Source organism: Carya illinoinensis, chromosome 7 (genome assembly GCF_018687715.1).
Source record: "Carya illinoinensis cultivar Pawnee chromosome 7, C.illinoinensisPawnee_v1, whole genome shotgun sequence".
NCBI classification, from domain to species: Eukaryota; Viridiplantae; Streptophyta; class Magnoliopsida; order Fagales; family Juglandaceae; genus Carya; species Carya illinoinensis.
The window spans coordinates 10116799-10188332 of NC_056758.1; the positions used below are offsets into that span (position 1 = coordinate 10116799).

The 71534-nt window shown below is 35.3% G+C and overlaps 5 protein-coding genes, 1 long non-coding RNA gene and 1 pseudogene across 12 annotated transcripts; 3 read left to right on the top strand and 4 right to left on the bottom strand.

Annotated features, from left to right (window-relative positions):
* Positions 1-2703: 2703 nt before the first annotated feature.
* Positions 2704-4910, top strand: LOC122316150. Its single transcript, XM_043132685.1, has one exon. It carries the CDS (start codon positions 3141-3143, stop codon positions 4908-4910), a length of 1770 nt encoding a protein of 589 aa, XP_042988619.1. The 5' UTR covers positions 2704-3140.
* A 2305-nt stretch (positions 4911-7215) lies between these two features.
* Positions 7216-8902, bottom strand: LOC122316151 (annotated as a pseudogene).
* Positions 8903-20599: 11697 nt separating this feature from the next.
* Positions 20600-22604, bottom strand: LOC122315827. The gene is made up of 4 exons (XR_006244130.1): positions 21431-22604; positions 21230-21338; positions 21039-21102; positions 20600-20809 (listed from the first exon to the last, which is right to left on the bottom strand). It is a non-coding gene; the product is annotated as an uncharacterized LOC122315827 (long non-coding RNA).
* A 1159-nt stretch (positions 22605-23763) lies between these two features.
* LOC122315825 (3-dehydroquinate synthase, chloroplastic-like) lies at positions 23764-27026 on the top strand. Its single transcript, XM_043132032.1, has 8 exons — positions 23764-24289; positions 24869-25019; positions 25110-25277; positions 25382-25608; positions 25887-26010; positions 26290-26352; positions 26439-26582; positions 26668-27026. The coding sequence occupies exons 1-8, from the start codon at positions 23940-23942 to the stop codon at positions 26797-26799; spliced, it is 1359 nt and encodes a 452-aa protein (XP_042987966.1). The 5' UTR covers positions 23764-23939; the 3' UTR covers positions 26800-27026.
* Positions 27027-30971: 3945 nt separating this feature from the next.
* LOC122315826 (rac-like GTP-binding protein RHO1) lies at positions 30972-34246 on the top strand. Of its 4 annotated transcripts, none has more exons than XM_043132035.1 (8): positions 30972-31110; positions 31289-31567; positions 32347-32434; positions 32534-32643; positions 32744-32807; positions 33519-33583; positions 33699-33764; positions 33854-34246. In XM_043132035.1, exons 2-8 carry the CDS (start codon positions 31469-31471, stop codon positions 33953-33955), a joined length of 594 nt encoding a protein of 197 aa, XP_042987969.1. In that variant the 5' UTR covers positions 30972-31110; positions 31289-31468; the 3' UTR covers positions 33956-34246. The 4 variants fall into 4 exon arrangements, with proteins under 4 accessions (XP_042987969.1, XP_042987970.1, XP_042987967.1 ...); XM_043132036.1 differs by having other exon boundaries at positions 30977-31110; positions 31332-31567; XM_043132033.1 differs by having other exon boundaries at positions 31013-31172; positions 31332-31567.
* Positions 34247-34829: 583 nt separating this feature from the next.
* LOC122315822 (vacuolar protein sorting-associated protein 35A-like) lies at positions 34830-47103 on the bottom strand. 3 transcript variants are annotated; one of them, XR_006244129.1, is made up of 23 exons: positions 46732-47103; positions 46511-46607; positions 46268-46391; positions 45940-46125; positions 45491-45578; positions 44869-44925; positions 44675-44764; positions 44445-44567; positions 43046-43180; positions 42665-42781; positions 40868-41107; positions 40654-40719; positions 40326-40415; positions 39760-39849; positions 38316-38405; positions 38069-38137; positions 37899-37979; positions 37709-37816; positions 37522-37625; positions 36095-36208; positions 35744-35999; positions 35356-35508; positions 34830-35261 (listed from the first exon to the last, which is right to left on the bottom strand). XR_006244129.1 is itself a non-coding variant. In XM_043132028.1 (22 exons), exons 1-21 carry the CDS (start codon positions 46822-46824, stop codon positions 35789-35791), a joined length of 2373 nt encoding a protein of 790 aa, XP_042987962.1. In that variant the 5' UTR covers positions 46825-47103; the 3' UTR covers positions 34830-35261; positions 35744-35788. The 3 variants fall into 3 exon arrangements, 2 of the variants coding, with proteins under 2 accessions (XP_042987962.1, XP_042987961.1); XM_043132028.1 differs by lacking the exon at positions 35356-35508; XM_043132027.1 differs by lacking the exons at positions 34830-35261; positions 35356-35508 and having other exon boundaries at positions 35526-35999.
* A 9057-nt stretch (positions 47104-56160) lies between these two features.
* LOC122317449 (F-box protein At4g35930) lies at positions 56161-59064 on the bottom strand. 2 transcript variants are annotated; one of them, XM_043134555.1, is made up of 6 exons: positions 58947-59064; positions 58704-58811; positions 58069-58525; positions 56997-57071; positions 56797-56906; positions 56161-56686 (listed from the first exon to the last, which is right to left on the bottom strand). In XM_043134555.1, exons 3-6 carry the CDS (start codon positions 58426-58428, stop codon positions 56425-56427), a joined length of 807 nt encoding a protein of 268 aa, XP_042990489.1. In that variant the 5' UTR covers positions 58429-58525; positions 58704-58811; positions 58947-59064; the 3' UTR covers positions 56161-56424. The 2 variants fall into 2 exon arrangements, with proteins under 2 accessions (XP_042990489.1, XP_042990490.1); XM_043134556.1 differs by having other exon boundaries at positions 58704-58752; positions 58947-59040.
* Between the last annotated feature and the right edge of the window lie 12470 nt (positions 59065-71534).

The window sequence follows — 71534 nt, forward strand, 5'->3', positions numbered from 1 at the left end:
TGTGGTGCGTACCAATTTTGTAACTAATTTTTATAAGATGAAATTAATTTTTGTTCCTGACACCATTATACATATATGTTACTTGAAACTTTATGAATATTAGAGTTCGTTCATATATTTATATATAAATTGTACAAAAGATATCAAACCACCTTGTTAACATAAGTTATAATATGTAACATAAATTAAGAATATATTTTTTCAAAATTAAATAACTCATTTGAATAATAAATGAGATGTTCTTAAATAATAAATTTAAGTACGATAGACTTATATCTAAATAAAAGTTAAATGAACAAATTTGAGTTAGTCACACTTCTTCGCTCCTAATTCAATTATACAATACACTTAATAATGTTTAAGCCAGTATCCCAAACTATTACATTTTGATCATTTGCATATTGGTTACGATTGCAATATTGTTAACATAGATAAAAATAAGATACGCAATACCATTTAAATTAATAAGTTTTGAACGATGGTGTATATATATATATGATTGTGACTAATTGTTACATAGTTTTGGATTACGTACATGTGATACTTTTAACATATCGTAAGATAACATATTATTAAAAATTAATATATTGATATCAACAATATTTTTAATATATATCATGACATACTATGATAACTTAGACCTACGATGATGCCATCTATACTCATAAACTACCTAGTAATTTAATGATGATTCATATAAAATAAATAAAACATATCAAGTCTATCCAATATGATATGTTTAACATTCTTTTTGTAATCTTTTGTAGGTGTAGCAATTATACTTTAGTTCTACTCAATTTTCAACTTGAACACGACAAGTATCATCAACAATATGTGCATAATATATTCTTTCAATGTTCCTAATCATACATATAATTCTATTCTTTTTTTTTTTAGGTGAAAATGTGACGAAATTCTTTGATAATATTCATTACTAAATTACTCTGTAAGCTCATGACCAAGGACAACTATATTCTATTTCGAATAAAAAGAAGAATATCAACCATCCTAGATACTTGTCCAAACTTCGAAATAATTGATTTCTGCTCCATCTAGTCATTTTTTGCAAAAGTCATAGGTGAAAAATGTAGATGTGACATTCTTCATCTGCTAATTGGGTAGAGACATTTGTGTAAATGCATAATTAGTTATAAATTCTAAAAAAAAATGCTCTATCAAGATGTTGCGCTAGAAAAAATTAAAAAAAAAACATTGTAAATAAAAACTGAAAATAGGAAAAGAAGAGAATAGCTAATTCGCAGATAGAGAGAAATAAGAGAGGAGAGGAGGACAACAAAGTATAATGCAAGTGGGCCTAAGCTTGGTCAGGGACAGGGTAGAATGTGGGTGGGCCTAGGCCCAACCAGCCCCCTGCCCCCACTACTTCAAGGTGTGCGGGCAGGTAGCCCGCGCTGCCTAGGTGGAGCTGAGGCATTAGAGGACCGGGTGGCGAGAGGCAGTGCCCCGCCGCCCAGCCCTATCATTTTCGAGTATGATTCAAAATATAATTTTATTTTTTTTTTAGGCGTTACAAATAATATCAGAACTTATTCTAACTATATGTACTATGGAACTACTGCCAAGTTACCTATGATCGAATGGCCCAACGAAGAAGTGGGGAATTTAAGGGAAGAAAATTGTAATATCTTATATTGACCGATAAGTGTAAGTGGTGTTTAGGATCTCACATTATTTTGGAGGGAGTAGTTTCTACTCTTTATAATAATTTCAATGGAGCTCTAATTGTACCGTTAACTTAGAGTTTCTTTTAGAGTTTGGCCCAGAGGTAGCTTAGCCCTCCCTTGAGAATTACATTTTGACTATCAATATCAATTAAAATAGGATACAAGACAAAATCAAAACTGTCAAATATTGATAGACTTTATAAAGTATTACTATATAATAACATTGATGTATTATAACAAGTCAGGTAAATTTGTAAATTTTTAATAATAATTTGTTTAGGTATACAACACTTTTCCTTTGACAATTTAATTATTCGTAGTGAGAGGCCAATAATATCTAGATGTTGGCTACCAACATTTTATATTGTAAGGCATCCAGTTTACAATTTATGCACGTAAAGTATCGTTAGCATATGCATATCACATACCATACTATTCAGTGCATATGTAATCATTCTTTTCTTCCACGAGATGAAAGAGTGAACAAAAAGCTCTAAGAATGGTTTGGATAATGAGATTAGTTGAGAATTATGTGAATAGTAATGAAATGATTTATAAATATAAATAAAATAGTTTGAATTAAGATGTTTTTATTAAGTTTTGAGAAATGAGAAAAAAAATGAATAAAAATATTATAAAATTAAAATATCGTTAAAATATCATTAGAATATTGTTTTTTGTATTTTGTTTGGTAGTGTGGAAAAGTTGTAATGATTAGATAAAAAAGTTAAAAATTAAAAATTAAAAAATATTTGTGTACGCATTTGTAATGATTAGGTAATGATTACATGAAAAAATTAAAAGAGTGAAAAAACCTTTATTCAAAGAATCTTTTCATGCTTTAGTTAATCCCATCAAAAGGAAAGTATTAAAACCTTTTTTAAATGTCTGGAGTTTTATTTGTATAGTACTTTACGTGGCTAATAAGACAACAAAGATGCTCGTTGAGTATTATATATGTCAGGATTTATTTGAATCGTTAAGTACCTTTATTTTACAAATCATATAAAGCTAAAGTGTGTATGAATTGGGAATTAGCTTTCCTTTGTTGGTGTGAGTATTGATGGTTATTTTGTGTTTTGTATTTATATGTTTCTTTTCTAAATCATATTTTTTGTTCATATGTTTTTTATTATGATTGGGTTTTATGGCAAGGGAAGACAGCAAGAGCTAGATCAGAATACGACTACTAGAGAACAAGCTAGCCATCATTGGATCTATAGTTTTTGGAAGGAGTTTATCAGAGCTTCAAACCACATTCATCCAATCTGAAAATCCGATCCCATTTTTCAGGTAATTAAGAATAATTTGAAAAGAAAAAATAATACATGGGCATACCAACATCTAGCATGTAGGTCTGCACTCATGACTAATTTAAAAAATTTCTCTTTAGCTCGTTTCAATATTTATTATTAGTTGGTTGTGTAATATAGACTAAAGAGAGGCTAGGGAGCAATGGAGATTCAACATTTCAGCCACAATCATCCATTAACGGACGGCATCTACGAATGGTCTTATGATCGCTGTCAAATATGTGATGAAAATTTTGAATGGTCTTATGATCATTATGGATGCGATGACTGCCATTTCTACATACATAAATCATGTGCTAAATATTCTCGTGAGTTGCAGCACCCCTCACATCCCCATCATCTTCTCCCCAAACTAAGTCATATGGAACCATGCGCTAATTGCAGCTCTGATGTGATGAAGTTTAAATATAGTTGTTCTCATTGTGATAAATTTTATCTTTGTCCTAAATGTGCATTTCTACCACCCACCAAAAAAACTGAAAATCACGACCATCCATTGACCCTTATACAAACATTGTCGTCATTCACGTGTGATCATTGTTTGAAAGAAGGCAATGGCATGCCTTACTTTTGTCCCACCTATTTGTTTATGGTCCATCCAGAATGTACATCTTTACAATTGACTATACAACCATCTACCATTCAAGCTGCAATTCACGACCATCCATTGAGCCTTATGCCAGCACTTATGATCTCCCTTACTTGCAATGCTTGTGAGAATAAAACTAAGGGTAGGTTTTACTTTTGTGCCACTTGTTCATTTGTGGCCCACCTAGATTGTGCCCTTTTACCATCAATTGTCAAAGTCATAAGGCACAAGCATCCTCTCAGACTCATCTACTCTCTTCCAGCCGACCAATCCAAACGTAGAGTGTGCCAACTGTGTGCTAAGCCAGTGGATATGAACTCTTGGGTTTATTGTTGCTCAAGTCAAGATTTTGTTACTCACCTTTATTGTGCTACAAGCAAGGAAGAAAGAGACGAAACGTTTGTGCCGAACTCTAAAGAGGATCATCGTAATAAATCTATTGACTTATCGCCATACATTATCAAAAAGACCAAACAAGGAGGAGACAGAACTGAAATACCTATAGAAATCCAGCATTTCAGTCACGAGCATTACTTAAAACTCACCGATGAGCTTGGGATTGACGAAAAGTGCGATAGGCGCATGCAGTCTATCTTGCCTCCATTTTATGCATGTGCTCAATGTAGATTCTTTCTTCACAAATCTTGTGTTGAATTACTAAGAGAATTGAGAAACTCACTTCATCAACACCCCCTCAAACTCCTCTTGAGAGAAAAAAAGCCTTTTCGGTGTGATGCTTGTGCACTTCCATGTAATGGCTTCGATTATCGTTGTGACGAATGCGACTTTGACCTTGATGTTCAATGCAGTTTAATGACTGATGATATCCTTACACATCCTAGTCATGAACAACACCTACTAATTCTTGCTCGCTCATCAGAAGAAAAAATGTGTAATTCTTGTAGATCAAAAAGTAAACACAATTTTCATTGTGTTGATTGTGAATTCACTTTGGACTTCAAGTGTTTTAAACAACCGCATACGTTTAACTACGAGGAACATGATCATCCATTCACACTTTGTTATACTCCAGAAGATGCATCTGATGAATATTACTGTGATATTTGTGAAGAAAAGCGAGATCCAAAGTGTTGGTTCTATTATTGTGCCGATTGTAGTTATCCTGCTCATCCTGAATGCATTCTCGGGCAATATCAAAATCTCAAGTTTGGAAAAACTTTCAAATATGATATTTATCAGCACTCTTTTGCTTTGGTTCAAAAGACTTCTCGATTCTTGAAATGTGATAATATTGCTAATTGTATAGATTTAACTTATGAATGTGATGAGTGTAATTTCATTGTTCACCAATGGTGCTTATAACAAAATTGAGAGAAAGACATGGTTGGCATTTACATGTAATAAAAATTACATGAAGATTGTTTGTAAAGATCATTTCGTGTGTATTCATTTACTTTCTTGTTGAACATAAATTAAACTTGATTTTAATATCTAGTTACTTGTTTTGTTTAATAAATGTTTAGTGGTTATTAAAAGAAGAAATTAGGTGTACGTAAGTGGTTGAATTAAAGTTAATTATATATTTATAATCATGAGTGAAGAGATAATTACATACATGCAATTTTCAAGATCGATCAGGCCATATATTTTTACTCTTGTAAGTATGTATGTATGTCAATAATCTTATATATGTTCCTAATTAACACCATCCATCTAGTTACATATAATTTGTATATATATAGACATTTATGAATCATATTGGTAGGTAGGTACTATTTCATGGGTTACTACAAAATACTTAGCAGCATACTAGCAACCCATTTTCTAGATAAATGATATATAGATGTTTATGCAAAAACATTGAGCCTGAAATTAATTGGAGATCCAGAATCAACCAATAATATATATAAAATCAATTCAATAAATCACCACCACATTTAACATGAAAATTAACTTGCACATAGCAGTTTTGCTAAGATATTCAAGAACCCGTGACTTTTATATTAAACTTACTCTGCTATTTATTACCCATTACTTAAGTTGCGAATGATCAACAATTTCGTCTCTAATTACAAAATCACCTAAATTTAATTAAAGAAGTCACTCTCTGTCATTTTAATATTTAACTTAATTCCTCCATCTATACCTATTTACTTGAATTAAACCCATAACACTACCAATTAAATAAATAAAACTACCAATTAAAATATTTTGGTGATCATATGCATGCCTGCTTTTACGTGAGTGTGGCACTGATGAGAGTTAGGCTGGTCATGTACATCTTTGTAGAATTGTCACTATTTACAATTAACAGAGTTCATATTAGAAGTCCAAAGTTATTTTGTTGCCAATGGTTTAAGAATTTATAATGCTTGTTATTAATTTTTCAATTTAATGGGGAGTGAACATAGTGCTTTTTTCCCCTGTAAGCATGAAATTATTGCAAGAAATTATATTTAATCTTTTATTAAACTGGCTCGTTTGACAAGTGAGATAAGATAAGAATCTTGTGAATGGTAGTAAGATAGTTTGTGAATAGTAATGAGATAGTTTGAGTTAAATATCTTTTAGATTTTGGGAAATGGGAGAAAAAAATTTGAATAAAAAATATTATAAAATTAAAATATCGTTAGAATATAGTTTTGTAATATTATTTTTGTTTGGAGATTTGAAAAAGTTGATTTTTTTTTTTTAAAAAAAGTTTGGAAAAGTTGTAATGATTAGTTTAAAAGTTTTGTATTTAAATTATATTTGGAAATGAGAGAGGATGGGATGAGATGAAATGAGAGTTTTGAGATGAGATTTATTTCCAAACAAGCCAGTGTTTTTATTTATATGTTACAAATAAGTTTTGTTACACTTGCAGTGTGCAATAGACCAAGTCACCAAAGGAGACCAAGTCACCAAAGGAGTCATTGACATGCTCTCTCGCCCGCTTCCCTCTGTAAAATGTTCTAATCTCTACAAGATTCATTTTGGTCTATACCTAGTTTGGTTTCTATTTTTTTTTCTTTTTTTACCGGTTTTGTTTTTATTTTTTTGGTTATGGCCTCCACGGGTTAAGAGTTTCATACACAGATAGAGCAATAAGTACTTTAATGTCACAAATTATCATAGTCATGCTTTTGTCTGGATGGAAAAACTTCACAGATTGGTTTAGAATCTGTGACAAGATTACTATCACAAATTGACACTATAATTTTGTTTAATTTTTAGACAGAAAGTTTTTATATAATACATGGATATGATGGAAATTCTTTTCAAAAACATTATATCGACCAGGATTTTGAACATAGGTATCTTGCATCTATCAATTTATCTTCTTTCGCTTCTTTGATTTTTGCCTTTATGTTATTTTTTTATTGGTGCCTTCATCCATGTTATTAGATTCCTTTGTTTATATTACTTCATGTAATGGTGCTGCAATTTTGTATTAACGAGAGCACACAAGTATAAATTACAGCGCTATTACTCTGAACTAGTTTCTTGTTTTGGGAATACCATTAGTTGATCACAACGATGAATAGTAACAATTGAATAAATGAAAAATAAAAATGAGAGAGGAAATAATAGTAAATGGTGGTGGTTAGAAAAATGACATCAATTTACCCAAAAGAAAGTATATCTTAGTTGCAATGAAATTTTTGTTCAATAGTGAAGATGAAGATCAAGCAGATGATTGAAAGGATGTTCTACAATGTTGTTCATAATTCCTATTTATATTTTCAATCTCAATTGCACTGTACCCCCTTGCTTTTGCAATCCTTTTGTGTGCCATCGGCTCTCTAGCTAGCTTTGCTTCTTACTATTTACCAACCCTAGCATATATATTGGAAAGAAGAACATAAACTATGCTATCTTGAGATTCCATGAATCTCACAACCATATAAAAGAGCACCCTATAAGGCAATATTTGATTGGGTTGGCATTTTCTTCACTACCCTCTCTACCTCTTTGAAGTGGCCTACTCGACTCAAGAGATCAACCATGCAATCATAGTGCTCTATTGTTGGCTCCATGTTGTAATCCTCTGCCATTGAAATGAAGTGTCTCTGACCTTCTTCTACCAACCCAAGATGGCTACATGCAGATAGAACCCCAATGTATATGATCTCATTAGGGATTACACTAGGATCATCTTGCATTCTCTTGAAAGTACTTAGAGTTTCCTCTGCATGCTCGTGCATAACTAAACCAATTATCAAGCTCGTCCATACAATTGTGTCTTTCTTTTGCAATGCAAAATAGATCTTCTGCGAACTTCTTGCATCTCCAACTTTGGCATACATGTCTACCAGGGCAGTTCCAACAACAATATCCTTGATGATGTTGGTCTTCAATACAAATGAATGGATATTTTGTCCAAATGCCAAAGCCCCCAATTAAGCACAGACACCTATGACACTAAAAAAGGTAGCCATGTCTGGCTCAAACCGAGCAATCATCATGTCATGGAATAGATCTAGTGCCTCCTCAACCTTGTCGTAATGATTATAAACACCAACCATGTAATTCCATGCAACCAAGCTATTTTGAGGCATTTTGTTGAACAGCTTCCTTACGTATCCCAAGCTACCACATTTTGCATACATATTTATAATGGCAGTTACAAGTATCACGTTGAAACTCGAGTCTGATTCAAATGGATCATATCCCAATTGGCAGACACGACTATGAACCCATTTTCAATAATTTATATCTCTACTATGGGAGCATGCAACTAATACATTAACCAAGGTTATGTCATTAGCCTCTACACCCCAAAATTCCATGTCTTTATACACCTATATTGCCTTCCTTGGCCAACCAATATTAACATATCCAGAAATCAAACTAGTCCAAGCGACCACATTCCACTTAGGAATAACATCAAACACTTTCAATCCTGCTACCATATCTGCACATGATACATACATATTTAGTAAACCATAGGACGCATATACATCCAATTCAAATCCAATTTTCAAAATTCGACAATGAATGCATTTCCTATAATGTGGATTCGTAACTACTGAACATGCTTTAAGTACAAAAGGGAACATAAAATTGTCTGGAGAGTAACCTCTTCGCTGCATTTCTCTATACATATGCACAATCTGGGTTGTTGCTATTAAAATAAGCTTTGATCATGGACTTTCAAATGTATGCACTAGGCACTTCAATTTGGCTAAAAACAGACTCTGCAAATCTAGGTCTCCTACTTTAGAATTTGCACAAAAATCAATAAGCCTACTCAAGGGTATCACATATCTTATAACTGATGTAATAATCATCAGCCCATGAAGTTGTCTCAACTCAGTCATGGTTTTTCATTTGTCTAACAAAGACATGATGGAGTTGTAGTGTTTCGTCATGAGTTTCTTGGCTTTAAAAGTTGCCACAAATGCCAACATGATGCGTAGCAATGGGTGTGACCCATGTCAAATTGCTTGGAATCGGTCATGAAAACCACATAGAAAACTTTGCACTCCATAGCCCTAGTATTTTGTGGTTTGCAGGATCAAAATTTCTACCATTAGAAGTTTCAAAAGTGAATAACATTTGATTCAACTTCTCTTATTTACCCAAAAAGAAAAAACATAACCAACAAAACCAAAAAAATGAGAACAAGAAGAGGAACATAGGCACCGTCCTAGTGCCCCTCAACTGAAATTAGGATAGATTTGCTGTGAGTATTGATTATGGTTATGTTATTCATTTTTTTTTCTTTGTTTAACCTTTTCTTCACATCATATTCATTTCTCTTCCAACCCGGTTTACTGAAATGGGAGACTCTGCTTGAGCCCTTTCCATTTCGAAGAAGATTGTCCCATTTTGATGCAGGGGAAGTTTGAAGGCTGCAAATGCAAGTGATTAAAAACTTTTTCATTGGAAAGAGACTTGTTTTGTAAGAAAGAAAGAATAGACAAGAACTTTTTCAACCATGAGCATCATTTGGTCTTCAATGAAGAGTTAAAAAATAATGGTGAAAAATATTTTTGTGATGGGTGTTGGGAACTATTTTCAAGTTCTAATTATAGTTGCAAAGACTGTCACTTTATCCTTCACAAATCATGTGCTGAATAACCTCGCAAGATATAGCACCCATTGCACCCTGAACATCTTCTTACTCTTACCATTCCACACTTCAAGCGCCAAACCATATGTGATGGTTGCAATTCTTCTAGTAGGGTTTCAGCTACCATTATTCTCAATGCAACTTTGACCTTGAATCAAAATGTGCTTCTCTACCCCCTACCATAAAAGCCAAAAGTCATAATCACCATTTAACTCTCCTTCGAAGATCAATATTCTTCACTTGTGATGCTTGTGCGAAACAAGGCAAGTGTATGTCTCACTTTTGTGTCACTTGCTCATTTATGGTACACCTGCAATGTGCTCTCTTACCCTTGACTCTAAAATATATATGTCACAAGCACCCTCTTAATCTCTCATACTCTCTTCAGGCGAATCAATCCGAAAACTATCGAATTTGCCAACTTTGTGTTCAAAAGATGGACACAAATTACAGAGTTTGTTATTGCTCAATTAGCAATTTTGCTGCTTACCTTAGTTGTGACGCAAATGAGGAAGATATAGATGAAACATTTGTTCATGAATTCAAAGATAAGGAGAATGTTGAATCAATAAGCAGCCTAAAATATGAGGTTTTGGGGCATGACAAATCCAAGGATTCATTAGCTTATACTGTTATAAACATCAACATAGAAGTGGATAATAGGGAAACAGTTGTGGAAATCAAATATTGCAGTCATGAACATAACTTGAAGCTAATAGATTTACTGGAGTACAATGAAAAATGTGACGGGTGTATTCAAGATATAATCTCTCCATTTTATGGTTGTCTACAATGCAGATTCTTTATTCACAAATCCTGTACTGAATTACTTAGGGAAAAATGACACTTACTTTATTAACATCCTTTCATCCTCCTTCCAAAGGCATATTATGTGAGTAGCTCCTTTTGGCATGTTGCTTGTGGTCATAGATGTAATGGTTTTGCTTACAATTGTAGCAAATGCAACTTTGACCTTGATGTCCAATGTAACTTAATGACAAACACCTTAACACATGAGGACTACGACCAACAACTTTTTCTCTCCAACACAGCCAATGAGGAAAAATGTAGCTATTGTGACTCTAGAGGAAACTTTTTTTTGCTGTAGTGATATAATTCTACAATCAATTTCAAATGCTCAATACTACCAACTACCATAAGATATTATCACTATAAACAACCTTTCGTCCTACCATACACTATTGAAGATGACTTTGGTGAATATTATTGTGATATTTATGAAGAAAAGAGAGATCCAAAGCATTGGTTTTACCGATTTAAGGATTTCTTGTTGTCATGTTGGGATTCAAATCTGGATTATTCAGTACGAGGCTACAAAAGACAGACACGTTCAACATTTCAATGTTGAAAAGTGTACTGGACAGATATTCAAAATACTTCTCCCGTCAAGATAAAGATGAAGACTCACTCCAAGAATGTTGGTGGATCAAATAAAGCTCATGTATAATGATTCTGATCTTCAGTTTGTATGGTTAAGGTTATCTACATTTGGTTTAAGCACATATCCTCCATTATCACAATCATATCAGAAGTTGTAAAACCACGAAAACGACTAATATTACAAAGCAAACAAAACTAGAAAACACTCATTTGTCTGTATCTTTTAACCTTCTTCATGGCTTCCAATAGTTGTTCTTCTACATATCAAATCGAGAGGTCCAACTCTGTCCTCTGTCTCTGAGACTCTAATCAATATTTGACAATTATATGTAAAAGGAATATGATGTTGGTTGGTTATATCAGTTATCATATTTTCTACATCTAGTCTTATTGATGGGCCCCAAGGCGGACCAAGTCTTAAGGATCAATTACAAGATTAAGAGCCACGAAGATCAAGGGAGCAATACAAGAATTGGTGCAATCCAATTGGTTCTTTGAACGAGTTCTCGTCGGGTCTAGATTCTCCATCCATATACCTGAGTTTGGCTTTCTTGGGGTTGTTTTTCCAGTATTGTTGTTGGGTCTCAAAGTAAGTCTATTGGGGTTCACATCACTTATCCTTTTTTGCATCATTAGTAAAACATTAAACTGTAAATATTCAAAAAATAATTAGAAATATTACTTCAATATTCAAAAAAGAAAGTCACAAATAATCTGTTATAGGTGTTTAACAAGTGCATGGAGTAAGAGTTGGGGGGTTGGTGTAGCTCATGTTAACTTTCTCTTAATTGTGAAGCATCAATAGTGACCGACCATTTCAATCGTATTTTCTCAAAAAGAAATATTTAGTTCGCAAAGAAATTTTATAAAATTAAACTCACAAATTAATATAGTTTTATGTAATACAGTAAATTGTAAAACTCTTTCTCATATAAAATAGATCTAATGCATATCATTTAACTAAGTCAAATTGTAAATTCTATTTTTGTGAAACATCGTTGCAAATCTAGTACTCCTATTCTAAAAATAATCCAAGTCAAGGCCGGAGAAGAATAAGTACATATTACCATGACCCAAGTTGAAGAGTGTGCCTCTCCAATAATCTAAATAAATCGGGTAATATAATTCTCAATTGGTCAAATTAACAGTCATAACTAATTAAAGTTCTCATGTTGAGAATCACGTGTGTCATGATGAGGAGAGGGAGGCCAAGATGGAGCTTAACAATTTAAACCACCAAATTCATTGAACTTCATTTCGCAATTAAAAATACCCAAACTATTAAGAATTTTGTACTTTGCTCTTCAAGTTAATAAGATAATAATCATTAAGATTGTGACACATCATTGATTTTTTTATTCGTCTCAAGAGTTATAATTGAATTAGGATGCAATGCATACTATCAGTTTTAACATTTTTGATCTTTCGTTACTATTTACTTTTTTATTTCATTAACTTGTCCTTAGGTGAAAAAAGATTTCCCACTAATTTCTAAGATTTGTCCCCATTTTAAAGTAGTTTTTCACCCTTTTTCTATTAGTTTTGAAAAACTAAAAATGAATGTCAACGTGTTACTTCAACAAAAAATAAAAAAAATATTAAAATAAAAGAGTAAAGGTAAAATTAACTAACATTTAAAAAATCAACCAAAATTTGAAGCACAACTTTTTTTTTAAAGCAAACTATTAGACACGTCATGTACTATTTACGTGACATGGTTTGACTTAAAATATAAGTTTTAAAATTTAAATCTTACAAATCAAGTTATGCTATGTGAATGGTGTGTAATGTAAAAACCTTCAAATAGTATTACTATACATATATATATATATATATATTAATTGCCAAAACATAAAGATTCTTGGAGTAAGCCAAGTTTGAAGCAAAGAATTTGTCACGCTTTGATCACCTCAAGGAAGAAAAGAATGGAATCATGTACTAATTCAATTCTTATTCTAACTTGAGATGAAAGTGAGGAAAAAAAAAAAAAAAAAGAAGAAGCCTTTGATTCGATGTTGGCTTTACTTGAAGAATGATTTTTCAAGTGTTTTGGTTAATTCCATCTAATTAAATAAAATGATTAAAAACTAGAACATATTTCTTGTTCACAACACCTTTACCAGATGTCGATCGATTTGGATTTTTATTCATACACAAACGTTGCTTCTTGGATCTCCCATTACTATATATATATATATAAATATTTATTATTCGGATCTAACACCTAGAAGTAGAGTCGAATGCTATATATAAAAAGAGGAATGCTACACATCATCTCACATCACACACTTTATATATTAAAATATTATTTTTTATTTTTTTATTTTTTATTTCATTTTATTCTTATTAAACTAATTAAATTATTCTATTTATCATCCACACACTACATATTTATTATAGAAAAAATGTAAAAAAAATTAAAATAAGTATGGTGTGTAAAGTGTGAGGATGACAAGAAAAATTTTTCATATAAAAATAGTTAGAAAAAAAAATAATTAGAAGATTATTATTGTCCCTTTTTATTGGGATTGCATGCATGCTCATGCAAGTGAAGTTTGACGGCTACTATCAATTAAAGCAATTCAAAGAGATCTTCAAGAGAGATGACCTGCATGGGAACAAACATTCGGATCCATAGTTTTGGAAGAAGTTAAAAGGCTCAAATTCCATCCATCCATGGGACGTCGGACCCCATTTTTCAAGTACGAATATATTTTAATTTTTTTTAAAAAAAATGGAGATTAGTGATCGACATATCTAAGCGTTGTGTGTGATTGTGTATATATAATATAGCGATTAGGAAGCAATGGAGCAGCCATATCAACATTTCCTCCACAAGAATCCCTTGTTGGTTCTCAATAAACTGGGTGAAGAGATTTATTGTTCCTGTAGAATGTACCTGCAAAGAGTATCCAATAGTTTTGAATCACCCCATGACTTGAAACACCCATTGCACCCCTACATTGTCTTTAGTCTCACCGAACCATAATTTCAAATTGAAAAATGTGATGGTTACAAAGAAGACATCGCAATCTTTAGATAAATTGCGATACAAATGTTCTCATGATCATTGCGCATGAAATCTTTATATTCAATGCACTTCTCACCACTCACCAAAAAAGTTAGTGTTCACGACCACCAACTGACCCTAGTCTGGAAATCATTCCTATTCGGGGGTAAAATCTCCCTGGACCAAAAGGCATCCCCAGCCCAGTCCAAAGGGTCACCATCAAGGAGCAAGAGGAAAAAAACAATGAGGGGATAAGAAAAAGCAAATGTCAAAGGGAAAAGAATGAGATGACAGGAAAGAGAAAAAAAATAAGAGAGTGGGGAAAAACAAATCAGGCACGCAAAGAGGAGTGAGATAAAGTTGACTTCTTCACCTACTACTGACTGAGGCCAAAATAAAAAGGATTTCTTGCAGACGGCTAAGGGGGAAGACGAGAATACATGGATTACCTTCAGTCTCATGACAAGAGCTCCAGAGAGAGGATCTTCTCCAGAAAATATGTCTCTGACTTCCATTGTACAAAGAAAAAGAAGAGACCATGAGAGATTATAAATAATCATATTATAGTTTATTTTCCCTTCAAATGACCCGTGGACGTAGGCTCAGTATCGAACCACGTAAATTTGTGTGTCTTTATCTCTATTTATGTTCTCTATATTTATTTTCTATTCACTGCAATGGATGTACGAACAAGCACCGTATCACCTCTTTGAACTGCTATCGAGGACTGCAAACTACCTCAACGGGTCGAGAATTTCTCTTACTCCTGTTCCGGCATGTTGTGCGATTTTTGGCATTAACATTTGGTATCGTCTATGGGATGCAATTTATTTTCTACATTGGAATTGGGAGAATGATGATATTCGGTGCGTGAAATAATCTTCAAATGAGCAGATAAATTTCTCTCTAGATAAATATTCTCAACCTTTCATATCTTATTTTCATTAACAACATTGTTGTAACAAATTGGACGAGTAAAGCTTTCATTTCCCATGTGTTTAAGAATACTGGGCACTTTGGTGCACTGTGCATAAAATACACATCCAACATGTAACGGCCAGGAGAATGAGTTACCCAACCACTTGAGCTACTAGTGCTCTATGCACTTTGAGTACATTGTGCAAAAACAGAGGTATGAACATGGCTAAGTACTGTGCACTTAAATGCTCTGTAAACATACACAAACACATGCAGGCAAGCACTATGCACTTAAGTGCACAATGCCATGTAGTGCATGTCTTATGCATGGCACTCACAGTACCATGCACAGTACGCATAATGGGTGCACGTTGATGTGCACTCGGGAGGCCCGTGGCAGCCTACCTACAGCCACCACATGGATTGCTAGAGGTTTCCATCCCCGCCAAGTCAACCCCCATCCATAGAGGCCGTGCACAGTGCACATCATCGTGCTCATAGGAGAAACGCGACGACTAGCCACTCACCTAGGCAGGGAGACAGGTGGCCACCACAAGGGCCGCTAGCATTTTCTACCGTGGCCATGGTTTTTCCCTACAATGAAGGCCATGCAAAATGTTGGCAAAAGGTGCACGTTGCCATGCACCCAAAGGGAGCCCCTTTTCCAATGGCACCTGTGAGCTGGCGGGCAACCACTAGCCACTACCAGGATCAGCAATGATCTTTGTCAATAGCAGGGTGCTCCACGGCCCCGGCCTGTTCTGTGACCATAGCTGGGCCACCCTTTGCCCGACCATACACGTGGGAAGCCACCCATCATTTATAACATTTATTTATTTTTGATACACGATATGCCATATGGCATGATATGTGACCAGCTTAGTTAAGAGTTACTAACTAATTTTTAATTAAGGGATCGATTTGATCAGTTGTAACAAGTAAACATATTAATTTAAAATTTTAAAGAGTAATTTGATTTTGAAATAAGCCACAAGAACTACTTTTGTTTCACCCTTAAAACACTACATCGATATCTCAAAAGAAATCACTCGATTGTTACAAGCGTTATGTGGTGCCAATTTATAACTAATTTTTGTAAGACCAAATCATGTTCATGACACTATGCATGTTACTTAAATCTTTATGAATATACTCGTTAATCTATTTATATATAAATTGTACAAAATCAATATAAGGAGATAATAAAAAAAGACATAAATTACACAAAATTGAAAAAATTATTGCATTTTGATCGTTAATTTGCACAATGTTGGTTATAATTGCATTGTTAAGATCGATAATATTAGGATACGAAACACCATCTAAACAATTTGATTTTGAATAATGGTATATATAGATGATTATTAGTAATTATATATTAGGTAGTCCTGGATTATAGATACGTAATACTTTTAACATATTGTAGGATACTATATCATTAAAAGTTAATATTTATATAAGCAATGTTTTTAATAGATATCATGTCATATTGTGATAGGTCAAGGGTACGCTATCATCTATGCTCTTGAACTATCTAGTAATTTTATGATGATTCTTATCAAATAAATATGACGTGTCACGTCTAACCAACGTGGTATGTTTAACAATTAGCATTCTTTTTGTAATCTTTTGTAAGCAGAAAATATAGACCCCACATGCATACGTTCATCTCCCTAAGCTAGGGTTACTATTGCACCACGGCCTTGACCCCATAGTTCTCCAGCAAGCCGACCACGCTCAAGCTCCCATAGCCAACCGCCACCAATGTAGGAAGCAAGTTTTTGCCCAATCTAGCAACAAGGCAACACCAACATAGGAATCAAGCTTCTGCCTACTGGTTCACCACCACCGCCGATGTCATAGGTCTACTAATAAATATATGTTGTCGACTATGCTCATATATTGGTAACAGGGGTCTATGGGCCTTGTAGTGCTCATTGGGCTTTGGGCTGTGGCCTAATATTTGTTATGGATCTTTGAGCTTCGTAATTGGTCATGGGTGTTTATCAGCTGGTCTCTCCAATCTGCAACTTGTATATGTTGGAGAAAAGACATTGTAAAAAAAAAAAAAATCTAAAAAGTTTAATGCAAATTTCCGTTCTTTTCTTTTAATTTTTCATCTAAGAACTAAAATTGATTATTTTTAGTTTAATAATTTAAGTTTGGGCTTTGCTACATACAGTCGCCAGATGCAGTCGGCGTGCAGTCGGCTGTACAGAATGAATAAAAAAAAATTATAAAAAAATTTTTTTATATTCAAGGGGACCTACATGAATTATAAAAAGTTATAAAAATAATTTTTTTTTCATGTAAGTCCCGTATTAATTTTTTTTTACAGCCGACTGCACGCCGACTGCATCTGCCGACTGCAAAAAATATTTCTCTTTAAATTTTTTAAGCGCACGAGACTTTACTAACCTTAACAAGTGTTTTTCTTAAGTTTTATTTTTTTAATTTTAATGAAGTATATTTTATTTTAAATTACGAAACCTTTTACATTGGGCTTCTACGTAAATGATTTTAAATTTTAGTAGCACACAAATTCTCTTAAATTTTTAAAAATTTTATTATTTTTTAGCAGAGAGGAGGTGTTACACATAAGCAGTATTTTGTTTAGTTCGAGCTCCTGCACATAGTAAGTATATAAGATAATAGAGTATAAAACTCATATCTAGATAGATATGTACAGCTATTCCATTTGATATTGATCAAATAACTTTGTCAATTAATTCAGATACTTTTTTTGTGGGAATTTTTATCTAACAAATCCCACAACTATGCCTTGGGTCAAACCCAAAATGCAAAATATCTTAGGAGTAAGTCATTTCTCAATGCTTTTGCCAAAATTTTCAATTGTTGAAATATGTAAATGAATTATTATTTTCAAAGAATTGGTTACAAATATTTCATATTTTCAAGTAGAATGAAAAAGTCCATCAAAAACACTTTCTCCTAGGGCTGTAAATAATTTGCTCCGAACCAGTAAAACCGACCAAACCGAATTGTAAATCAGTCGGCCTCGGTCTCAAAATATATGGATCAATAAAATTTGGTCCAGTCCCGGAATCTATAAATTTTGGAGCAGAGAAGACCGAATTAGACCAAATCCCTATATATATATTTTTTAAATATTTTTAATAATTTAATATTTTATTTTTATATAATAATTATATAAGTTAATGACGTAATTTTTATATAATTTATTATCATTGACCATGTAAAATAATATATGCTATCAATTAATAATAAATTAAATTATTTGATATTCATTAACCATATATAAAATATATGACATTATTAATAATTATTAATTATGCATACTAAAGATTAAAGTCTAAGTTAAGTTAGTAAGTAGTAACTATCAATATCATAAATATAATTATAGGCAAATATTTTTTTTAATGAGTTAATTAGTTACATAATCAAAATTTATAATTCACTTCATTTTAATTTAGTAATTTAAATAATTTTTTTATTAATTTATTCAAAAAAAATTAAAAAAAAAATAAAATAATTAGGCCGGACCAATTAAATAGACCGATAGCTACCAGTCCGGTCCAATCCCTATGGATGTTCGGTCTAGTATGGAAAAAATGACGAACCGGTTCATCACCAAATCAGACCGATTTATACCCCTACTTTCTCCCAATGAGCCATCCTCAATACAAGAAATAAGGCCATGGACAATGAGGAGGGAAGCAACTTCATGGCTGAGAGAAAGTGCACTATTTAGAAAAGAGAGCTAGAGACACAAATGACTCTCACAAAGGATCTCACACACTGATGTGGCAAACTAACAATGTACCATGTGACTTTTTTTTTTCCTCTCTCCATCTCCATCTTTCTCCCCCTCTTTGTGCTCTCCCCTCCTCCCCTTCCCTCCACTGGCCACCAACAGAGACCATGCGGCAGAGTAGGGCGCAACGGTGCTGTGGATCAGCGACAGAGAGTGTGCGACAGTGGATTGTGGTGGTGCGGCGACACTACCGCCTATCTGAGCAACTAAGCACGAGAGAGAGAGAGAGAGAGAGAGAGAGAGAGAGAGAGAGAGAGAGAGAGAGAGAAGCGGCAGATCCTGCCATGACGGGCTGTGGAGCATGCAACAGCAAAACCGCCTGACCATGGCAGAGACGGTCCTGTCCTTGACTGCCTGGCCACAGGATGATGCACGGTCACTGAGTGCCTAGTCGTGCCGAGGAGCAGCAGGGGTGCCGGCAGCCACCATGTGGACCGCCGACGTTTTCTGTTGGAGCAATTCCCCTGAACAAGGTGCACGGCGAGGCAACGGTGCCAACACGAGAGATAGGGCACGGGGGGAGGGGGAGAGAAAAAAAAATTGGCGGGAGAAAAAGGAAGATGAAAAAAATAGAAGAATACGTATCACACTCTTAGTGTACCACGTCAGTGTGTGGGATCCCTTTGTATCTAAAGTGTTTTCCTTTATAAAATAAGCGTTTGCAAAGTATAAACAAGCTTGAACATATATATATATATATATATATATATATATATATATATATGAAAACTACAATTTTGGAAGCCACATGCATTAGATGAGTTGAAAATTACATGGATGTGATAAAATATGTGACTAATGATTATGGTATAATTTGTGGCGTTGTCGAAATCACAAAGGTATGACCATGACCAATGCTATTTATGTGGTTTTGTAAGATCTAGACTTGGGGCTTTTTGACAAGTTAAAGACGAAGATATTGGTTTATTTTTTCAGCTTAGTTTTTCAAGTCCAGACCATAGCTGATCATGAGCTGTTGAATCACATGCAGACCTATTTTATTTCATAAATCAATTTTAAAACCGAAAAAGTTAACGAATTTTGTTGCTCATATGATGTTCCTTTGGCCAATATAGCTGACCTTAGCAACCAAAACATGTCTACGGAGTGCTGACATCTTGGTAACTAAATCTTGGTTTGATTGAATATTTTATTAGCTACACAATTCCAGTTGTTATCAAACTTTCAAAATGTCCCAACCAATAGCCCATCTATTGCAACCCTTTTTCTTTTCTTAGATTATTATCCAATTAATCCTTTGATCACATTCACTTTTTTTCATTACACAGTGTGTGTAGTCCTTCCCTTTTTAAATAGTGTATAAATTTAAGACTTATATGAAAAGCCCAATTTTTAATAGTGGCTCTACTAGCTAGGGGTGTTCAACCGGATCCGGATCCGGATATCCGGCCATAACCGGATCCGGATCCGGATTTTAAAAACCGGGCGGTTATCCGCCCGGATTCACCCGGATTCCAATCCGGGCGGATAACCGGATTTAATCCGGATATCCGGATTATAACCGGATACCCGGTTTTTTGAAAATTTTACCTTAAAACCCGGATATCCGGGTTATAACCGGGTTTAATCCGGGTTTTTTTTTTTTTTTTTTTCAAAGACTTTAAAACTCTAAAAAAAAAATTTTAATCTGATATCCTGTTTCAATTGCCCAATTTGTTTTAAAAAATAATTTAAACACATTTTATAAGTTTAAAAAAAAAAAAGTAAATTAAAGAACAAAATAAATAAAAATGCAAAATAGATAATATTTTTGTTTAAATCTCAATGCAAAACAGAAATTTACAAAGAACAAAATAAAACATAAATTTACAAAGAAAAAAATAAATAATAATACATTATACCTAATTAAACTAATATAATGCTGCTACTATTTCAAAAAAAAAAAAAAATTACAATGAGGAACCAAATCAGGTCCAAATCAGCATCAATCTGGACTTTAGGCTATCTTCGTCTATCAGGTCCAAATCAGCATCAATCTGGACTTTAGGTGAACTTTTTGTGGCCTTCTTGGTAGCAAACGAGGAACCAATCTTCCAAGAAGGTTTCTTAGCCTTGACCTGGGCAAAGAGGACACCAAAATTCAACTGACTAGCCAAACATCAATGTTCAAGAAACTGTATAATCAATGTTCAAGAATTTTTTAGACTTTCATTTTACAATAAAAGAACTAACTCAGAAAACCCATTAATAGAGCTTAGTTGAAACAAGGTGTGTAAAAGCAACTTCAGCCTCTTCTATATTAAAAAATATCATTAATCAAGCTTTCTATTAGTTTTGAAAGCATACCCTTTGAATGATCAAGCAATGTTCCAGCTGTTGCTGAATAAATCAACTCCCATGTTGATCAATACTGAATTAAACACGAATCCAAGATTATTACTTTCACAACAAAGAGTAAACAAAAAAAAAATAGCAATGTCATTTAACAAGAACTGGTTGATTTTAAAAGAATGAGATCAAAGGAAGCCAAGGCTTACTGTCATCTCAACAGTACTATTGCTGTTCAGGACAGTGAATTTCCAATCAGGAACGTATGTCCCATAAATTACAGCCAAGTAAACAATAAGAACACTTGCTGCCACAAGCCTGAAAATTAGAACAGAGAACAATTTTAAAATCAACTTTATTAGGAAATTTTTCTCATGAATTTAAGACAAAAAACACTTCCACAATATTACCAGTGCCAAAAGTACAACTTGAATACAGAGAACCAGCTGGACCCTGGATCCTTGCCTCGGGCATCTGTTGAAAAGATTTCCACCAGTGCCACAACCAAATATCCAATAAGCCCATTTATGGTCAAAAGCAGAATAATACTAATAATAAAAGACAATGCAATGTGAAATATTTCTCTGACGGGCTAACAGGATATCTAAATTTCAGGTCAGGCCAAAAGATTTATGGTAATATCAGAGCTTCTCCTAACTCAAAAACAGTGTCACATGAAGACTACAGGGATAAACTAGATTAAAATGTATGCTGCTTTCTGCTTTAGTCTTGGGCTATAAGGAAAGGTGAGGGAAAGGTAACTAGATTATATATATATGTGCAGGTAAGTTTCACTTTCGTGTGGGCATGCAGTGGGCTTGCTGAAGCCTGCAGGCAACCGTATGATTATGCATATATGGGTGATATATATGTAGTATCTGATCTCTGAATAAAACCTGTATATGGCGTTTGGAATATGTTTTAAGAAGTTGCAAGCTGTGGTGAGTGTTTATCCAATTATATATCCGTAATATATATGCCTATGCCTGGATCAAAACTTTGTTAAATTTGAGTTCATCATCTCGATTTGCTTATTAAATGGCTGGTTGTTTTCAGATATAAAATTATAATCATTGATTCATTATTAAATTATATAATTTGTATAAAGTTCAATCAACTTATAATAAGAGCCAACTTTTCCACTAAGCAAGTTAGGTGGCTGTCTAAGGCTCTACAGTGGAAGAAGACTCAATAAATTAAAATGAGAAGTAATAAAAAAAATTGAAAAAAAAAATGAAATATCTAAACTCTCAAAGAGACATTAATACTGCTAAGATTAAATAAATTATCTCAACTTCAATAAAATAAGCCAAAGACATTTGAGAAACCAAACAGCCCACGCCAAGGAAGAAGGGACTGCTATATTTTCAAACAGCGAAAACCCCTCCCATGTTTACATTTCCTACCTTATATTGGGCTTAATCGAAGAGACTCCAAAGACTAACAACACAGAATATATGAATAAGTGATCCACGAAAACCCCTCTCGCAAGCAGGCAGAATAATGCTAACAACACAGACAATGTTGGGGTCACCTTTATCGTGGGAGCACATCACTAATCAGGTACTTAACCCAGAAAAAAAAAAAAAAAAAAAAAAAAAAAAAAAAAAAAAAAACCAACTGAGAGAGAGGCAGAGACAAATCAAACACAAACCCAGAAAAAAATCTAACTAAACCGATAGAGAGACAGAGACAGAGAGACCAAAAGCATGAAAAAGGAAATCCAACCAAACCGAGAAAAAAAATCTAATACAAACCCAAAAAAAAAAAAGCCAATACAGACCTAAGCGAAAATCCAATACAAACCCAGAAAAAAAAAACCAACCAAACCGAGAGAGAGATAGAGAAAGAGAGATTAACATACCGTATGCTTCGAGAGAGTTGAGAGACAGCGATGAGAGACGGCACGGCTAGAGAGACGGCACGGCTAGGGTTGAGAGAAGACTGAAGTTGAGTGAGGCTTAGCAATCCGTTCGAGCCTTCGAGAGAGTTGAGAGGAAAAGAAATGAAAGAGACCGCAACGGTATCGTTTTCGGCAAAAATAAAACCATGCGGATCCGTAACCCGGTTACGGATTACCGGGTTTTACAACCGGATCCGTAATCGGATCCGTGTTTTATAAATCCGCCCGGGAGTAATCCGGGCGGATAACCGCCCGGATTCACCCGGATCCGGATTTCCGGACCGGATCCAAAAAAAATCCGGTCCGGATGCACACAGTACTAGCGTAGGATTTGCAAATTCTAAAATTATATTTAATATTATTCTCATTTAAATAGTAATACTAGATATAATTTTAGAATGTGCAACACTCACGCACATCTTTTAAAAAATAAGTAAATATAAAATTAATATAAATAAAAATTTTAAAAACTTTATTTGTCATTTATTTAAATGAATAATCATTTAAAATATGTCATATTATCATATATAAATAAAGATGATCAAATATAAGATAAGAATGCATTAGTCTAAAGAGAAATGAGGGAAATGCAACTAATTTTAAATTATTTTTATATAACATTTTAATAAATTATTTTGCAAAAATATCTTATATTTAAAATATTATATTCCTTCTATATAATTAAAATTGTGATAAAAATGCTTTTAAGAAATAGTTATAAAAATGATTGTACGGGGTTGGTGGGAGAAGGCGACTCAACGGCCAGAAGGCATTTTATCACGATATATCCTCTATTTATCACAAGAAATCGTGAAAAGTCGAGAACGGGACTTTCTGGTCCGTCTCGCAGCGTCCCTAACCAATCGCCCGCTTTCACCTACCCTCTTTCTTCCTTCTTCCTACTTCTTCTTCTTCAACAAAATCCTCGATGTCGAAGCCACACACAATCGCAGCCTCAATTCCTCCTCTCTGTCTCTCTCCCAGCCAGGTTCCAACCAGAGCTCGAGCCGGACCCCATGGCTTTAGCAGCAAAACCTTATTCTCTTTCTGTCTCCTCCAAACCCAACAACTCCGCAGACTTCTTTCTTCGTGTTCAGAGCCCTCCTAACTCGGTTTCGCTCCGGTACTCTTTTGCTTCCCCGGGTTCAATAGAACTGAATTCGAGTCGGGGAGGGAATTTGGTGCTAAGTGCGAGCCGAGGAGTGAGGTCGGGGAGGATACGCGCGAGTTCGGCTCAGGTTATGGACCAATCGGTGGCTAAAACGGATTCTAGGGCTCCGACCGTTGTAGAAGTTGACTTAGGCAACCGGAGCTACCCGATTTACATCGGATCCGGACTTCTTGATCAACCTCACCTTCTCCAGAGGTACTTAGTTAATCAAATTTTACTGCTTCATTCCACTCATTCTATATTAGTTGTTGGCTCTTTTTAAATTTGATCGATTTGATAACTTTCTTTGATTATCATCGTGTTATATGTCTATGTTTTGCTTTACCTGTCAATTACTAATAAAAAAAAATATCTGGGTTTTTACTTATAAAAAACAATATCTGTGTTTTGCTTTACAACTACAAGTTCATCCAACCAAAACAAGGGGAAAACAAAAATATTTATCGTGATAACCAAGCCAATTGGTTAAAATAATCATGTGTGGAATCACTATGAATTAGGCCGGCTAGTCGCTAATGCGTGCTGAATTTATTACTTTGGTTTTGAGTTATTATTAGGATTTTGATGGACACCAAAGGCTCCTATTCTGAAAATAGGTAGCGTAATAGAATATTTTACACTGCAAAATTTTAGAGTTCTTGAGCATTGAATGCAGAATTTGCTTTCCCCCCATCTTGTAAATGATCAAACGGACCCAACTTGCTCTAATATTTATACTAACTTGCAGCTTTTATTGTTTTATTGATCCATAATCAATTGATTGTTATGTCATAGGCATGTTCATGGGAAGAGAGTTCTTGTGGTCACTAATAACACAGTAGCACCACTCTACCTAGATAAGGTTGTTGAAGCTCTAACTCAGGGAAACCCAAATGTCTCAGTTGAGAGTGTGATTTTACCAGATGGAGAAAAATACAAGCAAATGGTAGGTATTTTGAGGGTTGAAATTGACTTTTTTCATTTGGGGTGTAATGGACATTGCATTAATCGTATAATTGTATGTTTTATCCTATAGGATACACTTATGAAAATCTTTGACAAGGCCATTGAGTCACGATTGGACCGGCGTTGTACTTTTGTTGCCCTTGGGGGTGGCGTGATTGGTGACATGTGTGGATTTGCTGCTGCCGCTTTCCTTCGTGGTGTTAATTTCATTCAGATTCCTACAACAGTGATGGCACAGGTCTGTTGAGTTCCTTTATTTACTTGTTAGCAGCTTTAACGTGTACAGTAATATTTCTAAATTGTTAACTTTTCATTATTTATTATTTTTCTGGTTTTTTCCAGGTGGATTCCTCTGTTGGTGGAAAAACTGGGATAAACCACCGCCTTGGGAAGAACTTGATCGGAGCTTTTTATCAACCTCAATGTGTACTTGTTGACACAGACACATTAAACACGTTGCCAGATAGGGAACTGGCGTCAGGGCTTGCTGAGGTTATAAAATATGGGCTTATCAGGGATGCTGAATTTTTTGAGTGGCAGGAGAACAATATGCAGGCATTAATGGCAAGGTATAATTTCCCCAAAAGAAAAAGCTTGAACAATATTCTTCAACCTAGCACTTGAATCTCCAATATAGCGCATTAGACATGAGACATTGACACAACTTGTTCGAGAGTACTGGATGTTCTTTAAGGCCTTTGGAATATATATATATATATATATATCTTTTGATGTTGATGATCTAGTGTAGCTTTATAGCTCATTTTGGCTTATTCATGCAACTATTATGTTATTTTCTCTTCATATGGAACAACTTGCATGAGTATGATGGGCTAGTCCATTGCAGGGACCCAAGTGCACTGGCTTATGCTATAAGACGATCATGTGAAAACAAGGCTGAGGTTGTGTCCTTAGACGAGAAGGAAAGTGGACTGAGGGCAACACTGAATTTGGGACATACATTTGGCCATGTGAGTTACGAGTTAGTAATTGCCAGAAGTAATCTATATTGCTCTTAAAATCTGGTGTGGCCTAATTGAGTTTATGATTAATGTTTTATGGAATATTCTGCTCAACTCAACTAATTGTACCTTGCCTTTGTGCAAATGTGAAACATGGTGTTAAAATGTGTAGTCCAACCAATTTAAAAAAACAAATATGTGAATTTCAGCTCGTAAAGGTTATCAATCTACTTTCTAAAGTTAAAACCTAATATAATCTAATTTTCATTATGTGGCATGTCTTTTCAGGCAATAGAAACTGGGTTTGGCTATGGGCAATGGCTCCATGGAGAGGCTGTTGCAGCTGGCATGGTATTTCAATTCAGCTCTTCCCTTAACAGGCATTCGTCTTTCCTGTGCCTCATATATGTTAATGAAGATTGTTTGCCAATTTTCAGGTCATGGCTGTTGACATGTCATACCGTCTTGGTTGGATTGATGATTCTATTGTGAAACGAGTTGACAATATTCTACAACGGGCTAAGTTGCCCACCACTCCTCCCAATACCATGACTGTGGAGATGTTCAAGTCCGTTATGGCGGTAAGTGAGTGAGGTTTTCATTATAGATTGGCAGCTCAAATCCGTTTATCTCATTCTTAATGTCTCTGTCCTTTTTGTATCGCAGGTTGATAAGAAGGTAGCTGATGGGCTACTAAGGCTCATCCTTTTAAAAGGTCCCCTAGGCAATTGCGTTTTTACAGGTGATTATGATAGAAAAACCCTGGATGAAACACTCCATGCATTTTGCAAGTCCTGACTCGATATCTGAAGCTGATTTTGGTCTCAGCTATGTTCCAAGTGTTTTACCAGATATTTGTTATCATGTATTAGCTTGTATTTTTCTTTTTGTACCTTGAATGCCTTTGTTCATGGTCTTCCTAAATTCTGTCGGCGAGACCTTTTACCATTTTGTAATTTTAACGAAGTGTGGCACTCAATAATTCATTACCGGGTATTCATATTGTTGTTATGTGTTAAACTCAATTACCCGTTTCATCTCAGTTTCAAATTAGAGATCTTGCCCTATGTATCTTTCTTAACGCGCCTGAAAATAATGTGGCTGTCATTCTTAAATATTATCTACTTCAAGCTCGGATTCCCCCAAATGCCAGATTTACTTGATTCAAAACATTCTTCGACTATCTTACTGCCTTCCTTCAAAGCTGGAGTCGACATACTTTATCTATGACAAAGATTATGGAGCTACCCAAGAAACAACTTGCAGAAGCAGATTGCCAACAGTTGGAGACATTTCTTTGGCCCCCTTCCAAAGGAAATGCTGGCAGGGTTAAGCTCGGCAGAGGGTTCGAGAATAGGGTAGGGTCTTTCTAGCTACCTCATGTGCAGTTCCTAACTTTTGGAACTGTACAATCAATCAATAATATTTATAGTTTTAGGATGTGTGAGCCTTGTGCATTCTTCTATTTTCTTTTTCAAGCAAGCATATCATAGATGAACTAAGGAGTTAACAAGTTATAAGATTCAATAGGATGAGAGTCTCCAACAATCATTCCAAAATTAGCACATAAAACACAAGTAAAATAATAAAAAAAGAGGGATATAGAACTAGAAGTTTGGCTCCCACCTATTTCCCAAAAGAAGAAATCGCTTGAAGCAGTTTTTACATAGTCTGATAAATAGATTATAAGACTACGACTAGAAGCTATAGAGAACTGATGTGTGCTGCATTTTGTTGGGCTGGACTAGCTGAAGTAGACTTCCACAACCACTTTATCTTGATCCTTGGTTAGAGAAAGCAAGAACATCGGAAGTAGCAATTACAAAATGAGTCGAATCGCCGTCGAAAGGTTGCAATTGGCTGTGGAGGCGTGTGTAGCTCACGCAACACCCCGGACAGTAAAGTATAGGTCAAATCTAATAGATCCAAAGCTGCTAACCCCGATAGCACTACACGTGGCAGCGTGAATATTACGTGAGGGAGCCTCGCACATTCTTGTTTTTTAAAAGATGTAAATAATTTGATACCCATGTGAAATTTATTTTTAAATTGTATATTTCACTTTTCTTTAAATAGAGTGTACGAGACTTGTACTTTTAGAATAATATCTAGCATTACTCATCGTCTTTAATCAGTCATTTGTCTTCATTTTCTATTCTTTTTTTTTTTTTTTAAGTATGGTTTGGGTTTCTTATCTGGGCACCTCACCCCCTCTCTTACCATTATTATTTATTAATTATATGATATGATTTGCTTGGGGGAAAAATGAATGAGTAGAAAAGAAGTTTTGAGTGGCTGAAGGTGTGGGTTGATATTATCTTGTGGCGCGATAGAAATTATAAAGTTGGGTACCTACAAACAATTGGGAAAATAAAATAAAATAAAAAAAAAATGTTTTGAAGGTGAAGGAAAGAAGGATGACCATTAACCATTTTTTGGAGGAGATGCCACTTCCAATGAAAATCACTGTGATTAGAATTAGACGGTGACCCGCTCCAGTCAATAACTAAAATTCGAAAATAACGGTCAATTTTTTTCTCTCTCCACCTCCACCTGTTAAAATTCCATTCATTCTGTGGTTTTCCCACAAGAGATGATTAGTAATTAACTTATACCTTTCTACTTTTTAGATTATTTTTAGTATCATAACTTAAGTATAAAGTATTTAGGTCAATATATATTTGCATATTTTAGAAAATATAGAGAGTATTAATGTTTAATTAAGGACTAAGGCTTCGTTTGGTTAAGCAGTTTAAATAAAATGTGATAAAATGTTTTATTTAAAGTTGAATAAAATATTTTCATAATATAATTTTTTATTATTAATTTTATTTTGAGATTTGAATAAGTTGAATTGTTTATTATATTTTATGTGAAAATTTAAAAAATTATAATAATTATATGAGATAAAATAAAATAAGATGAGATGTTATAGTTTAATTTTGTATAAACAAACCAGCCCTAAGCCTAATTTCTTTAAATAATTAATGACAAAAAGATTAGAAGTTAAAAAAAAAAAAAAAAAAAAAAAAAAAGGAATTATTGGGTTGGACCAGATCCTTATTTCTTGGTATCTTTTCGTTACCTTTACTAACGTAATAGTGAGGCACCTAGAATTTCAATTCAATTATATGTATTTATATATATATAATTGAATTATAAAAATAAAAATGAAATTCCAATTTAAAATTTTGAATAACTAAATTTCTAAATAAATAAAAAAGAAGGAAGAAAGACATGACATGGAAGTTGGCACATTGCATAGAAGAGCAGGTACCATATCCAAGGAGATATGAGCCATCCTTAGCAGACTAAGGGGTAACACATATGACATGATCTGTAACATGAATAAATCTTTATAACATGAATAAATTTAATTTTCACATTTTATAAATATTTAGTTTTGTATGCCTTTATTGTCATCGAGATATAATATTAATATTAGTATTTGCAAGTCACACCCAGCTCTTACCATTATTTTTTATTAATTATATCAAACTATTAATTTTCTTATATTATGTTGGTTTGGATATTAATCATGAAGTATTTTATCATAAATTTAAATATAATAGTGAATAATTTATATGAGTTGTGATAAAATTTTGAAATGATCCATTTTAATTAAATGTTTAAATTAATTCATATAATATAATGTTGATGATTTGACACAAACCACATATACCGACGAAATAAAAATTCTATGCACAGTTATTTTTGTGGACTCTTTTGTGCACTCCAGTGATATGATTGGTTGTGTATTAAAAAAAATTAATCCAGCCAATCATATCAATGGAGTGCGCAAAGAATACGCAAAAATAACTGTATATAGCATTACTCTATACGAAATTATCAGAGTTAAAATTCGTGCACCCAATGAGAAGAAGTGCAGCAGGTGTCCCTCCATTGTGGAGCCACTCGTTTTGAAGTCTAGGGCATATGGGGGAGTGGGGAGGCATTTCTTTCCCAAGAAAGATAGTCCTGCTTTTTTGACCTTTCATTTTTTTATGCTTTTTTTTGTTTAATATTAAAAAAAAAATACCTTGTTTCAAAATCTTATGAATATTTGCTTGTTGTCGTGTTGGCATTTTGGACACTTGTTCACGTGAGATTGAATGTGATGTGGCAGAAATTTCACATGTATAACCTAAATTTTCTGCTTTTGTAATCAAGGAGGCAAAGACAAAGTTTGTCATTTTTCTATTATTTTTAAAAAGATGTTGTTTTTCATTTTTTATTTGAAAACTATTATATACGTAAAAGATAGTAAAAAAAATAAATTCATAAATTAAAATAATTTTATGCGATCTGTTAGATTTATTTTAGACTAACAGTAATTTTACAATTTGATGTAATGTATCAAACTATATTATTTTATAAATTTATTTTTATCTAATCTATTTATAACTAAAGTATTTCTTTTTTTTTTTTTTAATTTCAATCATACTCTTTATTATGTGGTAAATTATAAATAGTTTTATATATTAGTCACTTTAACCAAGCGATCATAAAATCAACAATGAAAAGTTAATTTTTATTCAATGTTCTTTTAGATACTTGGAATATTTCGATATAAGTGAAATGATTTGAATTAAGATATTTTATTGAATTTGGAAAAAAGTATAAATAAAAAATTAATAAAAAATATTATAAAGTTAAAAAAAATTATTTGAATATAAATTTTTAAATTTAAAAAAATAGCATTACTTTTTATATTTTATCTAAAAGTTTTAAAATATTATAATAATTAAGTAATAATTAGATAAAAATGTTTAACATTTGAAATTGTAAATATTTTGTGTTTGTATAATATTTAGAAAAAAAAATTAAATAATTAAAGTGATAAATACGATCAAAAATTTTATACACAGTCACTTTTATATATTCTTTATACATTCTATTGATGTGATTGATTACGTAACTTTTTATAAATATAATATAAGGAGCTCATTATATTTTATAATAATAATAATAATAGGTGCAAAATTGGTGGAAAAAGTGTGAAAATACCAAGAAAAGCTATGGGATGGGTCATGGGTGGAGAGGGGGGTTTGTTGGCGAAGATTGGTGGGCTCAACGAACGCTTCAACGGCATTATTTCCCGGCCATTAGGTTCTTACTTCTTCGACTTTTCTCTCTCTCAGTTGTTTCAACCAAATTCCCCCTTTTCTAGGGTAGGGCTCGGATTCCACCACTCCCCCTCCCTCATTTCACACTTAATCCTTTTGCTTTTCTTTTCTTTCGTTGTTATTGCCTTTCTAAGTTCAGGATTATTTGTACAATGTATCAGGGTTTCGTTGAATTTTTCTCGGTTTCTTTGTTTCCCCGCACAGATGTGTGATTGAAGAAGAAGATTACTAAGAAGCTGAAGTTGAAGTTTTCGGGGGTGCGCGCGCGCGCGTGTGATCAGGTCCTCAGGCGAAAGATCTGAGGCTCACATTTTGATTTTAATAATAATTAGAGAAGGAAAATGAGCGCTTCGAGATTTATTAAGTGCGTCACGGTTGGTGATGGAGCTGTGGGTAAAACTTGCTTGCTGATTTCCTATACCAGCAACACCTTCCCTACGGTGAGTCCCAATTATTCTCCCTCAGAAACGTTTGAGAAATTTGGGGCGTTGATTATGAGGATCTTTTTTTCTCGTGAAGATATGCTTAATTCTGTTTGGTTTCCTTTGCTATTGTTGGAAATGTGATTACAAAACAAACTTTGATCGGTTTTTGTGCCGTCATTGGTTGTTTTGTAAAAGCAAGAATGGGAAAAAAATAAAAGAGCGCTTAAATTTGGTGTAAAATAGTTTTTCTCTAGGGCGGGCTGAAATCAAATGAGAGCTTACGTTCATGTATTATATTTGTTCAACTAGGTAATGGCACTGAAAAGAGGGCATATGGGTTCTCTACTTCGGGTGATAATAATTACAATTATCTCATGTGTCCTTTGAGTTTGAGGTTGATTGGTCAGATTTGTTTCTTATCCATGGCTTGTGAATTGGAAATGATTAATGAATTGATTAAAGATTCGGTTTGCATGGTTTTGATCTGGGTTGAGTCTATGTTGAGGTGATATTTATGGTGGTGGAATTAATTTTGGGGAAGCAGGATGATCTATATTTTTATTAAAAACTTATCGTTGATAGGATTATGTGGAATCTTATATATCCATTTCAAATCCATATCTTAATAAGATTTTTTAATTTCGAGATATTTTGTTTGTATTTCTCTTTGCCAACCAAACCGAAAGGACATCTGCAATCCCATTTTGCCCATTTCTCATGCACTCAAGTTTGGATAAATGATTTATTGCAATGTGGGGCTCTTTATAACATTAATGCATTTTGTGGGAAAACAGGATTATGTGCCAACTGTTTTCGACAATTTCAGTGCTAATGTGGTTGTCAATGGAAGCACTGTTAACCTGGGTTTGTGGGATACTGCTGGTAGGTCTGCAAAGTCAACCCTTTTCTATCCATAAGTGACTATACCCTTCATGTTTCGTTCTTTTTACTGGGTCTGAATTTATTATTTCTATAAAACAGGACAGGAGGACTATAATAGGTTGAGACCTTTGAGTTATCGTGGAGCAGATGTTTTCATACTAGCGTTCTCTCTCATTAGCAAGGCCAGTTATGAAAATGTTTCAAAGAAGGTGAGAAGCTGGACTTTTTTTTTTCAGGCAAAGAATATCTTTTCAGATTTACAATTTATAATGTTCTGACAAATTTTGCATTCGCTGGCTTCGCTTGCAGTGGATCCCAGAGTTGAAGCATTATGCACCTGGTGTCCCAATAGTTCTTGTTGGAACAAAGCTTGGTATGATTTTTCTTTCATCTAATTTGGCTATTGATGTAGTTATATTAACTGCTGTCCTTATCTTCTGTCTTCTGCTGTTGTTGAGTTTCCTAAGATATTTTTTTATTTGTTTTGGTCTTTAAGCTTGACTCAACCCTGTTGTTAAACATCTCTGATGTGATTATAATCTATTACAATCTGTGCTTCTCCTAACAATCAATCCTTTATCCAGTTAAAACGCCATCTTAACTTAACAAGCTTAGGTGCATTATCGGTAGTTTTGGAGATCAGATTTGAGAAATATGTTATGCAATTAATAAACTTGGTAGTATTTGTATGATCATGGAACTCTACCATGATTAAGATTCATGTTGGCATTGCCTTTTAGCAGTTCTTTGAATATATAATTATCTTGATCTTATTTCTTTATGTAAATGGGCCTTGTTTGGTAGATGACTCTTTTGATGCTGATGTTATTATGTGAGTAAAATATATAAGAGACTTTATGAAATTATTGCCCCGCGAAACTGTGAAAGGCTTTGTATGTATGTATGGTGTATGTGCATGTGTGTATGAAATGTGATTTCTCATTGTTTTTATTAAAGATGATTGCGTTTACTATCTATGGCGGGACTGTTTTCATTACCAGATTTTCCTAATATAAGTATATGTTATAGTGATTTTTATAATTAAGAAAATTCCTTACCGTTTTGCAATTTCTATTTTGGCCAGATCTTCGGGATGATAAACAGTTCTTTATTGATCATCCTGGTGCTGTGCCCATTTCAACTGCTCAAGTAAAGAATTTCGTCATTCTGGCAGATAGTTCAATCATTTTGTCTTTGCAGTTCATTTCCACAAGTTCTGTTATTTTTTAATTTCTTAATGCTTGAACTATGTTTCTACTTCAAGGGAGAGGAGCTTAGGAAGCTGATTGGTGCACCTGCTTATATCGAATGCAGTTCAAAAACACAGCAGGTATTATCTACTTTTTGAACAATTTTCAGGTTTTCTTTTCTGTTATGCCGAAGGCCTTTAATATGCACTTGTGGACTTGTAACTTGTAGAATGTGAAGGCCGTCTTTGATGCAGCCATAAGGGTTGTTCTTCAACCCCCAAAGCAGAAGAAAAAGAAGAGCAAAGCACAAAAGGCTTGTGCCATCTTGTGATCGAATAGGTGTAAAGAGATAAAGCAATTGTCTGTCTTACCCTTCTTCCCCTTCCTATCTTTCCCTTTGCCCTTGAAGAAGCTGTGAAGCATCAGGTGGTTTGTTGTTACTTTCTCGGAATTGTTTTGATCTCTAATTGTCATCGGAGTACATGGTTGCCAACTTTGGTCAACCGCTTGAGTTGTTTGATGTATTAATAACAGTTAGGAAAACAGCTTGATTTGCGTGGACAGTTGTTATATTTATTACTTTTGTAGTGTGCTCCAAAGGCTCTCAATTTGTGTTATGTTACACTGGCTCGTGTCTCATTATTGTCTTTGCTTGCCGACCTGGTAAATGACTGGTACCGGCATAAAACTTGTGTCAGCTAACTTTAGGGACATGGAAATTAACACATGTGCCAAGTTAAAAGTAGTGCTGAATCTGAAAGGCCAAGAAGTAAGGCATTTTTAATGAGTACGGTTAGCCACCCAAAGGTTATCCTTCGACACAAGGAGGAGGGCCTTCTGCCGAGTAGTCTTTACATGGTTATTAAGATCTTGGTTTGCTTGGAATCTTTTTCCTCTTTGAAAGTCGAAAGGACTGGCTTGGTGAATGGAAATGGCAGCAGCCCTTCTTATTTTGAGGTGGGCGTTTCATTTGATACTGAGTTTCCTCTGCAGCGAGCCTTAGCAAGTCTGTTTTTTATGGGTGTTATAAATCAAGCATGCTTGATGATGAAAGGCTACAATTGATGATTGCGTTAAAGATGAGAAAATAGTTAAGAGCAAAGCCATTGGAGCTTTACTGCGGTTGTTGAGGTAGCCTAGCAATACCACTCCATACAAACTTAACCCCAGCTTATAACGCAGCACGTGACAGTGATATTAATAGGTTAGCATGCAATGTAAAGCCAATGAATAAATTAATAATGTTAACAAGTTTGTAAAACACCCCCGTGCCAAAATTGAAGGCTTGTTTGTTCATCAGGAAGCTCGAAATAAATGCTTCAGACCAATAAAATTTGAAAATATGGTAACAGGACGACGGCACCTGACTCGAGACCGATACCAATACTATTGGCGGCGGAAACAATTGTCAAATGGTATCTGTAACTGTAAGGCCTTGTTTGTTGCTTTCCCCTGATGAATGAATGACTTTCTTTGGACTTCTACATGACATTAGTCTGTACCACAACTCTGGGACAATATCCTTCTTACAAAGGGATATCAAGAGTTCAGGACATATGCTGTTCTCACAATAATTTCCAAATTGTCTGCGCTCTCAAGCTCTTTGAAATTTTCTTCTTTTTTCTTTCTTGCTTTCCCTGATAAGAATGAATGGCAGAGTTCGTACATCATAGAGTTATTACCTTAACAACGACCTCTATTCTTAATCACAACACAAGAAACCATATGAACCTTTTTAGGTTCTTCTGGCCTAATTTCCAAGGTACAGGCCTCGGGTTTCATTGTACGAAAGTGGAATTGTGGGTCAATTGATTTTTGTATGTTTCACCCTGGAGTAGACGAGACGGTACAAAAGTTGAAGAACAGAACTCGGAGCATAGATAGCTGTAGGGTATCTCATATACATGAAATTTGAAAATAGCACAAAAGGTTATGAAGTGCAGTGTCAATGGATGTTGTATAGAAATGTATATGGATTTTCCTGTAACAAAATTAAGGCTAACCTAAATTCAACATTGCATCTGACTAGGATATAGAAAGCCACTTTCAACATCAGGAAATACACATGCCGGATTGGTAGGTTGTAAAAGGGAGTCAATGCAAATTCTGAACCACTCACCAACAAAAACTTGTCTGCAGCTCTGATATGAGATCTCCAAACCAGTCACACTTTGATGGGCTCGTATTTCTCGCTTATTGCACCGCCTTTCTGTTTCTGGAACTGGATGTACCGCAGCGTGCTGGCAAAGAAAGCATCTGCAGCTGGATCTGGTGTGGTAGTGTCACTTTGCATTTCAGTGGTAATTAATTCAATCAGGCCCTGGATTGTGGAAACAGTAATCTGAGGATTTCCTTTCTCAAAGAAATAAAGGTACCTGCATATACAATAATGTATGATTATCCCATTTTTGGAAGAAAATTTGTAGAAACAGACTGAGATTTGATGAGATTAGGGGCAAATGCCTATTACTTGTTCAGTATCTCAACAAATAGTGTCACCGATCCTGTGTTGCCACGTGCTGCATTGGCCATTTGTTGAGCAGCATTTGCAATTCGTAATGCACGCTTAAGGCAAAGTAGGACTCTGGTAAAAACATCAAATGATTATAAATAAATAAGCATTACAAAGAATTTAAAGTGGCATCAATACAAGGTTCAGACTCCAATGCTAGTCTTAAACTTGCACAAACCAAGTAAGTTTATTACACGAGAAATACTTAATGTAACTAGTCTTTTTTTATGAATATTTAATGTAACTAATTAGTACATCCTGACGCATTATACAATAATTTAAACCTTTAAAAATCGTCATATTAGCATTTTAATCTTCTATCCCCTTATGCTCCTTTGTTTCTATGTCAGTGATGAGAAAATTCACGAACTTTGCTTGAAAAGGAACTAATGACAACTTATATGGTCTGCCAAAATAAAGTGTACAAGTGGAAAAGAAACTCATGCATGGAAAGCAGAAATATTGCTTATTTTAGATTAGAGAAAAAGTAGCTGTTTAATTTAATATATTACTTCTCATTTATTCATTTTAATTTTAAATCAGATCAGTAATTCAAATAGATTTATTGTTTATTACCTATAAGTTTAAATTTGGGATAGTTGATAACATAGTTTTAAGTGAGTAAAGTTCCATGCTTCGAAAATTATATAGTATTTAGATAAAGGCTAGGGCTGGCAATTTTTGAAAAGGCACACGAATTTGAAACTAATCCTACAAAATTAGCATGTCAGGATTGAGGTGGCTAACCTGTTTAATCACATAATTAGGGCTAGGGCTTACCAGAACACGATTTGACACTATCAGAAATTGACATGCGATATTCTGAAAAATTTTGTTTAAATTATAGGCAATTGTGGCAATTTTTGTTACAAACCGCCCAATACAAACCAAACACAAAATTAGTAGGTTAGGATCGTTTAATTAAGAGCATTGATATATACTAAACTCCTATCCCACTTTCATCCCATTTTATAATTATGGCACTTTCAATCACCCTTGGATCATCTCTTGACATTTTTTTTAAATAATTTAAAGGTTGGTGGGTAGGCATGGGACAAGGATGGAATGATGGTGTCGTATATAGAATTTTCCTTTAATTAAATGGATCGAGTAAGGATTGACTCATATGTTTGAATCCAACTTGACATGATTTGAACCCAACATGAAAACACGAATTGGCAGCCCTAAATTATAGATGAGCCAAATTTAGCTGACAGAACATGTAATGCTTGAAAACACCAATTAGACATGTATTTGCAGCATATTTGGCTTACCCTTCTTTTTTTCTTTTTTCTTTTGAAGAAGAAGAGGAGGAGGAGGAAGGAGGAGGAGGAGGGAAGGGGGGGGGGGTGAGTTCTTATGAATGTGAGATTATGGAAAAGCACCTTTCTCCATCTTTCATGTTCTCCTGATCATCAACCCAGAAGAGATGTGAGCATGCATAAACAGCTCTACATTGATCAGACTTCTTTAAAAGCTTTGCAGAATACTGCAAAAAGGCATCATATGCAGGTTTTTAGGAGAATCAGTCTTATAAGTGTTCTACCAGAACAATCAAACTCTAAAATTTACCCCTGTTGCCTTGTGTGTTAAGGTATCCCTGTTCTCAACACCGAAAACATGCATCCTCTGAAGCGTTCCAATTATTAAATGTATTGCAGTCACCTGTGCTTTAGAATCCTATTACAGCAAACAAATGTAAGCCAAAAATGTGGAAAAGAATATGTCATAGGACTAGTTCCAAGGTTATCGACCAACTTACTGAAATTTCTTCTTCATACAGAATGTATGCTTGAGTGAAAAATTCATAAGCAACAGGTTCTAAGTCACAGTCATTGGCAGCCTAACAGAAAACAAAAGGGACATGCAAGTTAGCAAATGTCTTAGCCTATTGATCCCTCAAATGTATAAAAAGCAAACAATTCCATGTACCTCAGCACATTGCAGATACAGCCGTAATGAAAGTTCAGGTGCAGGAACACTTGACAGAGCCTCAATTGTCTGAAACAAGAAACTGGAAGTTTACTAAGAACACTAAAATGGATAAATGAATAAAATCAAACACAGGAGTAGATATTAGATGTGACCATCCAAAAAACATAATCTAAACGGCAAAGACAAAACAGAAACAGAAACATATTCATATTTTGGATCATTACTTCTTTCAGTAGAAATATACCTGATTCAAAAGCTGAAAAATTTTCTTTGGAGTGGTTGACGTTTCATTCCCGAAAGGATTTTCATCTTGGCCTTGTAACTGCCTAACCAACTACATATTACAGGCATCATACAGTTCATCAGTGCAACTATCTAGTTTTTCTTCAGAAAATCGAAAGCAAGGCTAACAGTGCTTATTTCACATTCCAACATATACAAATTTGCATACTATATGATTTTCAAAACAGAGAGTTTTGCTCTATGAGGTCACGTCATCAGCTCTCTCTCTATATTGTTGTCAATGAAAGACTACCATAGCAATCCTCAGGATTTGATCCCATTTGAAACAGGTCCTTAGGGTAAGATAACCAAAATAATTCCTCATGTAATAGCCACATATTAAAGTGACCTCTTTGTTGAACTTCCATTAATTAAATGACGAAAATTGTTAGCATGACAGTCAATTACCACACCATGACCAATCATGTACTGACGTGTGACAAATTTTTTTCGATAAGTGGCACATAACACAAATTTGCATGTACACAAATAAATACAGTCAGTGTATTAAAAAAAAAAATGAAAAAACACAGTCAGCATGCTGCATTAACGAAAATACTAAAATAATAATAATAAAGCTTTAGAAAATAAAAGACAGGTTTACTTATCAAAAATAAATAAAAGACAAGCCAAAAAACTTTAAAAAATTACCAAAAATAAAAAATTAATAGCCTTTAATTAAAAAATAAAATCATGTAAAATAGGAAACACAAAAGAGAAACTTGAGAAACTAAAAATAATAATTAAATTAAAATTATAAAAATAAAAGAAAATAAACTCGATTAGAAAAACAAAAAATTAATAATAAAAAGCGCAAAAAAATAGATTTTTCCATTTCTAAATTCAGGTTTTTTAAAATGAAATATGGTTAATAAAATTAGTTCAAAAAGTCCTTTAGTTTGGCTAACACACACTTTTCTGTTTTCTCAACTTATGTTCTTTTATTTTGGCACGATAATTAATATTTATTGGTCCCTCTCTACATTCAAGCAAAATTTGCAAAATTTCGTATCATTAATATGAAACAAGAACAACTACGGAATAAAAAACCAAATTGTTCAACCAAAATTCAGTGATCATTATGCTAACATGGAAACAATTGTAAAGGTTTTGTTCTGTATAAGGTTTCTAGGTATGCTGACTCAGATACATAAAAGTATTTTTCATTAATAAATTAAGCTATTTTTGTGCGTTGTGTAAGTTACAAATAATCATTTTAAAAAAGTAACACTTTAGTGATGCAGACCAAAATAAGACCAGCCATTCTGCATGCCACCAGTGATTAATTATGTGATGCTTATCCCAGGAATCAAAAACAATTTTGACAACTTAAAGCTTGTTAGTATTAACCTATAAGTTATAACAGATCACAATTTGTAGTGTGAGTTGTATAGAAAGAACCAGACCTTGAGACAGGAGAAAATGAGAGAAGGAATAGTAAAGGGTAGACGCTTTGGTCCTCCGGTCAAGATATGCTTCCTTACAGTGCAAATTATCTGCAACCCAGCACATGAAATCACAGTAAAAAGGAGCTCACAGTGAAATGAACTGGAACAAGACAATGATATCATGATGCAGTAGATACTTTGGCGTTAAACTTCAACAGAGGAGAAACTTATTCCACAACATACTCTTCAGTCTTTACAAATAAGAAATTAACTTGTCGAAGAAAGAAAATGGAACTAGCCACCACAATTTAAGCCCAAATTCTATTATAGGAACAGTCAGAATTTACAAGAAAATCAAATTTACCAATGCACAATTTAATGGGAGAAAAAAACATATTCTACATACTTGTCAATATATACATTTCTCCAACATTTTTTTTAAGTAAAATAAATCTCCAATATTTCTATAAACCATGTCGAAAACCAAAATCGATGGACTTACAAAATAATATTAAACATCTGAAACATTGTATACACAAATATGAGAAGCTATTGGGCATAAATACATTCTACACATAAAATACCTTAAACATTTCTTCAGGATCTTCATTGTAAAGCATCTGAATGAGACGTGCAAAAGAATTCTGCTCCTCCTTGAAATCATCCTCGTCAATCTAATATAGAATTAAAAGAAAAAAAATGGCATACATGCACACAAAATGTCTCAGAAACATTACCAGTACTAGTCCTTTTTTTATTGGCAAACAAGAAGTCCCGAGTCATATTTTTCTTACAGGTCAAAAAAGTACCAGTCATTAGAATTAAAGAGGAAAACAATCAGCCAAATGGCCACAAATAAGAACATTTAGCATCATGTAATATGTACATTACTAGAAAGGAATTACAAATGACCTCATCTTGATGGTTCCCCTCTAAATCCTTGATAAGTCCCTTGACTAATTCAAACAATGCCTCAACCTGTAAACTGACAAACCACATTATTACAAACAAACAAAAAATAGAATGTCTTGGCACCCCATGACCGGGGTTGAAATCCCCCTTCACCAAATTTCACTAGAGAAGAAAAAAATTAAAAACATTCAATAAAATAAAAATAAAAATATACCTTGTCCTCGGTTTCTATACACGTTTTGTTTTTCATAATGCTTTGAATTATAACAGTTGCCATGACTTTGTTCGTTTCAGTGTCCAAGTATTCCATGACACGGGGATAGTTTGAAAGCTTCAAGGCAGTAACAATATCATTATATTTCTCAAGCGGAGCACTTAAAAGTGCCACAATCTGTTTTGTTGCTTTGCTGTCTTCAATCTTTCCTTTGCCAGAGAGTTTCTTAACACATGCTCCCTGAAAGAAAAAAACAGACACAGGATTACTATACTAGCATGACCCTGTAAGAACAATCTATTAAACACTTCCATGATGACATGAAGCAATTGAGCAACCAGTTCATGACAGCTAAATGAAACTTCACGATATGGACAGTTATTTAATATACTATTCTCTAAAACTTACTGATCCTAACAAGCTCAATATAACCAATATGGCACATACACTCTTCAACCAGCCTTTTTAGCCAAGTGGTAAAGGGTAAAATTGAAGGTTGAATCTTCTGTATGCATCTGTGACTATAAGTTTCTCAGTGCATGTGTTGTGCTTGTGAACAGTAGTGAATGGAGTAGGAGCACATAACCACCTTACCCACTCTTTTTCCTTTTTGTTCTGATAAGATGTGGATGGTAGAAGGCCACTTGGACACTATATTGTATTTTTTACAAGAAAAAATGTCTGAAGAGGTACCAAAGGGCACAAAACCCACGTGCATGAGAAGTATATAAAAGGAATCAAATAAAAGAAAAAAGAAAAGATAAGAAGAAAAACTACAACCAAATCCCAAAATACGAGTACTAATGAAATTGAGTATGGATATGATATTCCTTCATTATAATATTGGTACAAACAAATGCACAGCCCATAGCATATTTAAAATTTTGAAATTTCAGAAGGATTTCATTTCACACAAAAAACTTGGGATGTAGCAATGTGGAGCCATCATATGATGAAGGCTTCTTTTTGTCTTCACAAGAATCTGTAATAAGCTAGATGAGATTCATCAAAAAGTAACTGAACATTAGCTTCTTCATCCACTCAATTTTATAAAGCCCCAAGTTGTTTTATGTCTTGATTAGTGGGTCTCTGAAGTAGGGAAATCTGAAATTAAACAATCATACTCCTGTGGATGTTGACTGTTTGCTAGGAGTATAGGAAAGGAAAATAGATGTGTAAAAAATAAGTAGAACATTTAAAGCTAAGGGCCTATTTGAGTTTGGGTTGTTGATATCTTAAACAGTTTTCTTCCCAAATATAAAAAATATCCAGTGTAAAAACTCTCCAAATGGATTTCAAAGAACACACAAAAAGTACATAAAAAAAAAAATCTGAAACATACAAGAAGTAGAATAAATTAAAAAAAATAAAAGGTTAAGAGACCCACCCCCTCACCCCACTCCGGCAGCCACCAAGTCACCGCTGCAGTGGCTTGGACCAATCTAGCCACTTCGATCAAGTCACCTCTAGGATGCTCGTATCAAGAACTGTGGGTTTTCTTTCTTTTGTTTATGCTTTTTATTATTCATTATTTATTACACAGCCTCCATAAACTTCTCTCCTCTCCACCAGATTTTTCCATCCAAACATATTTTCAATGGGTCTCATCACTTCTACAAAACTCAATAAAAACTCCTCTAAAATCTTTCTACTACTACTCATGAGACTTCTAAAACTCCCAACATCCAAACATCACATAAGTGTATGTATCACTGGATCTTGGTCTATGAACAGTATATGCTAAGTGAACCCAAAAGGTTGCATCCACAAGTTATATCACTAGGCAAAGAAGCATACCAACACTAGATCTGCATAATCAAGTCGATCAGGGTGGACGTGAAGAGTGAACGTGAGAAGAGAAGAATATAAAGTTACAACTCCAATGGTAGGCATGTCAACATGTGCTTCTATCACCTGCATCAACATAGAGTCACTAAATTACCAACTTCCAGAATTTAACATGGAGAAAGTTAAGGGGTAAAGAGGCATGGGATGAAAGGGAAATAAAATATTGCGATTGTGCATCAGAAGAATTCTATGCAAGGTCAAATTTAGTCAATTTATGTGGAGCTAACACATGGGAAAAATAAAAGCTCAAAAAAGTTGCACAAAAATTAGTTCAAATATACCATTCTCAAATTCTAGTTTTTAGAATGTTAAATGGGAATACGAAATTACCTTCCCGATGGCATTGCTCAATTTGGAGAATGCTTCGACTTGCAAGAACTCAGGTAACACTTCAGCACTTGATGCAGCATAGTTTGAAAGCCTTTCCATTAACTGGGATAGTACCGTTTTGATGTCAACAGATGGCTGAGAAACATAAAATTCCAGGAGGGTGAGAACCAAGAGAACTTAGAAGAAGGCAAAGCATTGCATTAATGGCAAAAAACAAATTGCTACAGAATTTATTTTGGCAAGTTTGGTACAAGGGAAGGACATCTTTTCCCCATCTACTCTATATCATTGATCAAGTGGATAAGGTTTTAGTATTATCTCTAATTTGTGTATTCTTTATCTTAAATGGAGAACAATACCGCGTGGCGACATGCATTCATTAAACTACAGTAAATGCAATCCATTGCAGTCCAATATGCACTTCCATAAGTAGATGGTGCAGGTGTCGCACAGTTCCTGGCTGATGCCCAGAACGTTAAGGTTTAGACATTTCGATGCAACCATCATAAGAAATTTCTAATTTCAACAAAGGACCTTGACTTGCAAGATGGGTTTGGGAAACATAAGTAAGGTTAGTGGAAATAGAAAAATCAATATCCACGGTGGGGAAAAGATATTGACAAAACACAACCAAGTCATGACTACCTCCTATAAACCAGAGAGAGGCTATCGAAAAGGTCCAATATCACCAAATAAATTCAATGTGCAGAACAACCACCAAAGAAACAAATCGTAAATAAAAACACAAACCACATAGAGGAGATAAATCTGGACAGAGACTTAACTAAAAAAAAGCGCTTCTATCACCAAATATATACTCCAATAATCCAATAATTAAATGATGAGTAAACAATAATCCAACTCATGATACATTCAATACACTGTCATGAGTAAGCTTCCGTCACCAAAGATTTTAACCATGAAGGAGTTCAACAAATTGCATGACCCTTTCTTTTTGAAGCCTCCCCAAGGTAGGGTCCTTCAAACCCACCCACCCTTAGGGAGTAAGCATCGGATACAAGTCCCCACTCTCAGAACCGTATATCCGTTAATCTAGGAGAACTCCTAATGCAGAATCGAACCAAAGATATGCGAGTCTGCAACTCATCCCAAGCCTACCTGTTAACCATTAGGCTGCACCCTGATGGTATATGACCAGTTTTAACACAAGTTACTAATTATTTGCAAGGTATCTTCCACATATCATAACAACAATCCTTTGACGATGAAAGATGAGCAATATTAATTCAGTTCAATGTAAACTAAAACTATGTCTACTAAATTACCATGGACCTCTAAACATATCACGAGTTGAACTTATCAAAATATATATGCATACATATATATATAAACATAAAGTAGTTATACAAGAACGAATAAAGCATATGATGGCACCCACCTGAAGCTGAGGGCAAGCACTCAGTAATACATCAAGAGTTTGCAAGTGGTACTCATCAGGAAACACTTGTATTATGCAATCCATCAAGTAGTGTTGGGCAAGCTCATCTTTGCAATTTACAACCTAGGAAATACAATTGAGATGATGAATCCATCATGAGATGCTTGGAAAATGGAAATCAAACATCATAGGTCTCCAAAAAGTATACGAGAAAACCAAACAGATCCTACCTGCTCCAAGACTCTGGGAAGAACAGTATCTTTGTACATATCAAGGTCAACGCCCTCAATCTGACTGAGAACATGCAGGTTCTTCCCAACCTAAAGAAAACCCAAGGTGGGCGAAAAGGAGCTATCTTTAAGCATACACTGAAAATGCACATTTTATTGTACTGAAAGTACCAGATATGAGCTACTCATATTACAAGATCACGCAGCTCGCTCCTTTCTTTCTCCCGCTTCTCCTTTTCCCGGGCAGGTCCCTGCAGACCACAAAACCCAACAGCAAGCCTCAACCACAGGATCCACTAAGAGTATGATATGATTCACAAGCACTATGACACCAGTATGACCAGAAATCATGCCCTCATGATGCACTTTTACCTTCATTACATGCAAGCATCGTGGTCATTCTATTTAAGGCTCAAGGCACACCTAAGTACTTTGGGGTTCTAAATCTTCGCATTTCCAAACCAAAAAAAAGTTGGAAACAGAAAAGCATGTGAAATATGAACAATCTAACATCTAATGGATGCCGAGGTAAAATGGGAATTACAACCAATAGACATAAAAATAAATTCAACCAATATAAATTAGAGAAAAATAATATCTGTCGGCACAGGAAATTAGTACCGAGTGTCAAAAAAAAGCAATTGCCTGTCTGCTTATGCTAAGCCTTAATGCTTTATGTCGATACCAAAAAGACATTACATAAAAGCTTCACAGGGCCTAGAGCATGCCTAGTAATGCTTCTAGTAATACAGTATTTGGTATCACGCATGCCCAAACATTCAAACATGCAATAATTCACAGATAAATTGAACCGACCTGATGTTGCATCCGCACCCAAAGTTTATTCATTTCTGTGAAGTTTTGGAGTACAAATTCCACAGCATCTATGACGGTGTCAGCATCTCTGCCAGAGTGAAAAGCAAATAATTCAATGCACAAGCCACACTACAGTTTAAAACGCACAGAGCGAGCACAGGTCTACTAATCAACAAAAATGAACACGGTGATAAACAAGGACTAGCAGAAACGAGCTAATTTGTAACAGACTTATTTACTAAAATCAGTACTTAATTAAATTAAGTCATATCTCAATACAGCATCAATGTTAAAGCTATCTTCCAGACGGTACTCAGTATCTAGTCGCACTTCTTAAACCAGAGAGAGAAGGTCAAGAGACTGGAGAAATAGAATGTAATTCTTATACCCAACTACGAGATGGGTTTGACGAAAGAAATAGAATGCAAATAACCAACTAATTCCCTTACCCTTCGTACTCGGAACCAATATCAGGTAATTTATCCCGACTGACTTGAGAAAGGTAACTCCGTAAAAATAGCCCGCGTACAGGATGTTGAATGCCTCGACACATCTCCACGAGATCTTTGAGAACATCCTTAGCAGGAGCTTCCTTAGACTTGATGTATACAGATCCTACCGTGCAGAGTAGATACCTGATGGAGATCACAAAACTCATATAATGAATACAACCAGAAATTTTATCGTGGTCAGATTGATAAATTATGTTTTTTTTCATATCTAAGATTGATAAGTAGTTTTACAATTAAATAAAAGCACGGAGTAAATATAACTTACAATCTGGGCAAAATGTTACCAGCGTGCTGCACAAGCTCGTACAGATCAATAATAGAGCAGCCCCGGCGAGCCTCTTCCTTGAAGAACATCTCCAGCTTCCTCAACTCATCGAATGAACGCATGTCTGAGTGGACACATCGCACACTCCAATAAACAATCATACACAACCTCGTGTTGATCATAGATGTCCCGAATCCAAAGAGAGGAATCGGTGAGAGAGAGTGAAAGAAAGATGAAACTCACAGAGTTCGTAGTATTTGTGAGGGGAAAGCCTCGAAGTCCGAAGCTCTGAGAGCATCTGAGCAGAGTATTTCAAGGCGTCTCGAAGATTGTTCGAATCCTGAAAAGAATCAAGAGGAATCGACGGAAATTAGGTCTGGAAAAAAGGGGGAATTCCTCCAATTTTTCCCCTTTCTGGTGAAGCAGACACAGACAGACACTAGGACATCAATAGAGGGAATTACCAGAGCACGGTGCATATAGAAGGCATTCTGCTGGAGGCCGGCGATCCCAGCGGTAAGCCATTTCTCTTCGTCTTCGACTCCGTCGGAGATCATTGTCTGCCTCTGTATACTCCGTGCGCTCAACTGGCCCCGTCTAAAATGGCTGCTTTATTTAGGAATTGCCGAATTGGGAATTTGGGATCGGAGACGCTCTTGGAGTCTTGAGTCTTGACCCTTGAGGTTTAACCATTAGCCATTAGAATTAGAACAATCCCATTTGGATATTCGAGCAAACGCAAAAATGTCTCACGTCCAGCCTCTGCCTCCAAACTTTCAAAACGAAGAAAAATTCACATTTTCATCGGTTTTTCGTGACACGCTTAGGGCTAGATTGTTTTCACAATAATTCTTGTCTCGTCGTCTCATTTCGTTTAAATTTATTTAATTATTATAATTTTTTAAAATTTTTATATAAAATAAATAATTTAATTTTTTTAAAATTTTAAAATAAAAATAATAATATTTTTAATGTCTAGTTCGTATATGTTTTAATTTTTTTTTATTGTTAAACTAATTAAATTCTAACTCATCCTTTCTACACTATATACTTATTAAAAAAATTAAAACTAAAATTAAATAAAACATCGATTATGGCATAAAAACATTTTCCTTAATTTTAATATTGGTAAAAATGAAATCTCAAATTTGGAGAGCTATTATAGCCAGCTAAGCCTTTCTTTTTATTTTTTTATTCCAAATTTATGTACCGAGATATATTTGTTATTCCTATTCTTTCTTCAAAATGAATGTAATGCAGTGCTAAGTATACTAAAAGGTGATGGCTTTGACCCCTATTTGAATTTCACTTATATTTATTTGATTCTAAAAGTGAAAGATCCAAAGGTTGCCAGTGATTACATAGCCTTTAGTCTTTGTAATGTTTTTTATAAAGTTATATATAAGGTGCTTGCAAACAGATTAAAGAGAGTGCTACCATTTATCATATCGGCTAATTAAAGTGCCTTCATCCCCATTAATGATAATGTGATGGTAGCTTATAAATTGCTCCACTCAATGAGAAATTGATAGAAAGGTAAACATGAGAATATGGCATTGAAGTTAGACATGGCGAACACTTATGATAAAATTGAGTAGACTTATTTAGAAGACATTATGAGAAAGCTGAAAGATGAGTAAGGATAGTGATGGAATGTATAGAAACTGTTCACTATACTGTCCTTGTGAATGGTTAACCAAAAGAGAAAATTTTTCCTTTTAAGGAGATCTAGTTTCCCCTTATTTGTTCATCAGTTGTGCAGAAGGTCTAAGTGTTATTTTGGAAGATTCAAACAAGAAATGAGAGACCAAAGGTGTGGCTTTAGTGAAGGGGGAATGAGAATCAATCATTTACTTTTTAATGATGATTGTGTTCTTTTATGTAGTGCTTCTATGTAGGAGTGGAGAAATGTTCAAAAACTACTAGAGATATATGAGATAGCCTTAGATCGATGTCTTAATAAGTGAAAAGCATCCATCTTCTTCAATTCCAACACTACACAAAGAGCAAAAGACCTGATTATAGAAGAAGCTGGGGTGAATCCAAATAGCTGCTATGAGAAATACTTAGAATTACCTACTGTTATGGGAAGATCCAAGTATATTATGATTAGAGGTATCAAAGAAAAAGTATGGCACAAAATCAATAGCTGAAAAAACAAGTTTCTGTCACAGGCAAGGAAAAAGGTACTATTAAAGGCTATCATCCAGACTATTCCAACATTTACAATGAGTGTATTAATATTGCTAATGAAGCTTTGCAAATAACTATCAGCAATGATGGGCAAATTCTAGTGGAACCATAAGCAAAATGAAAACAAGATCCAGTGGAGAAGTTGGTACAAGATGGGAGTGGCAAAACAAAAAGGGGGTTTGGGTTTTAAAGATCTAGAATATTTCAATAAGGCTATGTTAGCTAAAGAAGCTTGGAGACTTCCCTATAATCCATCCTCAATGGCAGTTCAGATAATGAAAGAAAAATACAACAGATCCTCAGAACTGTTGGAATCCAAAATTTGGTATGGGGCATCTCATATATGAAGGAGCATTAGGTTTGCTATGGACCTGTTGAAAAATGAATTACTCTGGAGGGTAGGTAATGGAAGGAAGATCAAAATTTGGAATGATAGATGGATCCCTATTCCATTAAGGTACAAAATTCAATCACTTGTTAAAAGATTAGTCAATGAAACAAGAGTAGAAGAGTTAATACAAGAAGATAATGACTGCTAGAACAAATATGTTATTTAAGATATTTTTGCACAAAGGGAAGTAGAAGCCATTTATAGCATTCCTCTCAATAAGATAGGAGTGGAGGACAAGTTGATATGGGGCTTTACTAAGAATGATTTATTTTTAATTAAAAGTGTCTATCATTTAGCCCACTCACCAAAAAAAAAACTTAGAGGGGTGAAGCTTCAATTTCATTAGATAAAGGGAATTGTTGGAACAAAGTGTGGAATTTATAGATTACTAGGAGTGCAAAAGTGTTTATCTAAAAAGCCTGTTATGAAATTCTTCCTACTAGATGGAATTTGATGAAGAAAAAGGTTCTTGAATCACATTTGTGCCCCATATGTAAGCTAGAGGAAGAGACAGCTTATCGTACCCTTTGGAATTGCCCAATAGCAACAAATGTGTGGTCTGAACACCAACGTCTTGTGCAAAAATGGTCTGGATGCTTTAGAGATTTCTTAGAGTTGTGGAAGAAATTGCAAGGAAGCTTGCAACCTAAACAATTGGATCTGGTGGTTGTTGTAATGAAAAGAATCTGGTATAGGCGAAATGCTTTTATCTTTGAGAATAAATTTGAAAGTCCTCAATAATTATTTTCTACTGGCCAATAAGGATTAGAAAATCTTAAGAAGGCACAAGTTAAAAACTCAAAAGAGCAGATGGTATAAAGAACTGACAGCACCAGTAGATGGGAAAAACTAGAAGAGCGTGTAGTTAAGATTAATTGAGATGCAGTTGTAGATTTAAAAACTAAAATAATTGGGATCAAGATTATAGCTAGGGACTCTAAAAGGGATTTTCTAATGTCCCTTTGTGTATGGTTAGAACATGTTAATGAGACTCATCACATGTGATGATAAAATTCACACATCAAAGAAAGAGTTTTGCTATGAGCTGTGAGCCCATAGCAAAACTCTTAAAATTGTCTCATGACAGCAAGTTCCATTACAGCCATTGACGGACAATGGTGTTGCCACACCAACTCCCGTCACCTCACGATACCACACCATTCATACAACCATCAACTTCCGTCAATTTGAAACAGCCATTACCATCGTCTTCTCCATTTTCATTTTCTTTAGCTTTGATTTCAAAGTGGATTTATTTTTATTGCTCTTTCTCAAGATTTCCAGAACCACATATGTGTTCCTTCTTTGTGACGTTGTCTCTTCCCCCATTTTTTCCATATATAAAAGTGTAGCTTTCTAGAACTTTGAAGAAGAATACTATCTCCAATTTTTCACAAGAAGTTATGGTATTTTGATTGCTCTGTTACTCTTTAGTTGTTGAAAAGAATTAATCAATCGATCATTTCTATTTTTGTTTGATCTAATCTTTTTATATCCATTGGGAGGGTCTGTATGATTCTGTGTTGGGGGAGGGGGTTTCACCTGGTTCTAAGTTTAGAGAGAGAGGAAGGATCACCAGAGAGGGTGGAATTTTATTCTGGTGAGTTATATAACCTTTGATGTAGTTATAGTGGAGCTAAAATGGGAGGCCTACATGTCACTTACTTTTCAAAGGGCTGTTATTTGAGGAAAAAAGATCGACCGGCCAAAAGTTTATCCCTATAAAAAAATTCAAAATAATAAAAAAGATTTTAATCTTAAAAGACCTCTTAGAAATAATTATGATGGCATATTTGTGATTTTCATTAAAATTTAAGACCCCATTTATTTCATAGTTTTAGAAATCCAAAGACACAAGTTTGAATTTGTAAAGTCTTTGAATGAGATGAAATAATAAATTTGTTAATAGTAGTGAAATGATTTATAAATAATAGTAAAATGGTTTGAGTAATAATATTTTATAATGTTTTAGAAAACGAGAAAAAAAATTTAATAAAAATATTATAAAGTTAAATTATTATTAGAATATAATTTTTTTAATATTATATTTGTTTTGAAATTTGAAAAAGTTGAATTATTTTTTGTATTTTGCTTGAAAATTTGAAAAAGTTGTAATAATTTATTTGAAAATATTTATATTTAAGTCATGTTTGAGAAGGAAAAAAAATAGGATGAGATGATATGGAATAAGATGAAAAGCATTACCAAACATTTGGAGCATGTTTGGGAACGTAACTATTCTCAAATATTTTCAAATTATTTCATTATTATTCATTACTACTTCACCACTATTAAAAGATATTCTTAGAACTCATTTAGATATTAAGAATATTTCAGAATATTTATAAATAATTTGAAAATATCTTAAAACAATTGTTTTTTCAAACAAGCCCTTAAGGAATATTTGGAGATTAAGATTAGATGAGAAATTTGTAAGTAGTAGTGAAATAATTTATGCATAATAATAAAAATGTTTGAGCTATGATATTTTATGGAATTTTGAGAAATGAAAAAGAAAAAATTGAATAAAAATATTAACAAATTATAATATTATTTTTGTTTTAGAATTTGAAAATTTTAAATTATTTTTTTAGAAGTTTAAAAAAATTGTAATAATTAGATAAAAAATTAAAAATGTTTCTGTTTGAATAATATTTAAAAAGAAAACGAGATGAGATATGATGAGATTAAATAAAACCACCCAATCTTCCTAACAAGCCTTAGTTTTCATTATCATAATATAATTAAAATACATTTATTTATTTAAGGTAAAAGTTGGAAGTAATTCACAATGTGCTATCAATGTAAATAGACCACCCCCACAAAATTAAAATCATACAAATTATATCCATTTTCTAACAAATTATGTATGTTTTTAACAATTTAAATCAAATTAAATAATATTTAGTATAACTCTTAAATAGACAAATTTTATATAATTTTTTTATAAAAAAAATAATTTTTATTAATAAAGAATAGTTTTTTTTACGTATTTTTTTTAAAACGATGTCCACTTTTTACAAAAATTTACATAAAATTTATCTGTTTAGAATTTATACATATCATTTCTCTTAAGAATTCCCTCGTAACTGGATATATTTGCCAAACTAAGGGGTTTAAGGTTCAATTCGAACAGGGGAATGAAAAACAGAAAATATATATATATTAATTTAAAAAGCTGTATTGGGAGGAAACTTCGTTGAAATGGTTCATTTCTTTGGACTGGTTTGATAGTTTATTGTTGGGTCCCACAAGTCGTGGGATCGGTTTGGTGCGCTCCGGACGTACGGATTGAGTCGGATCGGATTCAAACCCGAGTAGGCTGGTCGGGTTGCAGGCCTGGGCCACAAGGCCCACAACCCCATCAACACGTACATTGATGCATGAAACTGCTTAAGAAAACCAATCACGAATAATGACAATTGAAATATTTATCTATATTTATGCAATAAAATGCCCGAGTTGTGCAAATTGGCATAACCGGATCAAGATTTTTTTTTTTTTTGAATTTAAGATTAACAGAAAAATAGGTGCACAAAGTAAATTTTCAGTTGTTCTTGTGAGTTTTTTTTATAAATATTTAATACTAATTTAATATTATAAAGTTTATTTTATACGTTTATCTCTCTTCCACTCTATATTGAAAAATTTAAAGAAGAGATCTAAACCCAACAAAACAAATTTAACCATTACATGAAGTAGTAAGATTATTCACAAACAAAGAATTGAAAAGTAAGATGACTAAAGTTGCATCTCTGTATATTCTTTTTTTTCAAATGCTATTCTAAAAACTCTACACCACACATCGTCCACATAGAATAGTTTTATTTGTAAGATTTAAATTTTAAAATTTATCTTTTAAATGAAATTATTCTTTCCATGGCATAAATTATTTTCCCTACAAAATTCTCAAAACTTTGGAGAATTGAGCCTCATAAAATAGAATGGTTCTATTTAAAAGCCTTTATTAGGGTTCAATTTGGTATGATTCGGTTGGTCCATAAGGGGATTTATGGGACCAGACCAAAACTCCTTTGGTCTAGGATCTTTCCACCCTAGAGAGGACCAAATTCACATATGAATCGAATCAAACTATTGACTATCAGTACTTTTGATCCGACCCAATATCTAATGAGTTCCTTTTTTTAACATTCAGCCCATTTGACATTACTAGTTAAGTTTCTGACCCGAGTCATGACTTTTATCCCATTTTCAGTCTAAATTATTATTAACATACAAAAAATTGAAAAAAAAAATTGAAAAAGATGCAATATGCCAATAACATTCAAACTCTAAATAAAAGAAAAATATAGAAAACAATGAAAAAATAAAATAAAAACGATCCACATCCATCCAAAAAAGGTTATCATTCATACTAATAAAATTAGAAAGAAAATAGAGAAAAATAAAATTTAAAATATTCCTAATTATCCAAACTCCAAATAAAAGGAGAAAAAAGTTAAATAATAAAAAAAAAAGTAAAGGAAATGACACATAAAAATTGTTTCAATTTGCAATCCATACATCTAACCATAACCCACCTAATTATAAAGTGATACTACAAATTACATATATTACAAATGATTGAATAGTAATAATAATAAAAAGAAATGCCACAACTCAAACTCTAAGTCTTCAAGTCCAAAACTCCAAGTCTCCACAACTTTACTGGAAAAACATAGTAAACAAATAATAAATATCTTAGTTTAAAAATTATTTTATGCTAACAAAAATAATTAGTATAGTAGTATATTCTGCTCACCTCATTTATCTGTATTGGGTGTTGTTTTATTTCTCTTCCTAGGCGGTAAGTGTTAACCTTGTGTTGAAACAACACCGTTTTGAGTTGCGTGAAACAGAGTATTCAGTTTTTATCATTCACTGTCAATTGGACCTAAAAGGCAATGTTTAGATCCAATTTCATTCTAAACGGCGTCATTTTCACATGAGATGGAAACATATATTTTGTTGATTTTTTTTCTTTTCTTTTTTTTTGCAGAAAAATTAAAAAAAAAAATACTTAAATTGCTAAAATTAAAATTAAGTGAGTCCTTAATAGAAATTGTAGATTATATAACCAACTCATTAAAAAATAATTATTTCTAATTATATGTATGATGTTAGTTGTTAATTAATTTGTTACTAATGTAGTGTATGTAAATGTATTATGGTAGTTAATGCATAGTGGGCTATATGAAAATTTTAACATTTTGTATATGATTAATGAGTAATTTTCATTGACCATATATGCTTCATACATATTTGCAACTTAGATATTTTACAAAAAACTTACCCAATTACTTTTAAGTAGATGTAGATGCTAGATAGTAATTAGTTAATGGTGATATGTTAGTTAATTAATATAATACATTAGTTAATTGATACCATATTAATAATTGTATATTTAATATTTAATTTATTATACAACTAATATATAAAATAATATAATATATAAAAATAATATTTAATCAGTCCGATTTGGTCGGGTTCGAGTTGGATAAACCCGAACCCAAAATTAGACCGAAAATCAAAAATTTCAAACTAGATAGACTGAGAACGATCGGTCAAGAACGACCGGTCTCAACTTCGATTTGGTCCCAGTCAATTTTTCTAGTCAAGACCGAATTCATTGCACCCACCTAAGCCTAATCCAAACCCACCGAAGCTAGGTTGCTCCAAGTCTGATCTGCATTGGCCATTCATTCCAAGGACAATTAGGATGATGTACGAACACATTGACCTCCACCAACTTTCACGTGCCTTTATTGGTTTTATAGTTGGTATTAATTTATCTTTTCTCAATATTTAAATATTATTTAATTATAAATATTATTTAATTTAAATTTTTATTTAATTATTATAATTTTTTTAAAATTTTAAATAAAACATAATAAATAATTTAATTTTTTTAAATTTTAAAATAAAAATAATATTAAAAATTATATTTTAATACATTTTAACTCAAATTATTTTACTACTATTTATAAATTTTTTATATCATCTTATCTCATTGTATAACTAAACGAGTCCTTAGAACAAAAGCATTAAGTTGCATCTATGGTTCGAGATTTTGCTTTGACTCAAAACAACTATTACAGTTCATAAAATTCAGGAGTGGGGTTACTTTGCCGTCCCAACAGTAACCCCACCCTTACAGTTGGGTTTATTACTTAGTGTAATTTTTTTTATAATTTTTTAATCACTTTCTTAATTATTAAATAAAAAAAAATATATCAATATATTTAAAATTATTTTCTTAATTATTAAGTAAAAATATATATATATATAAATATTTTTTCCAATATATTTAAAATTATTTTCTTAATTATTTTTTTCCAAGATGCTTTTTCCAAAATTCAGAGCATTCAGTTTGAACAAGAGGTGGAATCCAATTCAGTCATATATTTCCTCTGCGTGAAGTTCCTCTTCTTCGTTATCTCCAACTCCGTCTTTGAATTGAGACCGAAGCTTTCACCTCTGTAATGCTCTATTGCCGTTATCTACATATTCTAAATTTCTAAGCTCGACGTCTCAATTTCACCTCCTTCCTTGGTTTCCACTCAACAGTTGAGGTTTAACATCTCGGTTTCACCTAGAATCCATCTTACCCAAACTTTATTTTCTTCAACAAGTTTTATTTTATTTTTTAAATTTTTTTAACAAAGAGAATGGCACCCGTAATTTATTAATAAATCATCATTTATAATAGAGCTTGGAACTCTTACCCAAACAATACAACAGCACACCTCGCCAAATTAAAACCCATAAAGACAACAAGCACCTAACCTAACATAATCACTCTCATCGTTAATAAACATAGCATAGTAAAATTTAACAAATGCAAACACTCGTTCAAACCCAATTAATTTTTTTAATTATGGGCCAAAACCCATTCAAACCAGAGGCGAAATGACTATAGGGTATGTTTAGTTGATGATACCAACTCAACTCATCTCAATTTATCTCAAATCAACTTAGCATAGAAAAATTAAACTCATCTCAATCTAATAGACCTCACAAAATATTATTATTTACAATTCAACTTATCTCAACATTCAAAACGTAATATGAAACATCGTCAAAATGGATAAGAGCAAGGTATACAGGGTTGTGATTTTGCACCAAGCAGTAGTGAACAATTATAAGCATAGCCTCAAAATCCTCAAAACGAGAACATGCAAAAATGTGGACATTACAAGCATTGCCTTGAATTGATCAGAACAGAACACTCAAAATCCATTCTGTTTTGGAACAAAGAATACAATGGAACATTAGATGCTTCCCATGTAGATGATCATAGTAGGAAATGTTTCTGCAAAGAAGAAATAACTAGGCATTCTTTCAAATATATATATAGGAAATATACAGGTAATCAGTTTAAAATATGTTATTCCCACAACCATCAACTGAATTTTTGAACCCTAACAGCAACCCTCAAGTTTCATATGACCTAAAACTGCCCCCAGCAAAGCTACAAAATTGCATATTCCCTAGCCTAACTATGACCATCTATAGAGAACAGAAACAAAACTATACACAGAAACATGAGGCGATAAGAAGCCGGGAAAATAAATCAACGGAGTTTGTTCTGAGCAACAGCTTGGCATAACTCATCCTCATAGAATAGAACTCGATTAGAAGCCAAAGATTTGCATAGTGGCTTCGGTAAAGCAGATGGCACAATGCATCTAGAAGGAAAAGCCGATTCTGGGAATAGAACAGCTGCAACCTGTCGCATCTCAGAGAATTTGAGCCGAGAAGGTGGTCGTGGGCCATGCCTTGGTGCTTTTGGGGTATGTGGGCTCGGCATCCAAATACCCTTCCCATCTCCCTTGCTGCAAAAGGTCATTTGAAAGGATAAATGAAGAGAAAATACAAGTATTAAAAATTAAACATAGATAGCAAAAAGAAAACGAGGGCATAACTTTAAGTTTAAGGTAACAACCTAACAAAAGGCCAGTGTTCAGTTGGCCTTGGGGTCATTGTTCTTAACATCTCCTGTCGTGAGCGATCTGGAGTTGTGAAATTAAAGTGGAATTGCCTTGCAAGCACAACCTGCAACATCATTATAAACAGTACCATCAATTGTCAACTCAAAATCACAACTGCTATGCAAACATGCCAGAGGGAGAGTGATGAACTTACAGCTCTTCTAATTCTTTGAGAAACATGAAAAACAGCCCTCAGTTGGTCGTGGTGCAAGTGGCAAAGTATTTTAACCTCAAATTCATGAAACAAACAAGAATTAGTAATATAAGACATACCAATAAAAAGTTCATATGGAAAAAAAATCACAGCAAACAAAACTAGATATGTGCGGATGGGTGTCCCGTGCACCACCATACTACAAACTTCATATACATACCCTACAAACAAGATATAAAAGGTGTCATGTACACATGAAAATAAAGGTCTAGTCATATGCTTAGAATTGATAAAAGGCAAAATAGAATGGTTCCAGATAAGGCAGTTAAAACAAAGAGAACAAAATATTATATATTTTGAAGTAAAAAAGTTAATACTAAATTGTTTATTGTTATAAAACTAGAAAGCAAAGAACTTTGGGAGTATCTACTGACTAAATCAGGATATTTTCTATGAATTCAAATCAAATCATCAGTCTTAACAATTCTGTGTTAAACATTCACTCAGTGAGAGTAAAAATAAACAGGGAATGCTTCCTAAAGCCACACTTAAGAGAGTCAAAGAATGCATTACACAATGAATATAAATGCAATTTCAGCAAAATATATAGACATGTCCACAACCACAGGCTCTGTTCAACCCAGAAGAAATCAATAAACTACCAATGATACTGACAAGATATGATTCTGAAACAAGAACACTTGCATTATTGCATATAACTTTCACCTCAGAACAAGTTCTAGGGAAAAGATTCACTTTAAACCCCCGCCTACCATCATTATACTCACATAATCAATATATCTCATTTTAGAGGTTCAATGTTACAATCGTATAGCCTTCAACCATGCTAGTGTCAATGTATGAACCCCTGCCCCGACCTGATATGTTAAATGAGAATAGCGCTCTATAAGGTGCCAACAACCAAAAATAATAGACGGTTGCAATTGTACTACTTAACACGGAACTTATAATTTCAATGCCTCAATTCCTAAAAATCTAAGGAAATGTTATTCAAGAATACACAATTATAAGGAAACAAGTGAATCCTAACTATCGGATATGTCAAGAATACCAGCAAATCCATTGGTAGAGACTCTAGACGGGAGTCCGAATCGCAATCCTCAATACGGGGCGTCTTTGGAGTTCCCATGAAACTGTTCTGTTTAACCAAATTCACCGGCGACAACATCAAGGGGCTTCTATCGATAACTCTATTATCTTCAAGCAACAGATCATTGTCCGACTTCTTTGCCTCCAAAACAGCGACCCTTTTCTTCCCAAGATCAGTACAAGACCTGGCAGCCGTGGCGACTTTGCTGTACCGAAGCTGAGCAAGCGTACCTGGCTTCAGATACTTGTTGCTTGAATTCCGCAACCGCTTTTTCCGTTTGGAATTCTTTGATTCCCTTTCTTTTGGAGATACTTTACCCATTTCTCCCCTTATTTGTTCTTCTCATAAAAGTGTTAATTTCTTTATTTCTGCCAAAACTCTTCCATCTGAATTGAATCAACCCCCAATTAAATCAAACCTGCAAAAATAAAATTTCAAGAAATGCCTTCAAGATATGAAAGAAAATTGTTCGTACGACAAAAATGCAAGAAACATGGCAAATACATTAAAAATAACCAGAAAAGCTAATATCGGAATCAAAAGGAAAAAATAATAAGCTTATAAACACGCACGCACACGAGCACGACGGTACTTACACAATAATTAAAGACTGCAAATCTCCTCGGCGACCTTCAATGAATTCCTCTCTAACCAGAGGAGATTTCGGTTAAAATCAGATGTACCGCAGACGGCATGGAATCAAGCTACAAAATGGAAAAAAATAAATCGGATCTCGTGAATCAAAGCTCGTCCGAGATCGTAACGAGAGAGAACACAGACGACACCAAGAAACTCGATCAATGAATGGAACAAAGGGAGAAAATCAGATAAATACGAACCTCGGAGCAGCACAGGTTTCAAAGTGAAACCCTAGAAACTCGCTGAGAAAATTGAGGGGAGAGAGAGAGAGAGAGAGAGAGAGAGAGAGGAAAGGAGATAGGGTCCGCTTGGGCTTTGTGCTCTTTATTTAAAATTCATGAATTTGCCCGCCAAAATTACAAAAAACGTGGAAAGTAGATATGGAAAATATTGCACGTGGCGATCTAGGATTCGCTGACCTTCCAGTGGAGCAGTGGACTCCTTGGTGCTCATGTCGATGCGTCAGAGTGGACGGACTAGATTGCTTATTCACTTAGCAACCGGACGGTCTAGATTGCATAGCTGGGTATAGAAATTAGATTTGGTTTCCTTATTTATCTGATTTCTTTAATTTTTAAAAATCCTTTTAAAACGAGAGGGAAATCGAAAAATAATGGATGGATTTGAGAGGGAAATCAGAATAATTATAACGACGAAAATACCCCGGATATATTAACGATTAGACGATTATACCCTAGGCTGTCACCAAGTTGAACGGAGTTGGAGAGCGGCGGCCTGGGCTGCTCCCCGCCCTCGGCGCGCCTCAGGGAATTGGCATGCATTGGTTGAATGCACGCGCCCATTAATCACGCGTGGACTTTTAATGCTGTCAGCTATCGAGAATGACAATGTGTGACCATCAATTATTAGGAGTCATGCTTTTTTCCATCACCTATAATGTTTGGCTAAGCCAATAAGTATTGTAGTAAATAATTAAATAATTAATTTTGATAAATTATTCTGAAATAAGAGAAAGATTTTCATTTTATGAATTTAGGAACATTCAATGAGTGTTTGAATATGGCTCATGCACTATTCATCTATGTAAAGGTTTCGAAAAAAGCTAAAGGCAGTTGATTTGGGAAATTCTTTGTGCACGAATTCATTTGATATTTAATGGACCACATTCTAAAAAACATCCAATGAAATAACTAGCAAGGTTCATCATAAGACTGTTTTGAAAGGTAGTGATTTATTTATTAGAAGCAAAATCGGCCAATTATTATGACATGATTTATTATTATAAGCAAAATATCAATTTTTTGTGAAGAAAAATTATTTGGCTAGTCGTTTGAACTGGTCAAATTTGGTTAGTGAAAATGGAAAAGGCTAAGTCCACTATACATTTTGTTTAGTCTAGTGTAGGAGATTTTTAAGCAACTTAACTATAATTTGGCTAAAATTTGACTTTCGTTAAGCCACTACTAATGCTCTAAATAAACCTTAGCCTTTAAACTCAATCAACCTCTTCAATGCTCAGTCCTAAACCAATTAAGTCATCGCCACCATCAGGCATGTTGCTCCTGGGTGGCATATCTCTACTACCACCACCCTGATACATCTTAGCAAATAATCACAAGACCACATATCCCCTCTAGCTCCTTCAGCTTGTCCTCAAGCTCATCCACCTCTGCCAATTGGTTCTTCTCCAGCCACTCAAATGCCTCGTTCACCACCTTCTCGATCTTCTCCTTGTCTATTGGATCCAACTTGCCCGCGATCTTTTCATCGCATAGTGTATTCCTCATGTTATATGTGTAATTCTGCAATGCATTCTTTGTGTCCACCTTCTTATACACCGCCTCATCCTCCATGTCGAAGTATCGCCGCCCAATGAGACTCTTGGCGTCACAAACTATGTTCTTTGGGTTGATGGCCATCTGGTTCTTCACTATATCGCCAACTAGTCTCTCGGAGGAAGAAGACTAAAGAAATAAGCTTATAGTACACCGAGTTCATCGCTGCATCCAAAAAATCCATTTACCCCTAAAATATATGATTTGGAGGAAGAAGATTAAAAAATAAATAAAAAAAACTAGTCTCCAATTAAAACCAATTGTCCATGGATATGTTAAAAATGACCACAATCTCGTACATGTGCCTCCATTTTCCTATGCGAAAAAGGTTTGGAAAATAATCAAATGTAACTAAAATAGGGAGAAAGGCCCGGTACCTCTCTCTCTCTCTCTATATATATATATATTATCTCTATAATTAAAGAGATTCAATGTGTCCATATTAGTCCCGTTTACAGCTTCCTTTGCTTCACATTTCATTGTTCTTTGTATGTTATAAAATGTTTTAAATTTTCCATTGGTACACGTTGTGACGCCCCCAAATTTTGTTTGGGATCGGACGGACATTTGAAGTGTCGAGACATGCAACACAAGGTTACCTGCCCCCGTTCATGACATATAAGATACAATGTTCCTAACATGTATCTAACATTATGCAATATTCGCAGCGGATAATTTTTTTCTTTAGCAATACTATGCACCAAATTGAAAATATCCCAAATGCTTAAAACATACTTCATACATAAAGACCCATTAAGTAGATCACAACACTAGTCCAAAATGATTATGATCCAAAAAATACTAAAGATGCAACTCCATTGTACAAGTAGTAATTTACGTTAACTACTATATTAACATTGACGTCGCACCTTCGCTTAGTCAACTGTGTCTAGTTGATCAGCTCCTGATTCTCCTTCAGATCCTGTAACAAGATCTACCATTCGAGGGGAATGGTAGTTGGGACTACCAAAGTGAGATTTGATTACAAATCTCAGTAAGTTAACAAAAAACTTCCACACAAGCTAATGATGCATGCATGACAGTAAAAACATAAATGCATAATCAAATTCATAAGTAATTAAAGCATAACTTGGCGTACAACATAGCATAATTGACATAACTTAAATTGAAACATGAACTGAACTTGACTTGACATGAACTTGATCTGAAACTTGACTTAACATGAAAAATACATACTCCACAGTTGTTGTGGCCCCATGTATTCTACGTGTAAATACATACTCCACAGTTGTTGTGGCCCCATGTATTCTACACAAACTTGACTTAACATGAAAAATACATACTCCACAGTTGTTGTGGCCCCATGTATTCTACGTGTAAATACATACTCCACAGTTGTTGTGGCCCTATGTATTCTACACAAACTTGACTTAACATGAAAAATACATACTCCACAGTTGTTGTGGCCTCATGTATTCTACGTGTAAATACATACTCCACAGTTGTTGTGGCCCCATGTATTCTACGGAAACTTATTCTTTAACTGCTTAAATACATACTCCACAGTTGTTGTGGCCCCATGTATTCTACGTGTCACAATTGCTGTGTCTCACGTAGTGTATGCGCCATAATTGCTGTGACCCCATACATAAGTAATCAAGATGAAACGTGACTGGAATACGAAAGGACTGAAGCCCTGACGTAACATAACGTGACTTGAATATAACTTGAAATACATGACCAACTTGAGATAAAAACATTTCGTAACATGGCATAACATATAATAGACAACATATTTAACATGACATACTTGCAACAGTGAATATTACATGACTTGACATACATGTAATATATGGCATACTTAACATGACGTACTTGTAAAGTACAGTAATACATGACAGAATATATTATGTAACAGATAAAAATTGATGACAGAATAAATTCTGTATAATAGACAATTACGTGATAACTTGGCATGGCATGACATATATGATAACACACATATATACACTGTAGTTCCTTTACTTAGCACACATACACAGTAGACTGCTAGTAAGTTAAAAGCTAACTTACCTCAATCTCCACGTTTCTTATAAAACTTCAAGTGCGACCACGAGGAACTGTAATTAGTGATTCTAAAAGTTAGAACTAAATCACTAAATATTTGAAATATGGAAAATACTAACTTAAAAAGTAAAATTTTCATTTTACTCTCTACATGTGGGAAAATGATCGTTTTACCCATAACTTAAGGATTTTGCATACTAACTCCAAAAGTTTCTAAAATTTACATTCCTCATGTAAATTTTGTCCTAAACTTAAATATCAACTCAAAAAAATTTAAAACAAAACACAACTATGAAGAACACACTATGGCCGAAACATCCATAGGCCATTTCCTTTGATTTTTGTTGCAATTCCTTCCAACTTTAAAACTCATGCTTAAACCAAAATTTTGCAACAAACATCTTCCAATTCTAAGTTCAAAACCATACTTAAAACATCCATTTAGAAAAAGCTAATAATCAACACCAAACTTTTTTGTAAAAAGATCCAAGCACTTGAATCACAAGTTTTGACCTTACATCAAAACATCTCCAAGAATTTCAAAAATCAAATCTTACTTCTAACATATTCATAATATCATCCTAACATCAACCATGCTTTAAATCATCAAACTAAAGTCACCAAAATCACAAAATAACATTTGGAGTTTTTGGTTTTACACTTAGTCCAAAAACAGAAACTTTTTCCTCAACTAGTTTTGATAAATCTCTTGATTTATCACTTATAAATATATGATCTTCAAACCAAACCATTACATGGTTTAAAAAGATGTTCTAAAACATATATAAGCTTCTAATTCAAGATCACATGGTTAGAAATTAACCAAAACATAAATTTAGCCAAGAATATCCACACTTTGGCTTATCTGAATATCTCTTTGCATAAAATTTCATATCTTTGAAACTAACATCAAATATCTTCAAAATAATAATATAACATGTATATAAGATGTTTAGGATCTTCCAATAAAATTATCGAAATCATTAGAATAGGTTTAGACCACCAAAGAGTTAAACTTTCTCAAAACAGAAACTGTTTTTCCTCTTCCAGTTTCTAAGTTTCTAAATTTAAGAAAATCTTTCATCAAAACCTTTAATCATGCAAAAATCCTCAACCAATAGTCATATATACATGTTAACAATACTCCATAAAAATTTCAGACCAATATCTATCCATTAGCTTGGTCAAAAACTCCAAACTATAACATATTCTCCAGTTTATCTCCCAGAATGACCTTTCTATAGTTTACACAATATTTGACTGACCAAATGATCTTCAAATGGGACAAATAAGATATCCATATAAACTAGACTAAAAAAGGAACAACTTATATGAAGGAGACTTTATGATAAAATGTGACGCCCCCAAATCCCCAGGCCCGAACACGGGAAAATTGAGACGTCCGGATGGTGACAACCCGGGTCACCATCCCATCGACGGGTGCCAAGTGTGTGCAAAAGCAACATATGTGCACGAAGAAACACGCAGCGGATAACGAAAGTCATAACTAAGTACCAGAATTGTTTTCTTAACGTAATACAAGCTGTTTAAAACATACATAGATAAAATATTACAAAAACACAAATACAGTTTTAAACCAAGATAAAACATAGCATCAGCAACCCGGCGGAGCCGCATTCTCGGGCTCAGTCTCCTCCTCCTCCTCGAACTCTGCACCAAAAGCTACGGAACCAAAAATGGTACCGCAGGTAAGTAAACCCAAACACCACCAGATAAAAACACATAGAACTCAAACAACATGGATGCAAGAAAACCAATGCACATGCCCCGCAAAACCACGTCTTTACCACGCACGCCAAAAACCCATTTGGCCCAATAAAAAACATATTCTTAAAAACCACGCCTCGCCATTATCCCAGATAATGGCCCAAACCACCATTTTCCCAGAAAATGGATCAAAAGCCTTAAACCAAAACTCGCCATTTTCCCAGAAAATGGCCCGCATCCGAAAACCATAAAAACACACCGGTTATGCATGCACCATGATCTCCCCTAGGGATCATCCGCACACCCTGGCTATGTGCCGCACCGCAGGTAAGGACTGCACATGTGACACCTAAACGAGCGATGCCCAGACTCGCGCCCTGCGCGTACCTGGCCAGGCCATCCTCTAGCCCTCGCCAGCGAAGGGCCACGGAGTCGGTGAGTAGAGCGATGCCCAGACTCGCGCCCTGCGCGTACCTGGCCGGGCCATCCTTTAGCCCCGCTCCCGTCGTCGCCCAGCGACAACTCAGGGGACGTCACTCAGTATTATCCACTCCCGATTGACCAGAGGAGCTCCACCGAGATAATAACTCATCCCGGCTTGGGCTCATGAGACACACGCACCCGAAAATCCAATCACGCCAGCAAAACAGGGTTTCTCAAATAAAATAAAATACACGTGCATGCCCCATGCAAATGCAATTATCAACGCACAAAACAAACAACCAATCATAAAACAATAACTCAAGCAACTCCGTCCTCCATCCATCCGACCCCCGAACTCCTCGGACTCAGTCCGGAATCAACCAACCAGCAAATTAAATAATTGAAAGAGCAATATATATTTAAATCTGAAAATAGGGTTTGGAAAATACTTACAGCGCTATATGGCAATTTTAGAAAACATGCGGCGTTGCGAACGGCAGAAAAACAGCAACGTCACAGTGAAAATTCACTGTGGCCGTGGGTTGTGAAAAATCCACTTCTGAACGGGGACAAACTAGGACACGAAATTGATAGGGAATGGTCTAGGGATGGTTGTGAAGCTATTGGAAGTGGTGGTTGGCCGTGGGTGGCGGCAGAAACGGCGGTGGGAGGCCGGATTACCCAAAACGGAAAGCAAGCTCGTAGGAGCTGTTCCGGTGGTCGTTGGAGACCGGAAATGGGTGGGTTAGGACGGCAAGGGACCGGTTATGAAGTGGTGAAGAAATGGTGGCCGGAGGTGGAGCGACGGCGGCGGATCGAGCTGAAAACCGTGCGGGCTTTGAGGAGCTTTTCCGGCCAAACGGCCGGCCGGCAGGGGGAGATATTTGGTGGGAAGGTGCATCGGAGGGAGGGGGTTCGAACGAGACCGGCGGTGAGCCAAACGGTGGCCGGACGGCGGCGGGTCGAGGGCAGAACCGTTTCCGGCGTGGGTGAGGAGAGAGAAGAGAGAGAGGGGCCGGGGGGTGCGATCGGGGAGAGAGAAAAAAGAAAAAAAGAAAAGAAAAAAAAAAAGAAAAAGGAAGGAAAAAGAAAAGAAGGGAAAAAGAAAAAAGGAAAAAGAGAAAAAGGAAAAAAGATGCAAAAAGAAATGAGGTCCAATCCTCACTCTGGGAAAACAAAACAAACCGCCGAAAAATGATTAAAAACCACAAAACAACTTAAAGAAATAAAACACAACATCAAATAAATTAAAAACCAATTTTAAAACGCAATTAAATTAAAATAATTAAACTAATATATTAATTAAAATAAAAACAATTATTTCAGCGAAAATACACTCAAAAGCGGGTCATCACATCCTCCCCTCCTTAAAAACAATTTCGTCCTCGAAATTCCAGATCAACCACCAACTTAAGGCAAGCCACAAGAAAGCACATAAACCATCTGTGATCAAGATTAAGACACATATCTTCTTTATTCGAACAAAAACGGGTACTGCTCCCTCATGTCCGCTGCTCGCTCCCAAGAGAAGTCTTGAGCTAACGGATCTCCCCAAGCCACTTTAACTAAAGGTATCGTCTTAGACCTCAACTGTTGCTCATTCCAATCCAAAATCTGCGACGGAACAACTTCATAAGTGAGATCCGGTTGCAACTGAATACCCGCTGGGTCGACGAAGCGTGGTTCTTGCTGTCCAAAGCTCTTCTTCAGGGATGATACGTGGAAGACATCATGAACATCCCCAAAATAATCTGGCAAAGCAACTCTATAAGCGACGGACCCTACTCTCTCCAGAATCTGAAAAGGGCCGACGTACCTCGGATCTAGCTTCCTCTTCTTACCAAAACGCTTAACACCTCTCATGGGAGAGACTTTAAGATAAACCCAATCACCAACTTCAAATGACAATTCTCTCCTCCTGGTATCAGCGTAACTCTTCTGGCGACTCTGAGCTGCCGCCATTTCGACTCTGATGATCCGGACTTGGTTTTGCATCTCTTGAATTATTTTGGGTCCAATTACCATACTCTCCCCAACTTCATCCCAACACAAGGGCGACCTGCACCTTCTCCCATAAAGAGTTTCATAGGAAGCCATCTGAATGGTCGCATGGAAGCTGTTATTGTATGCAAACTCAATGAGCGGCAAATGGTTTTCCCAACTTCCTTGGAATTCCAGGACACATGCTCGCAGCATGTCTTCCAGAGTCTGAATGGTGCGCTCTGACTGGCCGTCTGTCTGCGGGTGATAAGCAGTACTGAACTTCAACTTAGTACCCAAAGCTGCCTGCAAACCCTTCCAGAACTGCGACGTAAACCTCGGGTCTCGATCCGACACTATACTCTTTGGTACGCCGTGTAGTCGCACTATCTCTTTGACATACAAACGGGTCAACTTACCCAAAGAGTCGGTGTTATTAACAGGCAGGAAATGAGCACTCTTCGTTAACCGGTCCACAATCACCCAAACAGAATTCTTCCCACTAGGCGTTCTCGGCAAACCCACTACGAAGTCCATCGTGATGTCATCCCACTTCCACTCAGGAATAGGGAGGGGTTGGAGCATACCTGCAGGTCTCTGATGCTCGGCCTTTACCTGACGGCATGTGTGACATTTCTCCACATATAAGGCAACGTCTTTCTTCATTCCATCCCACCAGTAATTTTTCTTCAAATCTCGATACATCTTTGTACTGCCGGGATGAACTGAATACGGGGCCGCATGAGCTTCCGCCATGATCCGTTCTTTGAAATCTGAGTCCTTTGGGACCACTCTGCGATCTCGGAACCGAAGTATCCCATCATTATCTATGCTATAATGCAACGACCCTCGAGCTTTTCTGACTCTCTTCCTGATGTTCAGCAGCTTCGGATCCTTTCTTTGGAGAGTTTTCAATTCTTCAAAATCAGTTACCCGAATATCAAGAACTGAAGACAAAATCTCTACTTGCTGCGAACTCTCTATAAGGAGCCTTCTCATCCCACAAAGCAACGGTTCCAATTCTGACGGCTCGGCTTCATCTTCCAAGTGTGACTTCCGGCTCAAAGCATCAGCAACTATATTAGCCTTCCCCGGATGGTACTTGATCTCACACTGATAGTCACTGATTAGCTCCAGCCATCGCCTCTGCCTCATATTCAGATTTTTCTGGGAAAACAAATGCTTCAAACTCTTGTGATCAGTAAATACCTCGCAAGCTTCCCCATACAAGAAGTGCCGCCAGATCTTAAGGGCAAAAACAATCGCAGCCAATTCTAGATCGTGCGTCGGATAATTCTTCTCATGGTCCTTTAGCTGACGAGATGCATAGGCTACAACCCGTCCTTCCTGCATAAGGACACAACCCAAACCAAACTTAGACGCATCACTGAAGACTACGAATGGCTTATGCGGTTCTGGGAGTGCTAACACTGGTACCGTCGTCAACCTGTTCTTTAATTTCTGGAAGCTTCTCTCACATTTCTCTGACCAAAAAAATTCTGTATTTTTCCGAGTCAAAGCTGTGAGAGGTCCGGATAGGCGATCAAAACCCTCTACAAATCTTCAGTAGTAACCAGCGAGCCCCAAGAAACTCCTGACCTCGCGCACTGTTGTCGGGCGCTGCCATGACAAAATGGCTTATACCTTACTAGGATCAACTGCCACTCCGCCCCGGGAAATTACATATCCAAGGAATTTAACTTCTTCCAACCAGAATTCACACTTACTGAGCTTGGCGTATAGCTGGTGTTCTCTCAACCTCTCAAGTACCAGACTAAGATGATACACATGCTCTTCAACATCTCGGGAATAAATCAGTATATCATCAATAAATACTACCACAAAGGAATCCAGATAAGGTCGAAACACTCGATTCATTAAATCCATGAACGCTGCAGGGGCATTAGCTAACCCAAACGGCATCACCTTAAATTCATAATGCCCATACCTCGACCTGAAAGCAGTTTTAGGCACATCCTGGTCTCTGATTCTCAGCTGGTAGTATCCCGACCTCAGATCAATCTTAGAGAACACGGCTGCTCCTTGAAGCTAGTCAAACAAATCATCTATCCGCGGGAGAGGGTATTTATTTTTTATGGTCACCTTGTTCAATTCCCGATAGTCAATGCACATCGGAGGGTTCCATCTTTCTTTTTAACAAATAAAACTGGTGCACCCCACGGCGACGTACTAGGCTGAATAAATCCCTTCTCTACCAACTCTTGCAACTGAGTCTTCAACTCTTTCAATTCAGCCGGTGCCATGTGATAAGGAGCTTTATGCACAGGAGCCGCTCCAGGTTCCAAGTCTATAACAAACTCCATCTCCCGAACAGGGGGTAGTCCGGGCAAGTCATCCACAAACATATCGGGGAACTCTTCCACAACTGGAATGTCTGCCAAGGACTTCTTCTCAGACGGCGTGGACACCATCTGCACCAAGAATGCATCCGCTCCCCATGCAATCTCTCGTCTTGCCTGAATTGCTGATATAATCATCGGCTTTTCTTTTAATCTACTCTCCGCAAATTCCAGACAATCACCATCTGGAAGCTGAAAGCTAATTATCCGACTTCTGCAATTAATACTCGCAGAATATCGGTATAGCCAATCCATCCCGAGGATGATATCAAAACCCAACAGCTTGAACACCACCAAATCAGCATCCAGGAATCTTCCCTCAAAATTTAACGGGCATCCCAAAGCAACATTGGAACACCACACCATCTCACCATTGGGTAGAGCCACTACCATAGCCTTCGGCAACGGTTCTGTGACCAAATCACACACCCGTGCAAACGTGGAAGACACAAACGATTGTGAAGCACCGGAATCAAACAAGTTACAAGCATAAAACTCATACAAACGGACTCTTCCTGTGATTACTTCAGCATCATGGGTCGCTGGTGCCTCGTCATCCACCTCTCCGGGTGTGACAGCATAAACCCGGGCTTGCACTGTTTGTCTCGGGTTTGTCCTTCCACCGCGTCCACTTCCACGGCTTCCTTGAGCTGCTCTTGGACATTCTCGGGCAAAGTGACCCTGCTGGCCACAATTATAACATCGAGCCCCACCAGAAGGGCACTCACCCACATGGGCTCTATTACAAACTCCGCATACAGGCACATGTCCTCCCATGCGAACACTTGAAGATGCTTGTGGTCGAGTCCCGGTCCGCTGAACAAATTTCTGAGGCGAACCCGAGCTGCTTCCTTCACCAGAAAAACTCCGCCTCTTATGCCCTGGAGGGGAGCCCATACTCAAATTGTTTTCTCGTTCCACCAGGGTGGCCACATCCACTAATTCCTGAAAAGTGGATATCCGATGGCTGACCACCATACGGCGTATGTCATGACGCAGCTCCTCCTGGAAACGATCTGCTCGCATCTCCTCAGTGGCGACAAGGTGAGGAGCAAACCGCTCAAGTTCTATGAACCTCCGAGCGTACAGTTCCACTGTCGCGCCCCCTTGGACCAGATTGGAGAACTCTCTTGCCTTTTGCTTCCTTACCGTTGCGGGAAAGAAGCGGTCATTGAACTCCTTCTTGAAACGCTGCCAGGTCATCGTAGCGAAAGATCCCAATTCAGATTCCAACAGCACCCTCTTGGTATCCCACCAATCAGAAGCGGTACCTTGCAAGAGGTAGCTGGTGTAGAGTACTTGTTGCGCTTCAGTGCATCCACACACCTCAAAGGTTTTCTCCAGATCTTTGATCCATTTTCCAGCCTGAAATGGATCCTCATTTCCAGTGAAGTGTGGAGTCCTATGCGCCAGGAAGCGCTCATAGGTGCATCCAGCTTGCACCATGCTACTGGACCCTCCTGGATACATCCAAGGCCCTCCCTGATATGGCCAAGGACCTCCTGGTTGTGGCCAAAATCCTCCTTGTTGCAGACAAGGCTCTCCTGACGGTGGATAAGGTCCTCCTGATGGTGGCCAAGGACCCCTTTGTGGTGGCCAAGGTCCTTGTGGTGGCCAAGGCCCTGCCTGTTGAGACCTCGCACTCTGTTGCATAAACTCCGTCATCTGCCGTATTGCTTCGGCTAGGGAGTCATCCCTGGAGGTATTGTCCTGTGGCTCCTGGGTATTTTTCTTTGGTCTCCCCATATTCCTACCACAACACCACTCTTGACCCTTCTTTAAGAAAACAAATAAAACCATCATAAAACCAACAAAAACAAAACCAACACCACACACCAAGAAACAAAAGAAACCAGCCTGCAAAAACATAACCAAATAAATACAAACAAACAAACAAGCTCAAACAAATAAAACAAATAAAACAACTGTACTTAACATAATTTTTAAAACACAACTTTAAAAAGCATTCTGGTACTGCCTACGGGACATGTGGTTTTACCCAGAGCCAAACCGCTCTGATACCACCTGTGACGCCCCCAAATCCCCACGCCCGAACACGGGAAAATCGAGACGTCCGGATGGTGACAACCCGGGTCACCATCCCATCGACGGGTGCCAAGTGTGTGCAAAAGCAACATATGTGCACGAAGAAACACGCAGCGGATAACGAAAGTCATAACTAAGTACCCGAATTGTTTTCTTAACGTAATACAAGCTGTTTAAAATATACATAGATAAAATATTACAAAAACACAAATACAGTTTTAAACCAAGATAAAACATAGCATCAGCAACCCGGCGGAGCCGCATCCTCGGGCTCAGCCTCCTCCTCCTCCTCGAACTCTGCACCAAAAGCTACGGAACCAAAAATGGTACCGCAGGTAAGTAAACCCAAACACCACCAGATAAAAACACATAGAACTCAAACAACATGGATGCAAGAAAACCAATGCACATGCCCCGCAAAACCACG

Excerpts from the sequence above, each read along its gene's own strand:
- LOC122316150 (XM_043132685.1), top strand. The coding sequence starts at position 3,141 with ATGGAGATTCAACATTTCAGCCACAATCATCCATTAACGGACGGCATC.
- LOC122315825 (XM_043132032.1), top strand. The coding sequence starts at position 23,940 with ATGGCTTTAGCAGCAAAACCTTATTCTCTTTCTGTCTCCTCCAAACCC. Across the intron at positions 24,290-24,868 it reads CAACCTCACCTTCTCCAGAG|GCATGTTCATGGGAAGAGAG; the intron begins GTACTTAGTTAA and ends GTTATGTCATAG. Across the intron at positions 25,278-25,381 it reads CTACAACAGTGATGGCACAG|GTGGATTCCTCTGTTGGTGG; the intron begins GTCTGTTGAGTT and ends GGTTTTTTCCAG.
- LOC122315826 (XM_043132035.1), top strand. The coding sequence starts at position 31,469 with ATGAGCGCTTCGAGATTTATTAAGTGCGTCACGGTTGGTGATGGAGCT. Across the intron at positions 32,644-32,743 it reads ATGAAAATGTTTCAAAGAAG|TGGATCCCAGAGTTGAAGCA; the intron begins GTGAGAAGCTGG and ends CTTCGCTTGCAG. Across the intron at positions 32,808-33,518 it reads TCTTGTTGGAACAAAGCTTG|ATCTTCGGGATGATAAACAG; the intron begins GTATGATTTTTC and ends TATTTTGGCCAG.
- LOC122315822 (XM_043132028.1), bottom strand. The coding sequence starts at position 46,824 with ATGATCTCCGACGGAGTCGAAGACGAAGAGAAATGGCTTACCGCTGGG. Across the intron at positions 38,138-38,315 it reads TTTTTCAGCTTTTGAATCAG|ACAATTGAGGCTCTGTCAAG; the intron begins GTATATTTCTAC and ends TTCTTGTTTCAG. Across the intron at positions 36,000-36,094 it reads TTTGTTGAGATACTGAACAA|GTACCTTTATTTCTTTGAGA; the intron begins GTAATAGGCATT and ends TTGTATATGCAG.
- LOC122317449 (XM_043134555.1), bottom strand. The coding sequence starts at position 58,428 with ATGGGTAAAGTATCTCCAAAAGAAAGGGAATCAAAGAATTCCAAACGG. Across the intron at positions 56,907-56,996 it reads CTCAAAGAATTAGAAGAGCT|GTTGTGCTTGCAAGGCAATT; the intron begins GTAAGTTCATCA and ends ATGATGTTGCAG. Across the intron at positions 56,687-56,796 it reads GAACACTGGCCTTTTGTTAG|CAAGGGAGATGGGAAGGGTA; the intron begins GTTGTTACCTTA and ends GACCTTTTGCAG.